The sequence below is a fragment of the Trematomus bernacchii genome, unplaced genomic scaffold (genome assembly GCF_902827165.1).
Source record: "Trematomus bernacchii unplaced genomic scaffold, fTreBer1.1, whole genome shotgun sequence".
Taxonomy (NCBI): domain Eukaryota; kingdom Metazoa; phylum Chordata; class Actinopteri; order Perciformes; family Nototheniidae; genus Trematomus; species Trematomus bernacchii.
In genome coordinates this window covers 591,604-663,692 of record NW_022988043.1, presented here as the reverse complement: position 1 = coordinate 663,692, position 72,089 = coordinate 591,604, and the positions used below count along the sequence as shown (strand labels likewise).

At 41.6% G+C, this 72,089-nt stretch overlaps 2 protein-coding genes across 2 annotated transcripts; one reads left to right on the top strand and one right to left on the bottom strand.

Annotated features, from left to right (window-relative positions):
• Positions 1-17,321: 17,321 nt before the first annotated feature.
• ccnh (cyclin H) lies at positions 17,322-22,225 on the top strand. Its single transcript, XM_034117925.1, has 10 exons — positions 17,322-17,494; positions 17,618-17,742; positions 17,828-17,950; positions 18,040-18,113; positions 18,813-19,026; positions 19,126-19,289; positions 19,440-19,510; positions 19,624-19,729; positions 21,873-21,936; positions 22,012-22,225. The coding sequence occupies exons 2-10, from the start codon at positions 17,626-17,628 to the stop codon at positions 22,036-22,038; spliced, it is 960 nt and encodes a 319-aa protein (XP_033973816.1). The 5' UTR covers positions 17,322-17,494; positions 17,618-17,625; the 3' UTR covers positions 22,039-22,225.
• Positions 22,226-22,990: 765 nt separating this feature from the next.
• Positions 22,991-55,039, bottom strand: LOC117472626 (ras GTPase-activating protein 1-like). The gene is made up of 25 exons (XM_034117924.1): positions 53,785-55,039; positions 36,682-36,834; positions 31,347-31,482; positions 30,616-30,686; positions 29,791-29,908; positions 29,529-29,560; positions 28,885-28,937; positions 28,541-28,691; positions 28,337-28,415; positions 27,452-27,575; positions 27,157-27,313; positions 26,950-27,037; positions 26,561-26,641; positions 26,065-26,222; positions 25,906-25,982; positions 25,618-25,790; positions 25,373-25,532; positions 25,058-25,200; positions 24,465-24,580; positions 24,250-24,336; positions 24,022-24,089; positions 23,844-23,932; positions 23,622-23,699; positions 23,371-23,517; positions 22,991-23,283 (listed from the first exon to the last, which is right to left on the bottom strand). Exons 1-25 carry the CDS (start codon positions 54,321-54,323, stop codon positions 23,200-23,202), a joined length of 3,162 nt encoding a protein of 1,053 aa, XP_033973815.1. The 5' UTR covers positions 54,324-55,039; the 3' UTR covers positions 22,991-23,199.
• Positions 55,040-72,089: the final 17,050 nt, after the last annotated feature.

The following is a 72,089-nucleotide window of genomic DNA, read 5'->3' as shown; positions in this document are numbered from 1 at the left end:
TATAATACTGCCATTCTTTTCACAATGTGAGTATTTCATCCTTTGACCTCTAAAAATAGTTCTCACCAATAGTATACTAAACTAATATATTATTTAAGATATTTAACTTAAACACTTTTTTTAAATCTATAGTTTTTTCTGTCACAACCCTAATCCCCCATACTCAATGGAAGCTGCCATCATTATATAAATACCATCCCATATTGGTGGATTTCTTAACACCGGTAGCTGCTATTACCCTGCTAAAATAGATAGGACATTATTTTACATTAAACAACAATCACAATTATTTAGCAATAAAACCACAGACCAGGATTTATAGTAAGCATGTAAACATCAGAACACACACACACACACACACACACACACACACACACACACACACACAGACACACACACACACACACACACACAAAGCCTTTTGTACTGTCTTCCACACCAGCACTCCTCCAGGGGCCAATACTGTGCTCCAAAGCCCTTTAGAGGGGCAGCAAGCCGGAAAATGACCCCATGCTGTCCCCGCTCGCCTCAGCCCCGCCTGGTTACGCCCGTTTCCCAGGGACCCGCTGAGGGTCCAATGCCCCTAGGCCTCCCTCTCACGCCACACTACCTCCCAGGGCCAAACGTTAACGGGGGCTCCTCACCGCGGACAATAGGAGCAGGGAAACGTGGGAAAGAAATGTCACAAGGCTCTCTGACAACCAAGGTTCGACCCCCTGACCTCCAGGGCTGGTCCCACTGGGCCTCTTTATGTAAACACAGGGTGTCCAAACAAAAGCAAACCCTGTGTTAATCAGATTCATAACCCATGTGAGGAGATGTATAGAAGCTAAGGTGTGGAAGCTTAAGGTTTGGACTGCTTGCTGCTTATCCACTAGATTAAAGAAATGATTGATATATTTTTGTTTTCCTCTTGCATTTTTAAATATTTCTAAACTGTTTAGTTGAGAGAAATAGATAGCTGAATATTTAACTACTATTTTGATCAGTTATTCTTTACTATTCTTTAAATAAGTTTACTTTCATACAGTTGAATAACACGTCCTTAAATACTGTGCCTCTCTACCCGGACTGTGTTTAATGGAGTCATTAACAGGGGGTGACAAAGACTGGCCAAGCGTCTGCTGTTTGAACTCCCCATCGCCTTGTAAACAGTCCTGGTCATTTAACCTCTGACCTTGGGGCAGTGTCTCCTCTCAATCCTCTCCATATGGGAGATGCAGGTCAAATGAGGATATGGTCAGCCACGCCGCGCCCTCCCAGGGGGTGGTTGCGGGACTAGGGTGGACACAGCAATGGAAGGGGGGCAATTTGTTATGGAGTGGGGGGTTAACAAGTTGATGATAGGCACGAAGCAACCTTTCACTTAACCTCCAGGACTCCTTGACCATGATTCTTTTTTTCTGGATTAACGTGTGATTGGTGATAGCTATGTTTTAAGTTCAAGAAATGTTTTGAGCTACTATTTTTTCAACTTTCTGTTAATATTACATGTAGTTTTAATTGCAGTAAACTATCATAAAGATGTGATTATGTATGGCCTTTAAAAATAGAGAACTCTTATTGGTAAACTGCTGCTTTTTTCTTATTAACGAGCTGTCATGTATTATTTGGTAAACAATGGTGTTATAGCAGAAAAAATACACATATATCTTACCAAGTGATGCCTTTTTATGACTTAAAACCACTAAAGCTCCCAATAAACCAGGTCTTGTGTCAGTTTTCTTCTTCACGGGTCATATAATTGTAGTGACAGGCATGAAGGCGGCTGGTCATCCTATCTCCAAACAATGGGCTTAATCTGTTTGCACAAGGTCCCATTGATGACCTCATTGGTACGAAAGCATATGTGTGGGTCAAACCACTGTGGTCACTAGAGGTCAGAGTTCACGAACCAAACACCAAGACCTCATTCCCAGGAGACTGGCTGAAGGATTCCTGTGCTAGTTAGTGGACATCATTAAGGACTAAGGCCGGACAAGTGGGGGATTAATGACCCTTGACATGATGAGCTGCTAACCTTGCAGTCAGAATTATAACCAAAAGATAGGGCAAACAAATTGAGTCTCAATGCAGACGAAGAACAATACCACACAGTCATTCGATTCCCAGTCTAACACCTGCCTCGATAAAACCTCATGATAGAAAGCTTTAGATTTTGAAAAGGGGAGAAAAATATTCACATAAAGTCATTAACAATGCAGAAGTGTGGGCGGGAAATAATAATTAACTCTCCAGATGGGGTCTTTGGAGGGACAGTCTTTGAGGATTGCATTTTTGAGCGTTGATCTCAAGGTTAACTATTCAGCATGGAAATAAGGGGCCAGAGGTGAGGCATTTCCTGACCACGAGCTACATCCAGAATTAGCATGTTAATATGTGTTTTGTATCCATATGAGAATTTGCATGGTAGTTTTCATATGAATTAGCTCCGACTTGGTTGGGCTTTATTATCCGTCCAAAGGCATCACAACCACAACTTAACAGCTTACTCGCTGCCCTTCACCGCCGTATCCCAGCCTCCTCATATTTCTCCATCTCCATCTCCTCCTCATCATCACCATCATCATCGCCACCATCACCACTACGACCGCATACAAACCCCAAACTCACAGGACTGTGCTATTTATATGAGTATAGATGAGATGCTGCATTGTCAGACGTCTCCTTGTAACCTCCATGATCATAAATCTGCCCGCATGGCCTGTGATCGTTTATGAGCACTTTACATGAAGATCACTCTCACAAACAACGCCCTTCAGCCAGTGATGAAAGCCAAGCGTCAAAGTTGAAGATCAATGTCAGACTACGAGATGCGTGACAGGGACTGCTTGTATGTATATGACCCCAAATGTAAAGAGGATCTCTAAGGGATGTTGATGGCAAACAATATCAGACAAAAAGGAATCCATAATGCTCTATGTGACATTCAAATAATGGTATAAGCCCCTTTTGGTGTATTATTTTTCAACAGATCCTTCCATCAAGTGGCTTAAAATAAAGTTCATACTTGACCTTGATACGACAAAATTGTAACAAACAAACAAATACATTTCACAGACGAAGACCCGGGATGTAGTTTGAGATGCCAGAATAAATCTACCTCAAGTCTATTTTGTCAATCAAAGAGATTATTATTATTTTGTTTAAAAAATACCTTTAAGATGTCTTAAATATACTAATCTAGAACAAAATGTGTCCAGAATTTGACACTGATACTATTTTGTGAAGGCTAATGCCAACCAAAATATACTGACTTTTTAGACTGGGACATGCTTTCAGCCGGTAGCTGAGGTCAAGGGTTAAATGACTGAGGTCAGAGAGACTTGAATCTCTGTCTAGGGACCTCTCAGATCAATGAAAGGGTGTTGAACATGTGTACTCATAATGGGGGATTGATTAGAGGAAGTAAGTGTCAGAGGGGTTGTTTGATGTGTGGTCAGTGCAGCCTAAAAATAATTCTACATCGTATCTTGATCCAAAGAAAAGTGTAAATGTGTATCTTTTATTATAAAAGCATGCATGGGATATTTTGGTTTAAATGCTGAAATACTTGGTCAATAAAAAGGTCCAAAAGTCACCATTTACACCCAATAGCTGCACCCTTAGATTGACATATTATTGTGTCAACACTATTTGTTGATGTGAGAACAATATGGTAAAAATGTGGTTTGATTTACACACAAAAACCACTTGGTTACTATTATGTAAAGAACACAGCTTGGGTTAATCAAGATCTTAATTCAAATCAAACAAAGGTCCTGCTTTGGGTTGAATCGCTATGTTTCAGAGGTGTGAGTTGTGGTTTGAAAGAAAAAGAAGAAATGTAGTTTAGGGCACTATTTGATCTTGACTTTCTCAATGTTGGACAGACTGGAATTTTTAATTAAACATAAAAATAACCTAAAATGTATTACAAAGATATGTGTTCAACTCAGAACCTTGAATGCCTGGAGTTAACCTGATGCTGAGACCTGACTCAGGCTGGCTGTGCCCAGGCAGGTGCCAGCTCAGATCCGCGCCCCACGCTCTGGCCTGGGCCACAGATTAAAACACGTCTCCCTTTGCCCACTTTCATCTACGGCCAACTGTCCAGCCAAGCATACCCTATACCTCCTCACCCCTGCCTCTGCTTATCCTCTTCCTCCTCCTGCCTCTGCTTTCTCTCACATGCAGGGGACCGGGAGTGGCATGCAGGGACAAACCTGAGACTTTTTTTTAAAAACAGGAGGGGAAGGACATTGAGGGGTGGGGATGGTGAAACAGAAAGGAGGCGAGGAGAAAAATAGAAACGCACATTGTACTTTTCAAATGGATGGGAAATGATTCGCTGGGATTTGCTGACAATTATACGGTGGGGTTTAATCAATTCGGACCATTCACAGCGTGGAGAGGGCTGATCCCCCAGTACAAAGGAACAGACCGTGGGAGGGCGGTACCTGAGAAAGCGCCGGCCTGGTGTAAGTAACATGAGGCAACACTCCCCTCCCCACACATTGCACTGCAGCATATGGCCCCTCTCTGAACTTATTAGCTGGCGGATTAAGGCCAATCGCAGAGACCCAATGGCCTGTGGCTGCCTCAGTCGCACCCTCCCTCGCCCCTCTTCACCCCCAGGAATGAGGCTGACTGACAAGGGGCATTGTGTTGGGCACCTAGATCGCCACACCCCTCACTTAGCCTGTCATGCGGTGCAGTTTGATGAGGTTATTTGGTAGAGAGAACAGGATCTGACCATTAACCTTACAACGACAGAACACACTGTACGGACGCTTAGATAATTACTGCGTCGTGTTGTATCAGAACAGCTCCCTTCAAACATGTCTACATCATAACTTTTAAAAGATAATTTTAGTGTTTTCCCTTGACCACTATGGTAATACTACCTGCAAATTAGCAAGCTGTTCGGCTATGGAGTGGATTAAAAGCACCTGAATGTGAACATACAGATTAGCCCTGTAGATATGAAGTCTAATTAGCATCTCATTGCAACTCGACATGCGAGCTCAACATGAGTGCAGACACGCTGAGAGAAAAGGCTCCATTGGCCAGGGGTTGATTATAGGTCCATTATGCACACAGTACTTAGTGATGGGCTGAGAGTAGGAATTAAGAGCTTGATGGCTACTGTGAGGGGACCTAGGCTGAAGTACAGGGGTGTTAGCAGTCAACAGGGTCTCAGGTCTACAGGAGGCCAAGACTGGGGGAGGCTTTACAGTAGTCTAGGCCCTCCTGAGTATTCATGGAGAGAGATTTGACAAGAGAGGAGCCCCCTATTTAAGCCTTTATTTGATCTGGCAAGCGGCAGGTGATCCTGCGCCTCTTTTTGTGTCGGACCACAGGGGTTTGTTGACCCCTCCTGACCTGTCTTACCTGGCGCCCTTCAGGACACCTCATTTAGAGAGGAAGAGAGAAGCTAATTCAGTCGTGGGGATCCACCCATCGAGGAGCTCCACCTGGCCAATGGGTTGAAGGGTCAGCTCCACACTGAGACAGTGGGGGTGTTGGAGGTCTGCTTTGCTAATCCCCTCATATACTGGGAGCTGTTGGAGGACCCATAGGCCAGAGAAGAAGCAGAGAAGCCATCTTTCTGGTTCTTTTAGACAGGATTAGAGACCCAGCAGGGGATGGTCTTCAGGGGCGAGGCATCACGCTTGGAGATCATGAAGGCATTTCATAGAAGAGCAGAAGACGGCCCAGCTTTGGTCTGCTTCCCTCCTGAGACCACCTGTGACCTATGACCCCACATTGACAGCGCACATCCACAAATGATGTTGACAAGCGTGACGCTGGTGGGTTTATTGGAGGTACAGAGTTGACAAAATGCAATATCGTCTATTGTGGAAAGCCTCTTCTCGGTTTTATGGTTCCCTCAAAGTGAGAGCTTGTTTGTTTGTTTGCTTTCAAGAAGGGGTTCTCGTTAGGCGAAAGCCAAGTTGATCTTTAATGAGAGGGGAAATCCTCTCCCCTCTCCCCACAGGATAGTTTGCTATACCTTATCTTAAACCCCCCCCTTGCTGGCTTTCATGTGTGTCTCGTCATTCTGATGTAAGTGACTGCTCCTCAGAGAGACTGTGTGTTGGAGAACCAATGATTAATGCTCTTTGAGGATGGGGTGGCAGGGGGGCGGGCACTGCACCACACTTTCTTTACATACTAAGCAAAAGACTCCTCATTTTCCTACACAAACCATAGTGGTTATGGCACAGAATAAAAGAGTTTGGTCAGAGAAACAACCAGCTGCCTGTATTTCATAGAACAAAATATAAATGGCAGCCCTAATACTGAAATCTTTTTCTCCACCAACCTCTGTCCAATCAACACTTCTGCACTTTGTATCGCACCATATCTGACACCCTCTCACCTCCGGAAACACCCCTGTAGCCCAGCCTCTCTCATCAAAAGCTTTTTCACAACAAAATGAACCACAGTATAGAAAATACAGACTATTTTGAGGGTTAATATCCAGTGCTTAACAGCTAGACACGTTCAGTGGGATCAAAAATCCAAATAAGAAACAATTACACAAGAGATCTTTCTTTTACTTAATGCCATTAGAAGAATCATATTAAGGCGTATCAATGATCACCACACTGAATGTCTGTAATGCTTGGGATCCTTTAGGAGAGGCTATTAGACAACCATGGTGATAGAATTGAAAACCGAATAGCAACGATGCAAGGGCAAATGTTAACATTTCAGATTAGCTTCATGCTGAACCTCGAGGTTCATTTGGCTGCTTTTCTTCCATTATCCAGTGAATAAGCAGATCCAGCTGGCAGAGATCCATTTCTCTCCACACAGTAGCACTCTATCTACGTCTGAGCCCACTCAAATCACGTTAGCCAGTCAAATCAGGTTAGCTCCTCTTAAGCATCAAACGCACTTTTAATTCAAAGCATCACTTCATCGACACCAGACTTGTTGGCATGCCAGAGTCTGAGTTGTCAGTGCTTCTTCACTGATCCACATCCAGCGGGGTCAGGCGGATCAGGATATGTCTCTGTGCGTGCGTGCGTGCGTGTGTGCGTGTGTGTGTGTGTGTGTGTGTGTGTGTAGGGGGTGTTGGACTATGAGATATTTTAGGGTTGGATGAGAAGAGTTACTGACAATCTGGCAGTCCCTCACACTGACATGTGTGTTTGAGGGTACACACAGCCTGTCGTCGGCCTCCCTGACCCGCTGCTGACATAGAGGGTCGAGTGTGTGACAACGTGGGGCTGTGTGTGCAGCCAAGGACCGCAGTTTGTTGAGGGTGGGTGGGTGGGGGCAAGGACGAGGTTGGGGGTTGGAGCTGAGGACAGGGGTTGTGTCGAGACTGCCAGTCTTCGTGGTTATTGTAGGGCATAAAAAGTGTTTTTCCACCATCTTGATGTATTTGTAGATTTATCCCAGAACACCAGAACAGTGCTGTCATTTATCCATATTTTTAAACATGTGAAACATCACATTACAAATGAAGACAACTTAAATAGGTTCTTATCACAATTGACATTTCTTGTCCGCATGTCACTCATCATGTACACGTGATTCTGGTGGTCATTAATTTCTGACCCACTAGAAATCCACATGAAAAGCAGAGTTGTAGGCAGCTGTAACGCTGTTTCCTATCTATAATAAATCAGCAGGGTGAATGCAGTACAGCAGTGCTACACAGGAACAGTACTGCACAGATTTACACTCTGAGGGCTTGGCTTGGACATTGTTATAGTCCAACTACGAACCAAGCGGGATTTATCAGCAGACCCTTGCTCTTAACCCACTTGCTGCCAGCCAGGTATACATAATGTCCATTTCTATAAGCACAAAGACTCCAGGAATCAAAGATTTGTACAAAGAGCAAATGAAGGAAAGGTAGACCCTCTGTCAAAAGTTGAATTTCCTCTTTTTATGTGCCTAAGGCCACACTTGCACCATGTAAGAATAAATAAGACTCCCTGACCATATAGTATGCAACTGAAAAATCTGAAGGAATAGGCTGAGCTGCAAATGATTTAAATTGCATGATAAAAAATTCACAATATTGAAGATATTTGTTAATGCATGATTCCTAAAGAATCTCTAATGATTTCACTTTCTTAGACAATTTGTTAACTTCTCACTATACTGTGTTTTCTACCGCACCATTTCTCAGATTCTGCTATATGATACACATTATACACATGGAACAATTATGCTCTAGAAAATAACTGAGGCTGCAGGTCGTCCTGACTCATATATACGCCGCGAGGTGGAGTCAGGTAGTCTGAGGCTAATAACAGTAGAGTGGGAGGAAGAGGTGCACAGAGGAGAAGTTAAAAAGGCTATGAGGCTTTCACTGGGTGTAGGCGGACGTCTGGGTGTGTGTGTGTGTGTGTGTGTGTGTGTGTGTGTGTGTGTGTGTGTGTGTGTGTGTGTGTGTGTGTGTGTGTGTGTGTGTGTATAGTGTAAGTGTATAGCACAGTGTGGAACGCTAACCCCATTCTGATAACTGTGTGGGATGTGAGGATCGTTGTGGAGCCCCAGAGCCAATCTGCACAAGACCCTCACTGTAGCCTGAGGGCCTCCTCAGTGCCTTCCTCTACCTGCCTGTCTCTATTTTCCACTCTGCTATTATTCAAACACTCCAGGATTGACTGAATAAAAAGGTTTTAGATTATATTCTGGGAACTTTTTTTTGTTGTTGTAGGAAATAACTAAAAAAACGACTTTGATAATTGCTCACGACTTGAATATTAAACAACAAATACATGATTGATATGTTGTTGAATCAATTTAATGTATTAAGTCAATTTCACACTAAACGTACACTCCTTCCACTCAACATTTTTAATAAGGCTTCTTCAAACCATTATTACCCTTGATCTGCTGACGTGTGGATCATTAAGAGCGGCACACATTAATGCAAAACGCACAATGCCCTCCTCTGTTGAAACTGTGAATTAGAGAGACGCCTCACAACAATCCCTCTGCAGCAACACTGCAATAACTGTGCAACAAATAGACATTACAAACTGTGTGAAATATAGATGACACAAACACTTTGTAAATGTAATTTTTGGGATTTGAACTGATGAGTTGTGCATCATGAGCTGGAATCAAATAAAGATGGTGCGAGAGGAAGACGGGAGATATGCAGAACCATGTGTGTGTGATGGGGCTGAGCAGCAGACAGAATACGGTGGTTTTGATCAGGAGTTTCTCTGGGATAATTGTCAGGAACTGTGTTTGGAAGATGACTGACAAAAGGAAAAACATGACAGTGGAATTTGTTGAGGAAACATGAAAATGTGTCACACATCCGTCAAACAAAGAAATGCAATATTTATGGATTCTTGAAGACGCTCTCTCTCACACACACACACACACACACACACACACACACACACACACACACACACACACACACACACACACACACACACACACACACACACACACACACACACACACACTGTTAAAGTCTTCCCAGCGTCTTCTCTACAAATCATTTCCCATGTCGTAATGCGCCTTTCTGACGTTCTCCTATAAAAGGATTAACATGCAAAAAAGGCTGTTTACATCACATTGACAAGAGTGTTTAAAAATCTGCACTTCAAATCATGATTATGATAAGCATGTGAACGGTTTAATAGAGCCTTAGTAATGTGGAAGACCATTTTTATATACTATACCCGTCATTTTGTTGATTTTCAGACTACTACGAGTACAGTCAAAATAATGGTTTGTTTTTTCATTCACATGCATGTCAATATTTCCTTGATTAATGTTCTAATTTTTCCTCTCCTATTTGTATTATTATCATCAGGGCCTCATTGTATATAGTGTACAAATATGACACTGATTTAATGTAATATATATAGAGGTTTTACATTTTAGATATTAGTATTTAACAAATTATATTTAAGGAAAAGAGAAAGAAAGAAAGGCACAAACAAACATTTCGTTTTTCTAAGGTGCTTGTTTAATTAGAGATCTGTCAGAAGACCTCCTGGTATGTTTAGACGGACCTCTCCTCCCTAACACATCCACACACACACTCACACGCCGACTAAGAAAACAAAACCCCACTAATCATTTGAAGCCTGTGCTTTGTAGGTGGGGCCCGGTCATTATCAGGCCTCAGCAGTGTGGGGTTTTTGTTGGTTTTAGCTCAGCATCCTCAATCAATCGCTAACAGGAAGAACTTTAATCAGGGTTTTAATGCAGCTGTACAAGAGGTGGGCTGGCCCATTGTCTGGGTCTGAAAAGGTTGATCGGAGGGGAGTCCTCTCGCGTTTCTTTACATTCACCTGCTGGGCCCTATTGGGTCTCTTTCTGAAAGAAAAGGACAAGGGAAATGAATAAAGAACACAGTGTGTCCGCTCAACCAGCCTATGGGTTAATCAAGGAGCTACTTGTCATCTCCACAGAGCCTCACAGTTCTGGCCGTTAAGCTTTCCTCTTCTCTTTCCCATGCCAATTCAGACACTGAGGAGCTGGGACAAGACGAACAACGGTGGGCCATAACACAACCATGAGCTAATTATATGCTACTCTGAAATCAATGTATGAAGCAGGAGGGGACGGGGGAACGGAGAGGAACAACTTTATGAATCACAGACAAACACAATTTTGAGAGTCTGAATATATGCATGAAAGAACGATATGAAAACTTAAATCAATTCAAAAATATTGTACTGCCAGACAATGTGATTTTCTGGAGGTTATTTTGTTTAATATACAAACACTGGTGACATACAAACACCCACACTAGGCCTACTCAAAAAATACCAACACACACACACACACACACACACACACACACACACACACACACACACACACACACACACACACACACACACACACACACACACACACACACACACACACACACACACACACACACACACACACACACACACACACACACACACACACACACACACACACACACACACACACACACTTGTTATGTTGCTGTGGATATTTCTTTTTTGTATTTGGGCACATCTAAGCCATACACATACAGTGTGCTACAACAAATACAAATCATACACCTCCTTCAGATATTGAACACATACTCAACTTGCTAAGGTGAAGTGAGTTTAAACCTCACCAAGACACTGGTCATCTAGAAATATTGAAAACAAATGATGCATTTTCATTAATAAATTACGTTTTAAAAATGTGCAGCGGGGCAAAAATCTTTCTGTTGAGAAGCCTTTCAAATGATGCGCTTACCCCATCTAGTGATAAGAGAGAGTCATTCCTACCATGCACACAAGAGTGTGTGTGTGTGTGTTTGGAGTTTCTCTTAAATTAAAACATCAAGACCCTCACAAAAAAGAATTAAAAGACGGAGAAAAGGTGTTTACCATAATGTAGAATGTGATGTTAGAGTAGGTGTATATTTGGAGATAAAGGAAAAGTAAGAAACGTGTAAAAATGTATCCGTATTGTAATTTCATTAATTAAATATTTGCTTCTGCTGGATATTCCTCATACAAAGACCACAAGAGGGCATTATTTAATCAGTGCTTTGTAGTCAAATATATTACAGATTTCACTGATCTTTAAAAGTACATACCGCTTTCATTCAGATAAAGACAAAACTGGAGTATTTCAAAAGACATTAAAACAATTGGCTCTAATTATTATAATGATTGTTAATATTACACATTTCCAAATAACTACAAATGCTGTTACAAAAATATGTATGTTCAATATTCATTTTGACAGTTTCTTTTTTTTTTAAGAAATTAAGAAATAAATTACCAACCATAGCATTTCATAAACTCAGCAATCATATTCAGCATTTTAATATATGTATTTAGATAATTATTTTCTTTCTAAACATTTTATGAAATGGTATAACTGAGCAAAGACTTACATCAACATTTTGTATCAACATGTTTTCAATAAAAAGTTCAACCCCACGTTTATGACATTTCCAGGATAAAACACGTGCAATTTGTAGAGCACAGAGGGTGCTTTGGAATTATGCATGTACTTTAAACGTCAGATTTGTCAGAGACAATGTAGACCGGTGACTAATGGCTCATCCATCTGACAATGCTTTTTGTTGAAGTCCACAGGAAGCCTTCAGTGCTCTGCAGCAGGGATTGATGCACTTATAAGAATGCTCTCTAACAAAAGGCATGGCGGCAATTAGGAAAACAAAGGAGAGGAGGGTGCCATTGATTGTAGTAGGAACACTTCAGCAGCCAACACCCATTCACACTGTCAACTCACAAGGAAGAGAACAAAAATACAAATAAACATACCTTCTGGTTATTAATGTTTTAAATAAAAACTCTGTAATTATAGTTGGTAATATGATGGTCAAAATAATATGAATAGAAATGTTATTCATTGAAATAGTGTATTTGTGTATAATTATTTGACCAAAATTGATGTTATTGTTGTAAAAGAAAAGTGAGAAAGACATATTTTGGCATTTTTTCCTTTGTTATTATACCTCTCTCTCATTATATATTTGGTTTTAACTACCTGAATTAAATGAGGCACGCAAACTGTGAACGTGTCTGAGGAGAAAATTAAAAATGAACATTGTGTTTAATTCATAATGACTGCGTTGATACTCACTCGGGCGGGCTGAATTAACTAAATGGTACACGGGAAAAATATGCTGTATGCACATGCCGGTTAAATTTTTTACACTTCAGTCTTTACAAGCTACATTTAAACGCTTATTTAGGCTGGTTTGCAGTGTTTGAGTGCAGATTTTGACAGGCACTCACTGCAGAAGGTCAGCAATTCACCTGTAAGTCGAGCAATGACCCTGCCTAATTTCTGCTGTCCTTCAGGTGCAGCCTGACAGCCTCCTTTGCATTTTAATGCAGACAAGCTGATTATTAAATCTTAGAGGCTTTTTTTTGTCTAAAATAAGTGGTATGGGTTGCTTGGCAACCTGACTAGATCAAACACGGCTCCCCTCCCCCGTTTTGAAGCTCATAATTCTTCGTTTATATTCAGGCATCCAGTTCTTAATTAGATTAAGATGCAAAACCCCCCACTGCGAACAAATTCACACTGATGTATGAATTACACACACGCTCAAAATATAGCTTCGCTTTAATGATGTACACACAAACCCATTTTAAAATGTAGCTCCTCGGGAAAGCGGTAATATTTTTGAGAGGATATTTTATATCTAATGTTTCTAATAATCGATAAATATTTGTAAAGCGTATTAAGCATCTTTTTGTATTTTTCTAGCATTAAAGAGACATTTAATTTTGGCATTCGGGATTTTAAATTGTACTCTTTTATCTTTTACATTTTGATACAAATTAAACACGTATGATAGCAAATACAATTTAATATTTTTAAAGGAAAAATAAATCTGCCACACTACTGTATCACACAACACAAAATATACAGCACAAATAGAACACATTTATGCTCCCTAATACGTTCCAGCTCTTCGGTATGAGAAAGAGAAGCGTGCCCACAGACAGTGCCATACATTACGGTACACATGCACCCATTTCACCCAAATGGCACGGCTATTTGGAAAGGTGAGGACATTGCGCGTTGACATAAAGGGTCGTTTGGAGGACTTGTTGGAGCTTCATACTGTGAAGGATTGGATCTTCACCAGAATGGCTGCACTTTAACATCACTTCTATCTGCCCTTCTCTGCATTTCACTCAAAGCTAAGGTGCTCAGAATGATGGAGCACAATGTGTGTTTTCCACTCCCCTGTGATTAAATCCTGGCAAATATTCACAAATGAACTCAAGGTTACTTTGTTTTTAAAATAAAACATTTCTATCTACACTCACTGAGAGCGAGTCTCAAACATTTTTGCACTGTTTGCATTTTTCTTCAAGGTAAAGTTAAATGGATCATTTAATTTCACTCGATTCTCACTGGTCTCGCTGTGGAGGAAGAAGTTGTATGCATATAGCAAACCAAGGACAGTTGGATTTGCCATAAAGAGCATGGCATTTTTGCTCTCCCTGGAGCTATGGCTTTGATTGAATCCTGAAATGAGTTGAAATGTCACAAATCCCTACCAATATGCTGGGAAATGAAAATTGGCCTTGGGGTGTTAAGGTTCCCATTAAGGGTGTGCTTAACATATTCTGTTAAGTGTGGTTGGAGTGCATCGAAAATACAAAATCATTACGTGTCTGCGCACTCAACCAAAATGTCCCTAAAATTCCTCAACGCTGAGGAAGCCTTTCTGGTGAAGTGCAAGAGAGCTCGGGATCAGGCCTCCGCAGGACTGAAACGAGAGAGAAGCCCAGGGGTAGCTGGCTCACAATTTAACCTGCCAATATATGAGGAAAATGGGAGCAATTATCAGCTGGTTAATCCATTTTCCTGCAGACTGTTTATGAATGGGAAAACATTCTTGCAGAAATATTCATATTTATATAAAAAGATCTGGCTCCTTTTATGTCAAATTATAGTATATGATGCCTTCTGCAATGTCTCTTTTTATTATAAATAATAAACTCCAGCATGTCCTTTGAGGCTGGTAATGCCAGTCTGGCTTTGAATGCACTGATTTGATACAGCCATCCTCCTTCCTCTCTCAGGTAGCTGTTTTTAGGAAACAGGGAAATGACTCTGCTCGCTGCTTAGTATTCACATCACGTAAAGTGGGTCTGTGTTCCTCATTTAGTTCTGTACTGTACAGCTGGGGAGCTGTCCGCCGTGCGGCGGCAGTATGCAAATGACTCTGGATTTGAATGGAGATGGAGGTAGACACAAAGCTCAATTAGAGACAGAGAGGGAGAGAGAGATGGTGGGGGAGCTTTGAGTGTGTGAAGGGGAGGGGGAGGGGGGGAAAAACCTTGGCTGCTTAATGCCAACCTGAGGAAACCAATGTACGGACACATCCAAACACAAAGGCACCCACAGATGTGAATGCACTTAAATAGCCAGGCAGATTTCTAAATTCTTCAGACAGGCAGCTGATCTCTGAAGGCTCAGACAGCTCAGCTCTGTGATGCGTTTCGGTCACACCAATCACACTGACAATATCCCACATCAGCCATATCACACATATCATCAAAACAAAAAAGGTATCAGGCAAGCACAGGTGCACCTCCTCGTCTGTGTAGAGACTCTCCAATGTGGAAAAAAGTGGCATGGCGACCATTTTGTCCTTGGGTGTGTTGCCCAGCAGTACATATCACCTGACCCAGCGCCTGCATGAGTGTCCTTGGAGGAGTCTCTGACATCAGCAACTGCCACCCCTGGTTGCCATGGCAACGACAGCACAGTGGGGGGGATAGGGCATTTGTGCAGAATGGAGGGCAGAATAATTAATGAGCGCATATAGGGAGTTTGAATCAGGCTTTAATTGCATTTGTTGGTGTGTGAAGCATGGATTGAACGCTACGGCATAAACGGGGGAATATCAGAGAAGCCGTAAAAGAGATTAAGAAAGCTCAGTGGTCAGAGAAATCATTTGCATTATTGTCAAGGTTATTCCCAAATTATTTCCTTTCATTTAAGAAAGTTACTTCAGTGACAAGACAGTGAGGAGGTGCATGGGCAACGGGTTATGAGGATTAACCTCCTCCTCCTCCTCCTCCTCCTCCTCCTCCTCTTCCTGCAAAACATTTTCATCATCATGAACAGTTTACAAATATGTGTGTAAAGCCACACAGCATCAGTTTGTCGGTCAGCAGCTGACTTTGTGTCTATGAAATGTAATAATTTCAACAAGCCTGGAAAGATTTTTCATATGCAGCTCAGAAATAACAGACAGGAGTGCAGACTTGACTCTGGCTGGATGAGACTAACTTGATCAGGGAGGCACAGAGATCATTCAGTTGATCTGGTGATGGCACAAAAGTCTGAACACTGCCTGTCAGATTGTATAGCCACAACGTTCAGTCACAGGGACACACAACCTCACCTAACACTTCGTTTCAATTTAACAAACCACCGCTCTCTCACACACACACTTATTTACAAAGAATTTTACTTGCTGCAGCCTGCATCTGAGTCAACAGCATCAATGCATTTCTTGCCTTAAATAAATAGACTGCAAGCGGCATTGACTGAGTCTCATTACTGCCGGAAATATAAATAGTAAATGTCACACCTTGTGAAAGAAAAATACATATGTTTTAAAATATTCTAACACAAAACAAAAATACAAAATAAGTTATCTGCTCCACACTGGGAGATTATGCGAAATAGCAGAAGGAAAGGTGTTGGGTTACTGACAAGTCAGACGTAGCCTATAGTCTACATGCACACAGTCACGCACGCACGCAAGCATTATACGCCCTATCAGTGCGCGCACATACAGTAAACGTTGCAATGGTCTCATCAATAATGCATCGGCACTTCATGTTTATGCAATGTACAGGGCAAGCCCGAGCGATGGGTGCTGTAGATGCAAGCCTGCGCACATTGACCGCGTTTTACAAGCCTATCACAGATAGAGCTAAGACATTAAAGTTACAAATCTTTTCCGCCTCTAGAGAAAGAGATTAAGATAATAAAACAGTCCTCAGCACATACCTGTAAAGCATTATTTCTTTGATTCTGGTTTAAGCAGGCTTGAAGGGCTTCATGATAACACCGCACTAAGGAAATAAAACTGTAGCTGCGGTGATATGCAAATGTGGCTCCCGCTGAATGCAAGGGCATTTATTATTCATAAATTACTCATGTTTATGCAAATTACGGTATACAGAAACAGTGGTGGGGGTTGAGTAGCTCCCTCTAAACACACTGTGTGATTCAATTTCTGTTATGGTCTTCCATCTAAAATGATCCAAATCCAGGAATTTGACCAACATGGTCATGAAACACCCAGTTTCCATTCATCTAGTCAGTGAGATGAGGGTGGGAAAACAAAGGAAGTGGAGGCAACAATGCTTCATCAAATTGGAGAAAAACTGAAATGTTGGATGTATAACACTTAGTCCTGCAACGTAATGTAGGCCTGCATCCGTCGATCATTTTCATTTATTTAGGTTTATCTTTCGTTCTCAACCTTTGATCCCGGATGGAAGAAATCGTGTTTTTGATAAAAGATAGATCGGGACTTAAGTTTTAAATACATAGTAATTTTCAGGCTATATTAATATGATTTTACAATTAAACACTAGCCACAACTATAAACCTGCTATAAACGCATCTGTAAACATGCTGATGTATGAGAAAGGCTACCTCTTTAAGCCTAAAAATAAAACAAATGTGTGACTGTTAAAGTGTGTGTGTGTGTGTGTGTGTGTGTGTGTGTGTGTGAGAGAGATAGATAGAGGGAGGGAGAGCGAGCTACTGATAAATACATTTTATATGCGCACTTTTATCCTAAATTACGGTAGCAGCACGTCATCAAAAAGGGACAACGCTGACGTAACAGAGTGGCGACGTGCAGCAGTTTTATTATTGCTAGTGTTTGTATTTTTTTATACAGTGAATTTCAAGTTTTACGAGGAATTAAAGAGGCTGTTTGTACACAGCTACCTCACTACATAACTTTCTTCGTCAACGCTACCCAGTTTTGAATGGACTAGACACAAATAAAGTAAGTTAATTGATGTTAGCGCAAACCTGTAACACTGTGAGCAGCTACGTTAACTTTTAATTTCTATCAATGTTGTTTTCTTCGCCTTTATTTGGACATTTTTGCTTTCCAATTTTCTTGCAGAAGCAGCCATGTTCCACAACAGTTCACAGGGAAAATACTGGATATGGAAAAATGAAGACGAGATTGAGCAGAAGAGATGCAAGGCCAACCTGAAGTTCCGTAACAAGATACTGGAAAGTGGGAAGGTAAGAAGTACATAACACCAAATAATACATAAATTAAGACAATGTGTGACAGTTTACTTAACCTCCTCGCGCCTCTGTGAATCAGCCTGGTCTGAGTGAGTCCTCGTTCATGGAGCGGCACGAGGAGGACGTTTTATTCCGACACTATGAGAGGAGGATGATGGACTTCTGCAACGCTTTCAAGCCTGCAATGCCCAAATCTGTTGTGGTATGTGTGTGCGCTTTCTCATGATCTGTGTGGTCAAAATATCCATACTACCTGTATATATCTGACCCGTGTGTCTCTCACCTGTGCAGGGTACAGCCATCATGTACTTCAGGAGATTCTACCTGTTCAACTCCATCATGGAGTACCATCCTCGGATAATAATGTGAGTACATATGTTTAAAATGATATAAGCAAGCCTTTCCAAATCTTCCATGACCAATTAGTTCCTCTACTTGTCAGTTAAGCATAGGATACAACACAAAATGGCTTCCAGTTGTGTTTTAAATGATGGAAGTAATGTAATTTGGAACATATATCTCATGTTAGCAAACTATTATCTGTGCTTTTAGTTTTTATTAGTAATTTTAAGTGGGTGTGTATATTTGTTGTGCCAGTTCCCTGTATTCTACCCAGTCCACATCTGACATTTGGTTTAAAAACACAATAGTGCAGTCTTCATATTGGTTGGCAAACTGGCCTGGATAATATTGGGAAAGTACGTATGTATTGATGCAACATTTTAAAATATATTTTAAGATATCGCTTCTTAGCCCAACTTAAGTGGGAAAATCCTTTGCTTAAGATGTGTCGAGTGAATGTAGATGGCACTTAACATAACACTACTTATTGAGTTATTTCTCACTTCAATCTAGGTTCCAATCAATGTTATATCAAGTGTATAACATATTCCTTTATTTAGCTATAAGTTTAGGAATTCTTAAGAGTTTTGTATAACAATTATAACTTTTGACTTGCAATCCAACTATTGTTTAAGTTCACCAAAACTGCTAATAAGCCTTTTGTTCAGCCTTTTTTATTACCCGTGTACACAACCGGTTACAAACTCACCTCCCTGTTTCAGGCTGACGTGTGCATACCTGTCCTGTAAAGTGGATGAGTTCAACGTGTCCAGCACCCAGTTTGTGGGCAACCTTCTGCAGGAGACCCCGGCCGGGCAGGAAAGGGTTCTGGAGCAGATCCTGGAGTTCGAGCTTCTGCTGATCCAACAACTCAAGTTTCACCTGGTGGTCCACAACCCCTACAGACCCATGGAGGGTCTGCTCATCGACCTCAAGGTAGATCGATCATCATATGTTATTCTAATACACTCGTAGTGCAAATCTAGCTGAGTATGTGTCCTGTATAATATATGTTGTAATTGTAATGTATTTCAGACAAGATACCCAGCGCTAGAGAACCCAGAGTCACTGAGGAAGAGTGCGGATGACTTTCTGACACAGGCGACCATTACAGATGCAGGACTGCTGTTCCCCCCCTCTCAGATCGCCCTAACAGCCATTCTGAACAGCGCCTCCAGAGCCGGTCTCAGCATGGAGAGGTGGGTTGTTGGACTTGTTAATTTCATAACAATGGAACAATGCTAAGCTAACATGATGAGGTTTGTTTAGCAATTAAGGGAAAATGTTCTGCCAGAATGATAATGATTAAATGGTAAAACATTGTTTTGTTTGTTGTTCCAAATGCACAGCTACCTCAATGAGTGTTTGGGGATGAAAGAGGACAAGGAGACTCTCTCAAAGATGTATGAATCCATGAGACGTGAGTGAGCCGCACCTTCAATGCGACACCACAGGATGGTGATATTGAGCCACTATGGTACACAGGACATGTTTTAGCGGAGATTAATGTGAAGTTTATCTGTGTTCATTCAGGGATGAAAACCATCCTAAAGAAGTACGAACTTCCCAAACCAGAGGAGGTGAATACTTACAAAAAGAAGTTGGAGAGGATTCATGCTGAATTTGCCACTTCAAGCAAGTAAGTAGATGAAGTCAACTGCTCGTGTTGAGAGATTGCCAATACAGAGAGAATGATCTAATATCACACTATACCCTGCTACATTTTAAAAGTCAGAAAAGGTGATTTTATTGTAGAGTTTCAAAAATAAGTCTTTTTATATGGTCCTAATATTAACATTAGTGTAATTTGGGCACCTTTTTTTTAGTTTAGGGGTACTAAATAGGACTGTTTTGTAAACACCAATGTAATTTGTATTCCGCCACACCAAAGTAAACAACTCAAGTTTCTCATTGTCATACATAGTAACAGTTTTATTTTAGCCAGGTTGTCGTATCTAAGATGCAAAAGGTTCAAGGTTCAGTATCAGGTAGAAAAATAAAAAGGAACACATCATCAGCTGTATGAAATACAGAAAGGAAGTACAACAGCACGCCACATTCCTACCTACATCATCTATACCATGTAGCACATTTGATATTGGTATCGCTGATGAGGAGACTTTTAGGCTCAGTTATCTGTCGCCGGCTGTCTGTTAACACTTGGTGAGGTTGGTGAGGTCCGTGGTATCATTAAGTGCAACTACAGTAAACAGTTTGGTAAACTCTTTAGCTATGACAGGCACAGATTCAGACTCTGCAGCTGCGTGAATCATCAGGAGGCACACAAGTCCAACCCTCCATGACTTTGAAGTTGATAAATCTGTGCATGGCATGACTTCTCAGGATGAATCTATCGGTGCAGACAGAGGTGTACTGAAACGCCACCGGGGATGGCGGGAGAGCGAGAGAGAGAGAAAGACTGCAAATGCATGAAAGCTTTTGTTCACACCCCAAGGCTTAGCGGGAGTTCAGGTGATGTTTGTTAGAGCAGCATATATGTAGGCCCACACACTAAAGCAGGATCCCATCAGGGTTAGCACATGCACAGGACAGGATACAGAGATCTCCTACGAACGAACTCCTAGACTATTGTTCAGCTCTGTTCAGCTAGATCATACACAAACACCATTTACTTCTATACAAACCTAAGGATACAATATCAACAAACAAAGCAGCATATAAAAAAAATGTAACAAGTGGTTCCAGTGCTGCGTGGTAGCTCACACAAAGATGGTGGACGTTTATGAAGGAAGAGCTCGTCATAAAATCACGTGACACGGTGGGCAGATGGTGAGTAGAAAGGGAGTTAAGGCTTGTGTCGTCTTGGAGAGAGGTGCTGTGTTTAAATTCCCTGATGACGGCAGAAAACACTAGTTCAATGCTTTGGATTGCCTCCCCCCGTTTCCTCGAAGCTTCCCTCCAAAAAAAAAGGAGTGGCAGAGCAGGGTGCCACATTTGTCTGGTTTCCATGTCAACCAGTCAAACGGAGGGAGTGGCAGGCATACCAGGATAAAAGAAGTTCACACATTTTGCAGTTGACTGTATCTCAGGTCCATCTTCACAGAAATCATCTTTTCGAAAGGTCTCATGCGACAAGGCTTCTTGTCAAAATGTAAATCAGTTCAACACACTGTCGGTGTCTGAAGCATTTGGGAAGGGCTTTGGAAGGACAGTATTCAGATATGCAGCAAGTGTTTTCCCATGGAGAACAGCCATATTGCGTTAGAACTGCTAGGAATCTAGGCCACATGCTTTATAAATACAAACTGACTTAAGTCTTCGGTCGGGCACCTCATGGGACGAGGCCTGGCTTTGGCTGGCGGTGTGGTCTGACTACCACACTTTGATTCTCTGGTGGAAATCTGTAAAACTCACATTACCTGGATGGCAGCAGCCAGTGACATGATGGTGCACTCTGTCCTGTAAGATAAAGTGGACACGTTTGTGAAAGGCACAAGCTTGGAGAATCACTTGTGTGTAAAATGCTACCAGGCGTGTCTACTACTAGTCTAAATGAAGTTGAATTGAAAATGAAGAGACATTTGGAAACTACTTATGATGATCATGAAGCTATAGGGGAAACTACATGCTACATTATTCACCTAAATGGGTGTTGAACATGGATTTGAAGGGGTTGGTCACAAATGTAAGAAACCGAGTTCACCAACAATTACAGCTTGCAAAGATAACTTCTGATTTGACATATTTAAAACCGTAACCCTGCTTTCTGTTAAATGCTGCCTTATTTAACTGCTCTTATTAAAACTACCTTTGTATTGCAGCAAACGGAAGAGAGGATATGAAGAAGATGGCCATGTAACAAAAGAACCACGTTTAACGGAAGAGGTGAGAATGTTCTGCATTGAAGGGAGAATTCTGACATTGTAAATCTTCTAAAATTGCTTTTTTTTCCCATTGCAGATTATGAGTGACGAAGACATGTCATGAGCATTTACCCCAAAATGTCTTGATTTAAAGTTGTTATAGTAGTTCCAGTATTTAACTGTCAAGGTTGGAAGAACAAGCGAAAACACGACGAAGTTTGCATTAGTGTACATCTTATATTTACTTTTCTACAGTGTGTAGAAACTTGGGGTTGCCTTTGTTCTGCAGTAAGAATAAAGATATTTTTCTACATTGTGTGTCTTTGTTCGTAACCAATCCACATGATACTGCGTGCAAATGTTTCTCCACCTTTGTCAGGGGACAATGAATGACTCCATTATCTACTTTACAAAAACTGTTTAATAAGTGCATGCATGTCTGATACAGTCTGTACTATTCAAAAAAAATTACTGCTGTAAACACTTTTATTTTACTTGGCATCTCTGATTAGGTGTCTTGTCTGGCATTGAGAAGTGTCAATAAAGACTTTACCAAATAATCAAAAAGTAGCTGATACAATCGGAAGAAAAAAAATTCAGTTCATCTGTCTTATATACTCATGATTCCAGCAAGAGAATTTATTCTTAATATAAAATAACCATACTTTCTGAAAGACTTTGTTCCAATCTAGAAAATAAAGGAGAAAAAAAAAAGAACAAGACAGAAATGCTAGTTTCAGCACTTAGCGGATATTGTCACAACCTTAAAATAAATCAGTCAATTACAGTATAAAAAGCATAATCGCTCATAATCCAGTTACAAGAAAGGGGGACTGAGAGAACTAGCTTCTTCATGTCAGTTAGCTCATATCGAGCAGGAAGAGGGGGGACACACTTTGGCAACCTGTGCTGTGGGTACAACGAAACTCTGGAAATCTCTATTTGGCCCTCGTGATGAAGGGAATGAAATGTACCCAAGTCAGAATTTTGAACACAGTTTAAAAGTTTGATTCCCGTGGATGTAGCTGTCGGTCACTGGTGCAAGTTTTTTTTTATTTGAGTTTTTTTTTTTTTTTAAGTACTGCATCGGCTTTGTACTCCGCTGCTGTTGCATAGCTCTCTTGTGGTGAACGGGACAAGATGGTGGGTGGGGATGGGCGGGACTATTGGAGGAGGACATGATGGAGGGGTTGCCATGGTGATGAGGGTAGAGCATGCTAGGTCTCTGCGCTGCAGTCCGGTGGAGGAGACTTGATGGGGAGATGGAGGAGAGAGGAGTGCTGTACTACCTGTTGCTGTTGGACATGGCATACTGAGCCTGCTTCTGCTGGAGGAGCTCTGTGATGGCCAGCAGCTTTTTCAACACATGCTGCAGAGAGAGAGGAAGCAGGAGTTAAGATACATCTTTCTGAAACATGGCTGCCGAGTTATCCTGTGTGAATCTCATCAATCTGACCTGCTGTGCTCCCCTCTCGTTGCTCAGTGTTCGCAGCTCGTCTGAGTGTGTGACACACAACTCATGCAGCGCAGCCAGGTCCCGGGACAGGTCCCTGGACAGCTCCGTCCTAAAGTGCTCTGTGGCTTCAGGGAGGTCAGGGACGTTCTACAAATACAATGGAAAAAGTTCTAGGCTTGTGAAGTAAAGTTGTGAGTCAGGGCTCTCAAGAAGAATATCAGATTTGGGATTATTTAAATCACAAAGCTCACCCCCAACTCATCCAGAAACATGATCATCCTGTGTTTGTTGTTTTTGATGAAAGGGTTCACACCCTCCATATAGGGTTCCTGTTTGAGGATAATCAGAACGAGTCAATTATAACTTACATCAGACATAAAAAAACACCATTTGATATAACTGTTAGATGTATAGCTACTGCCTTAAATATAGATGTATACTGCATGCTGTTGTTTTAAGTACATAATCCACACCTTAGCACCAAATTCAACCAGGTTGGCCAGGTTCTGAACAGACTTAGCTATCAGTGTGAGGGTCCTGCCTGCTGCTGAGGATGGAGGGTCTGCAAGAAGAGAAGGTAGTATATAACACACATTGTAACATGTGGTACAACAAGCAGAGGGTTACATGTGCTTGTAGGCTGATGCTCACCAGAAATGATGTTAAACAGTCTGGGGTTGAGGATGGCCGGACAGATCAGTCTTAGAAAGACAAAGCCACTGGGAGGAGAACGGAGGAAATAAAATAGACTGAATAAGATCAAGCACTAAATAACATGCATACATTTAAAGTCGTCAGCAAACACTGATGAAAGATACATTCAAAGCTTTTAACTCTCAAACGAAGTGGGTCCAACATTGAGCATTCGTGTTTCCTTACCTTACAACTCTCGTCCGCATGGTGGTGTTTGCGGGCCATTTCTGCTGCACAGACTTCTGCAGACAGCCGTAGATGAACCTCAAAGTCCTGGACGGGTCATCACAGAGAGACAATTACTTATTATATGTGTTCATTAGATATTTGACCTTGTATTTCTGTTTGAACACCGCCAACACACGACACCACTGTGTGAGTATATGACGGTTTGTTCTTACGGTGGTAAGATCTCAGCAGCCATGAAGATCTTCTCCACCAGCTCCGACAGGATGTTCAGCAGATGAGACAGGTTCAGGTTCACATCCTCGTTCTTTTCCAGTTTGGAGGGGTTCAGCTAAAAAGCAAAGACAGGGAGACAGAAACGGATTCATTAGGATAAATACATTCAAATTCACAATGCATGATTGTAAACCATGAGATAAGATACAATTCATGTTATTCAACAGTGACAACAGCATCTCTTGTTGCATGTAATGTTGATTAAAAAAATGTTGTCAGCCACTAGTAAATACATTTGTGATATTTCTTATTTGTTTAATACAAGAGAACAAAAATGGTCCATGCACTGACTAGACTTTTGTTTCAATGTGAACTCAATAAGAACTCACATACCAGCCTTGAGACCTCAGCCATGTTGATGTTGTGTCACTGTTTTGTTTATCTACTGTACATCGCATTCTTGCAGAGCCACTACACTGATATGATATAAAAACAATGTCATGAACCCAATGCCACAGATAAGAGCAGGGGGAAATAGCCTACAACTTGTGTTGCTGTGTTGAGGAAAGAAACCCCCTTATCAGGTCTGTACCTCGCAGGACTGCTTGCTCTCCATAATCTTGAGGATGGTGTCTTTGAGAGCGTGGTGAACAAATGGTGTGGCTGTGGCCTTCATGTACTGCTCCATCAGCGTGCTGGCAAGGGTGGTCGCTCTGAACAATGTTGTGGCTTCGTCTGGAAGAAGTGCACAAGGTCATACCAGTGTATGAATACATGTCTGTACATATGAAGCAAAACAATGAAGACGAACCCTGGGAAACACTCCACTCTGAAGCCTTTTCAAACAGAAGTATTGCATATTCAAGTACTGATTAGATACAGGATGCAACATGTGTTTTTTTCTTACCCTCCATGCTGATCTCCCTGTCATTGAGGGTCCTGAGTAGAGGGGCTTCAGCCTTCTCATGTCTGAAGATCCGCAGAAGGAGGCTTGCTAATAAGGTGCGGTCCTGACCACACACATGGGCCAGAGCGTAGATGACGTGGAACTCTTTCTGCAAGATCATCTGCAGAGGACAATGATTTGGTTGTCATTTGGAGTGACTAACAGAGCAGCAGACATTAAATGGACAATTAGAACCGTTTACCGACCTCTTTAAACTCTGCATACTCCTCTTCAGGCATGATCTTCTCCATGGAGTAGCGGGCACGCACCCGCAGAGAGCCAGGCTCGATGCCCTTCAGAGGCACGTGGGAGCTGAGGGGGAACCACTCATCGATCATCTGGCCCTTCTGCAGGCGGTTCAGCTGGCAGCGCATGAACACTGAGCGGGAGAGAGAGAGAGAGGGAGGCGTGAAGAGGAGGGGGTGATGTCAGTTGTGATATAAAACATGAGGAGACTAAGAGAGATCACATTGGTTTTTTTTTTATGTACTTACAGATGTCACTTTCTTTGCTCTTTTTTGTTTTGTTGCTCAGGCTGATTTCAAATCGGTTGATTTCACTCGACAAGTCACTGAAACAAAAAGATACATATATTTTAGAAATCTGTAGTCGAGAAGATATGATTCATTCGGAGCAAGTTTGACAAGACTCACTCAAAGATGAACTCCTCGGTGAAGACGGGGTTCTGCCCCTCCCTCGGGTGTGTTTTAGCCACTTGGACGCTGTTCAGGTAGATGTTACAGTACGGGCTGTTGAAATACTTCACTGGCAGCTTGTGGGCCTCCTCCACATACAGCACCAGGCTGCTCACCTGAGAGGGAAACCACATTTAGCACACAAAACATACAAATACGGGTGAAATGAGTCGAGCTAAGTGTGGGAATGAACCAGTATCACAATTGACTTTCCTTATAACAACTTGCTCAATGTGTTACAAGCCAGATATGGTCAACCAGTTGCTTTTTACTAAATGCAATAAGTTGTTTCAGATATTCAAATCTGGGCCTTTTCAACTTTACGGTATTTCTGATCATGTAGACGCTCTGTCATACTTATACTTAATTTAGAATACCTTCCGACTGGCTTGTTGTATTTGATCATCTACCTCTTCACTTTATGCATATGAGAACACATTGATGTAATATGTACCTGTCTAAGCCTCTTGTTGGTGGTCGGCTGAGTGGTTTTCCTCAAGTTACTGCAGAAAGTTTGAAGGCATTTCATCCAATCCTGCAAACACAGAACACCGTCAGAATTTGAAAACAAAGTGATCATAAGCTCTGTCTCCTTAAGCACTCACAACCTTATAAACTGTTGACAGTTTGTACTCGTTCGTTTGATGAGAAATAAAACAACAGGTTCTCTTTCACACATATAGGTCTTTATTACAACTGAACATCACTGTCCAGTGGCCTCCTGTATCTGAGAAAGCAGCAGTTTGTGCAGAACATTTCTTTTGTGTCTTTTTTAACCCACCATTTGGACAAAAATACCCTGTTAATTGAGACAGTTATCGATGTTAGCGCAGTGCTCCTTACCTGTGCCTGCTCTGGAACATCTCCCGCAAAGTAGAATATGTACTGTTCTTCACTAAAGTGCTGGACAACAATCTGGAAACAGTGTGGCCTGTAGGTGGAATAGAAGAGAATATATTAAATTACTTTGTACTGTATGTTGCTTCATTTTTAAGAAATAGCTTGCCAAAGTCACTGAATTAGACCAAGCTCAATATTCTGACACCTCACCTGCCAAACAGACTGTCATGCACACCGTACACGGAGCACACGCTCAGGTCGATCAGCCCTTTTGGTTTGGTCGCTCTCTTCTCGCTCTCAAAGTAGATGAGCTGAGCATCGTTCCCCTCCAGGATGAAGTAAAGGTTCTTCCATCGTTTGCCTTTGCCTGAAGGTGAGAGGAACCAAATATACGTTTATTATAATGGTAGATCCTGAATGACATGACCACAAGAGACAGAGTAATGTTTTTGATGATATGACAAGCAGCTACTGATGGGCTATACAACACAGATGTTACAAATACCTTTGTTGAACTGGAGGTAGCCTTTCTTGACAATGTTTTTGTAGAAAGCATCTTTTGTTTTCCGTCTGATAGTGTTATAAATCTCTCTCCCATCCACTGTGTCAGAAAGAACTTGTTCTTGGTTCTACAGTCAAAACGAAAACAAATCAAGCCATCACACAACCATCATATCAATTCCCTTCCAATCTTACCTTGCTTTAACTTCTTTAAGTGCTATAAAATGAACATGAAAATGTTTGATGCAATATGTTCTTCAGAATATACATTTACAGTTCAGTGGTGTTCAACTATTACTCTTTGCCCACACCAGAGTCCTGCATGGGTCTGATTTTCAAGACCCGCTCCCACCCCACACCCGCGACGTGCAATACCGAACCCGCCCCGCCACCCGCACATATTGCTAATTAGTTCCGCAAACCGACCCGACCCGTCGTCACAAGATCCGCAAACCGACCCGAACCCGCATATCCTATATGAGCAGTGAAAATGTGCAATTATTAACACACGCAGTTGCATATTTGCCCAAAAAGCGTGGGATGTTGGTTATTTTCTCCATCTAGGAGGACACCAAAAGCCTCCCAGACATTGGATTTCGCTCTTGAGGAAGTGTTATTGAAAATGCTGTATTCTCCGAGCTCCGCCTTCACCTCAGCCATTTCGAATGTGGCGTGCTCAGCAGCAGATTGATGCGCTGCAGAGGTTATGATTATGCCCGCGGGTACCCGACCCGATGCAGGACTCTGGCCCACACTGGTCTCTGCTGAGATCAATATTTGGATACTTTGGATGGCAGAAAAGGTAGGAGCATTTAAGAGCACATGACACCGCTAAATTGTCAAATGTATCCCCATTAAGAATACATATCATTTGTATCTTTGAACGTACCTGCACTGAAACGGGCTCTTTCAGGTTGTAGCCCTCGACAATCTGCTCTTTCTTGTAATGCTCGATAATGTCACCAACACTGCCAATGGGAGAGCGACAGAATACATGATGCAGCACATCAGTAACAAGTCAAAATGCAACCGTCAGCATATCATGTTATTCTGTTGTAAAGGCCGCTGGAGGCAGGCACAATGCGGGACGTACCTGTTGTAGTACCTCCCCCCCATCATGTACTGATTGTTGGGGGTGGGGGAGATCTTAAACCTTTGGATGTTTTCATTGGTGCGAAAAAAGAGCGAGTAGTCCCCAGGTGTGTTGTCTGACGGTCGGACCAGAAAACTGCACACCTGGCCAACTATGAAATGAGAGGGGAGAGGGGAGGGGGGGGGGGGGATCAGAGCGAGGGAGAAAGGTTTTTACTGCTGCTCAGCTAAATATTTAGATAAATGGACTTTGACGTTCACAACTCTTTTCTGACAAATAGAATACACAATATTGTCACAAGTGATTAACAATGTTTGGTAATGAAAGGCACAGAGGAATGATACCTGTCATCAGCAGGTTGTAGGCCTCTTGCTTGGTGATCTTTCCGTGATACCATCTGTTTGAGAGATACAATAACATTCAAAATGTAGTTTAGTCAACAAAATGCAGACTTCCAGTAGAGGCTATTGCATCAACACCATCTCTAAACACAAATCTTAAAATACTGACATCACTGTTGGGGGATTTCATCTAAGTAAAACGACTATCTGATGTTCACTTCATTCATTTGAATGAAATAATGAATTAGGCTCTCCAAACATACGCGTTCCCATTTATGTCCCATCTATTGTCCAAAGGGTTAAAAGAAGGAAACGCTTAGATGTGGCCAGACTTGAATCTAGAGCTCCTATCCTCTCTCAGGGTTGAATCAATAACTCTGTCAAACTTTAAGACTTGCCAAAGCTGAAGGACATGGTCGGTTAGGAAACAATAAGAACTTGCTGTGAATAATGTGCCGTTATGCTATTCTTAATGACAAAACAAAAATATGTTGGGAGAATACAGGCAAACAACAAGGCTGATCTCACATGGTGGATATTATCCTGTAATGATATGTTATTTAAAAGTATAAATATAGCAAAACACATTGCTGTTCTGCTATCAGATATAAAGCAGAGAAAAGTGAAATCAGAGTATAATAACTTACGCTTTTCCCTCATGTGGATCCTCCTCCCGGCCCTAGAAGAATATCAGAAACAGACATTTGTCATGAAACAAAATCAAAAGGACTAATAACTTTATTGTTTGTGACGACTATGGACTGTTATTTTGTATACTCGTATAACATAGCACTACCATGGGTGCTCTGCTAATGGCACTCTGGTATGATCAATTGTGACCTCACATTGGTTTCTTTTGAAGCACTGAGTTTAATTTACAATACATTTGAAACCTTGTGCTGTACTTACCACCTCTTCCACCAGATCCTCCACGATGAGGCCCTGCTCCTCTGTGCGAACATTGGTCACCCACATCCAGCCATCATCCAGTTCATTGTGAACAATAAACATGTCCCCTTTCAGGAAGCTGAAGATATCATTGAATCAAAATGGCCATTAAGACAAAAGGATAACATGATGACAGATTGTAGGAAAAAAGGAAAAATAAAGAGTAGTGAAACACACTGTAAAATCTGCTATCGATCGGTTGTTAAACTATAACCTCAATTCATCTCAAAGCATTGTTATCTGTATAATGTGAGAGAAAGAAACTGCAAGTCGAGTTATTTAGTTTCCAGTGTAATACCAGAGCATTACCAGCAGGTGTCTCCTCAGACTTATAACATTTGAGGTAAATATTGCATGTCTGAATACTGGGTTAAGCCAGTGGCCTCGCTGGCAGACAGAGGGTTGAGGTTGACTTCAGACAGATGTTGATCACATTTAGGAAATCAGGGATAGCTGGGGTCATCAGTAAGTGTGCCTACTGTAGCTTAATAACAGGGACAAGACTGGCTTTCTTTAACAAGTCAGATGATGTGCTTTCCAGGCTGCTGTGAGGGGACGAGCAGGCCTGTGACATGCCAATACAATAAGTGAACTAGGCTGCTCTTTGAGAGCAATACAATCAAATTATATATTTTTAAGCCCATGAAATCCCCAAGGCTGTCTGTGTCTCAGACATGGATCATGTTTATGAGAGTACTTTTACGTAAGAGAAGAGAAAACGTTGTACTACTATAGGTTTAACAATAGGTCTCTTATGTACAGTTACATAGTCACAAAGATAATTACCTGATCTCATCAGTATCTGGCACTTTGGTGTAAGGAAGTATGGCCCTGACTCTCCTCCTGTCTTCTACAGGCTGTGGAAACATGCACACAAAGAATACAACTCTCACTCTAACCATGACCTTCTGAAACCACATCCATGTTAAACCCCGTAATTATTCCACAAATTCAAGTATTCTACTACAACCCCCTCAGGGAGATATCACACTCCACTGAAAAAGGTAATTAGCATGAGCTTGTGCTTTGCTTTAAACACTTCCGATACTGCCTGAAGGTAAAAGAAGAAGGGGATATGGAAGATGGGAAAATAATCCCTTGCACATTGAGCTGGCTGAATAAAGGACTTGAGGTTGACTTTACTTTAACTAAAATGGTAATTTTTCCCACTCATCTTTCAACTCTGAAATATTTTATCAGCAGCTTTTGGCATTTACATTTCAATTTAGTTTTGGTAGGTCTCTTAAAAAAGTTATTTCATATGCCATTTAACAATACACAAGACACTAACACGCTTAATCTTATAGTACTTAAAACAGGGTGTATTGCAATATTTCATTTAAAAAACAGCTACATTGAGAAAAAAGAGCAAAAATCTAGTTATGTCATGTCAAACAAGTATTGAAAATATGTATAAATATTGTAGGGGAATGGAGGAACATTTTAAAACATGCCAGAATTAATTAAATGTAGTATTTTTAATTATTGAATACGCCCAGCCATGGAGTCAGTCTCACCTCTGGGGGCGCCACTGGTGATAGCAGTTTCTCTCCTTTTAGCAGGCAAGACACATAGCTGTAGTAACCAATCAGGTCTGAGAGAGAAGAGAACCGCCGCCCACCAATGTAATAGTCCCCACACATGGCAATTATCCTGTTGAGAGAAAACACATCAAAGATAAAAGACAGCGGTTATTTAATCACCGAGCAGCGAGGGAAATATAAAATGTTCAACTTGTATTTATTTGACGGTGAAATAATCTCTCTTGACTGCTGTGTCAAAATTGTTTTTCATTATTGTTCCTACACTGCATATACAACATAGCACATCAAAGATATAACAGCAACTGTGCCACAATCATTAAACGTCCGAAAATAGATAGTATATGTCTAAAGAGGATTTCAGACAGTGAGATAACAGAGAGCGATAGAGGCTTTCCCGTTTAATCCAACAATGCTATTTGTCATTTGTGACTGAAAATAACTTCAGTGAATGATTACAATGGTTTCATGAAAGTACTCCTCTAAACCACATCCTGTTGCAGAGCCACTAATCCTAATTCTCTGCTCATCAGTTGAGTGGATCTCTGATTGAGGGTTTATAATAAATGCACTTGTGCGATTACTCATTTGCTGCTTCTAAAGACATCGACCTTTTGCAGTGTAGATGTCACGCAATTAACCTTATGTTCATGATTCCCCTTACAATAGCGCTCCCTCATTCATCCTCAATGACATCATGGGTTAACACTAAACCAATGAGAGTGAAGGAGATGGTGTCATTGTTAGTTCATTAGAGAAGTGCTTTTTTTTTGGAGAAATTGTCGGAGATTTCTCAAAAGCACAAACAGTCTTTAAAGAGTGCTACCATAAAGAACACAAGCTTTAGAAATAAAATAACCTTCATATTCTATATAAACATGCATTTACACAATGAAGGGCGGTATGTTTGAAAAAAAGATATTTCAATGTCCAAAATTGAAACAATGGCCTGGACAGCTATGGGCTAATAGATTAGCTTCTATCACACGCCTGCATTATGTCCCCAAGCGCTTACAGTTAGTATGAAATACACACATTGGAAACCTGTAAATGCAAAATGTGTTTCTCTGCTTATTGAAACGTACACGTTTATCACATTCAGGTCCTAGCCACACGGAAACGAAAACAAACCGAATTCGATATCAAAAAAGTCTTCCATCCACACGCAATAGGCACCAGAAACGTGTCCTTCCACACGAGACCGCTTGACCCGCCGGTCAACATGTCCGTTAAAGTTTAAATCTTCCGGACAAAATTATAAAAGTGCCGGTCAAAGGTCTTCTTTGTTTAAAACAAATGAATAACGACTCTATATGATCAAATCAAATCGAGTTTTATTTATATAGCACATTTAAAAGCGATTTTTGGTCGAGCCAAAGTGCTGTACATGTAATAAAAACACATTACTACAATCACCGTAAAAGACAATAATTTACAACAGAAATATAAAAAACAAAAACACAGGGAATAGTCAGGTGTCATGCTCCGCTCTGACTAGAAGGCCAGAGAGAAGAAGTGTGTCTTTAGTGAGGATTTAAAAACCCCTAGTGTCTGGGCCGACTTATATATATGATAATATAAGAATAATACACGGAGTCTCTCTTTTCCTCCCCCTCTCCTGACAGCCCGTCACTATTTTCGTTATCAGGAAATGATCGTATAGGGCGTAGACACGGAGCCGTTTGGCCCCCCAGAGTGTTGCGTCCGCAGATCTACCCACCTTGGGACCCGTTATCGTTATCCGCGTTTCCCTGTCGGCCCTGTGTGGCCGAACCGTCTATAAGATAGAGAACTGTAGCGGATACGACCCGTTTCGTCACCGTGTGGCTAGGGAAATAATCTACAAGGAAGCCAGAGGTAGAGGTTGCCAGATTGTTCGCCCTTTGTGTGTTTTCAGCTGCAGGGTGAATGTATTCTCACACTGACTTAAACATATCACTTGAAGAAGAGGACGGATTGTAATGTGTAATCTGATTTGTTTTATTGACTATAAAACTGTTGAATAGCGTAGGATATTGTTGCTAGACAAGTCTGCCGTCTTCATTCTTTTACTTCATGTCCACCCACGCACAAAATTCTTCCGCATAACACACACAAGCAAACGGAGTCATGGGTTTACGCAGACCAAGTTGATATGCAATATAAAAACATCTGTATGAAATGACAGTGATAAAATAGGCTGATGTGGTCAACAATGGCATGAAACCACTTTCCAAGCCTCAACATTCTCACTTCAGTATCGGCTCATCTTTGAGGTTGATCTATGGGCTCAGAACAGTCTCATAATACACACATGCACACATAAGGATTCACACTTGTATTTCATGATCCGCAAAAGGATTCACACTTGTATTTCATGATCCACACTTGTGTTTTTCAATGCACACACAAATGTGTTCCGTTTCATATACATGTAAATAAAATCAAAATACAGAAAAAAGTTTTACATATGTATTTTTTCCGTTTAAAACCGCTGCACCTACAAACACAAACCGCTTTCTGTGCATGGATCGCTGTGCATTCGTGTGTGGGTTTTTTGAGACTCCCCTGACGGTCACCCGATTCGTACTTGTAATTTTTTCTATCTATAGCCAATCAGATGTCTCCTCAATTCTAAGCCAATCACATGAGCGCGCCCCCACAAGGGTAGATTTCTTGCGTTCATGACGTAGCGCTTCATGTACACATTTTGCGCTGTCCGGAGCTGACAGGTCCATGGAGCCTGCCTGAATCTCAGGACACTTCCACTCTCAGTACATTGCCAGTTTCCGAGCAGGAAATGCACGCAAATACAAGCCTTTATATTATTAAGGTACAGTGCCACTTTCCGAACCATTAATGAATGCTTGTGTACACAAAAACGGCAGGCAAAACCGTTTTAAATGTGTGTTTCCTGTATGGCGAATACAGCTGCTTTATTTATGTCTGTATGAAGTTGTTGTGAGTGTGGACGGAGCAGCTTCAGGTTAGCTTAGCCTAATCGATCAGTGCACTACGAAGCCAGTGCTAGACAGTGAGCTGTCAACGGGGGGGAGCCCCGCCGGTCATTATCGGCCGATATTCACTCTTAATAGTTTGATCGGTGCTCTCTATAAAGGCCGATCATGAGAGCTGGATCTGATCGATATGGACATAAAAGCGAGTGAAGTTTTCGCGAGCTGCATGAGAAACTGACGGGCTGTCAGGAGAGAGGGAGGGAGAGAGGAAAAAAGAGATGATCCTTACTCCCGTGTTATTAGCCATATCCGGTCATAGTCCGGTAATTACCTGCTAACGGAAACTCTGCTACACAATTCTTCTTCTTCTTATTATTATTATTATTGAAACATGACCGGTAAGTTTCAAATTTGTCCGGTAAAATAAATTCTGTCCGCGGAAACCCTGCTCCGGACAGCGCAAAATGCGTATATGAAGTGTCATGAAGTGAACGCAATAAATCATACCCTCGTGGGGACGCGCTCATGTGATTGGCTTAGAATGAAGGAGACATCTGATTGGCTATATATAGAAAAAATTACAAGTACGAATCGGGTGACCGTCAGGGGAGTCTCAAAAAACCCACACACGAATGCACAGCGATCCATGCACAGAAAGCGGTTTGTGTTTGTAGGTGCAGGGGATTTAAATGGAAAAAAAATATGTGAGGATCAAAAATACATATGTAAAACTTTTTTCTGTATTTGGATTTTATTTACATGTATATGAAACGGAACACATTTGTGTGTGCATTGAAAAACACAAGTGTGGATCCGGAAACACAAGTGTGAATCCTTTTGCGGATCATGAAACACAAGTGTGAATCCTTTGGCGGATCATGAAATACAAGTGTGAATCCTTCTGTGTGCATGTGTGTATTATGAGACTGTTCTGAGCCCATATTGATCTCTCACTGCAGTGTCTGAGGCTTTCTGCCCTATACTATAGGTTAGCAGGTAATACACAACTTCTGTAGTCCTCCTTATCCACTACTTGAGGGAGGCATACTGCCTGAGCTTTGTGAGATGCACTATTATATAGTATAGTAGTATAGTAGATACTATATAACGTTGTAATCAATTGTGTTGGCCAAGTCAGGTCAGGTTACATCTCTGGAGAAAAACTTCCACCATGCTAAATTATTTGCAACCACCACCTGAATGTGTAAATGGAAAAAAGATGCTTGTATTTTACTTACTCTGTAAAGACTGCGTAATTCTTAATTTTGTCTGATGTTTGACAATCCATCCCCAGTTATTTTTTGTTTTCTCTTTTCCTCCTTTCGGTAGTTTCTTTTTTTGGTAGTGGGTTACCCTTGGCCTTTTTGTTTATGTCTACGATGCTGTCGACTGGCAGCTTTAGACTATTCTCAGGAATTTTTTTTTCTCTTGTACGCCATGTCAAGGTTTCGGGTACCTACTTACTGTATATTGTGTATGTCTTTGCTTTATTTGTAATTCAAAATAAAGTATAAAAAAAATATATTTTGGTTTGCAGTAAATAAAAGTAGGAATTGATATAAAAAACACACACTTTAAGCGTTGTGTAGGCCAAGTCAGATCAGGTTACATCTGTTGAAAAAAAACTTCCACCATGCTAAATTATTTGCAACCACCACCTGAATGTGTAAATGAAAAAAAAAGACACTTCTCCCTAAAGGCCCGGACACACCAAGCTGACACCAAAGAACTGACACAGACGGACCCCGACTGTTGCGTCTCTGCGTTTTGGCCATGTGTCGCACTGGGACACACCGCAAAGACTTCAGCCGACGGCCAAGAAGCACGTACGAACTGCGCATGCGTGAGTGGTAATAACTCTCCTTACCAGCAGGCGTCGGTAGAGTGTATTCGTCATTCAAAAGAGGCAACAACCGGAAGACAGACTGCGTGATAACCGAGAGAAGAAGAACAGACTGCGTGATATAAACAAACAATAAATAGCATGTGCGTTCCATTTTCACTCTACAGCGAGAAGCTCAAGGGGCTTTCCCGAACCTGTGTCGAGAGCTGGAGTTAAATGAAATCTCAGATTTGCCTTCTTAATAGTTTGTTTGGGTCCCTCACTTCCGTTTCGCTTCTCATGCACTGATTCGCTAGCTGAACAGCCAATCAGAGTGATTTCCTTTGCCGACTGCCCGCCGAGTCATTTTCGGCCGAAAAGGCATCGGCACGGCTGAAAAGACACGACGGTGCGGGACACACCAATCTGAGTAGGGCGTGTCGACGCTCATCGTCGGCCTGACGCCCACCGATGGCCAAAATCGGCTTGGTGTGTCCGGGCCTTAAGGCTTTTAAGAAAGCTCTCGCTGCAGATTCACACAGTGCTGCCTTACCTGAAATGGTTGACCACGTTGGTCACGCTGAGGAACGACAGGACGAAGGAACCGGGCCGGCGGTCGCTCTCCCTGATGAGGTAGCTGCCGGGGCTCCGGGCCTGGCGCAGCCGCTCCTCAGCGATGTTTCGGTCTAGCTTGCCATGGTACCACCTGAGACAGAGCAGAAGGAAAGAATTAGAGGAGGGGCGACAAACAATATAGATCAAACATCTTTCTAAAGATATAGAACCACGTAATTATTTTCCACAGAAGTATTTTCAGAAATAACCAAACATGTAATTGTATAAGAGAGCAATCACAAAACAATACATTAACAAACATGGATCTTCAACCAGTTGTTTTTTCGTTCTTCTTAATATATTTCTTCTCTAATCATATACGCATATTTTTGAATCCTTATTTTCAGAAAAGATTTTGCAAGGCAGTAAGTCAAAAAGTCAATGATCAATCCAACACATTGATAGATGGAAAATAAAATAAATATTAGACATGAATCTCTCATGTAGGCCTGTTCTTAAAAAAATGGATATCCAAAAGCTTTTATTTTTGAGTTTCTAGCACACCATTAAATCGTTCTACTTCCTGAATTAAACAGAAGCCACAGGAACAACACTGGTTAACATTTTAGCAGGTGAACCTAACTGGGCCCGGCCAGCTGGGGTACAAAATTAACACGCTTTTTCCAAATTTAGGCCACTGGTGCCTCTCGAAGCGGAAGGCAGCTACTGAAAAAACATCCAGCGTTAAAGAAGATGAATGAGGCGCTGCAGTCGCTCTCACCACAGGAGACCTTAAGATCTCCCATCTGGTTCTAGAGGTCTCTACTTGTAAAAAAAAAAAAAAAAAAAAAAAATGTGGTGAAGTCTGCTATCATGGAGCGAGCTGGAGAAGGATTGCCAAAGAGGAGGGGAGAGTTAAGGGTCCATGAGGGGGCTTAGGGGGGATTTGGGTGATAAGAGAAGTGAAGAGGGCGAATGAGGGCAGTTGGAGAGTCGGCCCTAGCACACTGTAAAGGACTGGGAAAATACACAATTACATATGACCCAGAAAACCATGTGTAATGTGACATTAAAAGCACTAAAAACTAGATATTTGGGATAACAACTCCTACTGGCTCTAATCCTCAACCACAAACCAAGGAAGGCTCAAACCACTACGTCTACAAAAACCTTTTTCAGTCAGAACTAGCCACAACACAACATTAAACACATGTGAAAAACTGTTTCCGTTTTCCATTGCTTTGTGCCATTCGAAACAACTAACCCGAGTGAGCAGCTAGTGTCGGCCGTGTTGTATCCTTTATATGCAATAAATTGTTTCACTAAACAATTATTTGTTTATATCATTATTGTGATAAATGACAGTATAAAAAACACACCATGTGCCCTACGAGGCAAATACGCAGATCTGAACTCTGCACCAACCAGACAACACGACAGCTGCTGCTGCACATAAATGACTCAATATAGTGGGTAATAGGTATCTTTGTCGTGCATGTACCAAAATTACAGGGCAAGAACAACTTTCCAAACGTTTTCTTTGTGCAAACAGGCACCTATTACCAACCAAAAACACCAACACATGTAAGGGAAACACTGGTTTGTACACAAATGAGCCAAATTCTGAAAAAAGGCTCATTCTACTGTTCTGACATAAAAATACTTGAAACTTCTTCTGTTTCAGTCATGCACTTTATGATGGAAGTTATGCTAATGCAGCAAATGTTGATTCAAACTGATAAAGTCCCTGCGGAGGGGCAGCCTGCTGCCAGACAGCCTGCTGCTGTGGGCTCGGCTGTGGAACATACGTCAAACAACGGCATCAGCTCCCTATTTTGGGCTGTAAAGGTACAGACAAAACCCTTATTAAAACAATAACGTGTGCCGTTCACCATCACACAGGAAGAGCTATCCACCACACATATTGTAAGTCAAACCAAGTGTGTTAACTTAAAGGAAACCTATCATGCTATATTTAAATGATATATTGTAGGGCCATACCTATATAAGGTATATTTATACGTTTCTGTTTTCAAAATACCAAACAGATCATGCATTTTAGCCATGCCTCATTTCGCTCTATGTGCTGTTTGCTGTCTACGGGTCTGATTCTGCTGACCACGCCCCCCTGCAGGAGAGGGGAGACGTGCTCTGATCAGCTGCTGGGCTGTCAGAAGAGGGGGAGAAAAAGAGATCTCCGTCCTCCGTGTTTTATTATATAGAGTCGTTATTCATTTGTTTTAAAGCTCAATAAATAACAAAGAAGACATTTGACCGGCACTTTTCTAATTTTGTCCGGAAGATTTAAACTTTAACGGACATCTTGACCGGCGAAACAAACTGAAACTGAAACTCTGCCGCACGGTCCCCTCGTTCCTTGGAAGAGGCGGAGAGGTGGGTGTTTGTCATCTGCTATTAACCGGAGAGAATTACAGTGCTTGCCTCGACGGGGAGGGATTGCATTGCAGCGGGAGCAAACGCTTGCCTCGGGGAGGGAGAAAGAAAGCCACAGCGGAGAATAAACAGAAGGGTAACCATGGTAACCAAGTCTTCTTCGCGGCTTTTGTGGCAGACTACAGCGCCACTTACAGGCCTGGCATATGTACTACAGCGTCTCCAGCGCTTTCGAACGGCAATGGCCGTGGCTGTCTCCTCCTGATTGGTGGAGTTGGCCCAATAGCCGTAGTGCCACCGTCCTGACGTTGGCATAGTGTTCAAATCTGGATCAGTTTTTATCAGATCCGTTGCAGCCCCTTTTTTAGAGATTTGGGTATGGAGGAAAATAGAGAGGGTTGTGTTTTCTGACACTTGGTGAGTTCCCTGGAACACCGGGGACACATATTCATGTATAAAAGACGTACAAAAGTGCATTTTGCATGATAGGTCCCCTTTAAGTACAGGAAGGTTTAAAGTGCAAGACTGGAAGAAACACAACAGCTAAGGCAGAGGTGTGAAATATCTTAGACCATTGTTTTGCGTCAACACATTTTAGTACTTTGTGCATTTACATTTTTAGCTGTGAATGTGATTTCCACCAAAAATGCATAATGATAAGTCATGATCATCTGCCTTTGCTCTGTCATCAAGATAAGTGAAAAGGGTAAAGAAATTAGAAAATCCCTTTAGACGTCATTCTACAAAAGAAAGCACAGCAGCAGACCTAGCAGGACTAGGGTTGCAAAGAGGCGGAACATTTCCGGTAAGTTTCCGGTAAATGTCCATGAGAAGTTAAGCTGGGGAATTTTGGAAATATTCCATATTGTAAACTTTCCATGGGAATTATGGGAATTGATGGGAACTAACTGGGAATTGAGGGTAATGTAATCGAATTGTATCATATCCAAGCATAAATATAAACATTTAGTTTTGTCATAAGAAAACATCCATGCAAAATGATACAATTAAAAAAACATGACATTTCAACAGATTTATTTGTAAGTAGAACAGAACGAGTTTTAATTATTTTATTGAACAATCATTTGTTTCATTGAAGAACAAAAACATGAATGTTGAGTTAAATATTACTCATCCCCCCAACCCCACTCATTCAAAAATGAACAAAAATGCACCCCCCATCCAAAGATCCCCACAATAAATCATCTGTGCATGTGATGGAGGAATGCACAGTGCCTGTAGGGGGTGTGGTCTCAATAGCCATGCAGTAAGCAGTGTGCTATGTGCATGTGATGGAGGAATGCACAGTGCCTGTAGGGGGTGTGGTCTCAATAGCCATGCAGTAAGCAGTGTGCTATGTGCATGTGATTGAGGAATGGCATGGATATTCAAGTGTTCTTGAATGGCATCTGTTTGTTTTAGTCAAGATTATGCTAATATACTTTCCCCAACTATATTTAAGTTCCCTATGAAGAGCCAACCTTCAATTTAGAAAATTCCCCGTTAATTCCCATAAATTCCAGTTTATTCCCATGGAAAGTTTCCATCTTTGAAAATTCCCGGAATTTTGCAACCCTAAGCAGGACTAAAGCCAGGTGTACCAAAAGATATCAATGTATAGTTTTACAACCAGCATCTATAAATGCATTGATACCGTTGTTATAACCTGCTGTTTAAGTTTATCTCTCTTTTATCTCTAAATGGTTCAAAGATCTGAAATGTTAAAGTACATGTGTAACCCTTCCCTGAATGTTGCCTTTGATATATGGCTGAGGGGTAATAAAGTGATTAGTTATCAGAATGTGATATTGCAGACTGCTGAGCAATGCAGGGACTATTCAAGCAGAAGTCTTTCATTTTTATTGCTTTGCCACCATAGAAATTCAGAGCGACTTCTTTATGTGGATGAAAAATGATATTGTTTTGCATAATGCCTTGAAGCCAGGAGTCATTACAAAACAGTGCTTTGTTCCAGTGCAGGGTTTCAAGAGAGCTTCCCTGTTGGGGTTTTGCAGAGCTTAGCAACAGGTGAGTTTTCAAATGAGATGATAAGAATTGCTATATTACTATATTTGTCTGTTACCTTTCATTTCTCCCTTGTAAAGCTCTTGAGGCTTTAGACAGAAGTGTTAAAAGCTTGTTGGCATCTAGTAATGACTAAATCGCCCTCCTACTCTATGGATATACAGAGAGAGTGAAATACAAGTGCCGTTATGCAATTCATTTAGCTGTTAGTAAACCAAGCGGATGTTAAAAACTGCAAAAGTCAGTTGTTTTTCAGGTGTATTTCAATCCAGTATCGATTATCAATATTCTGCACATGTTTACATGCTAGACGTTTTTTGGTTTTGAGTTGCTATTCATTGCACCAATTGTATAGCCATCTTTAGTAACGGTAAAACCTCAGCCATGTGGATTTGTTGTTTTATTTCGCCTTGAGGACATCTGCATTACTTATGTAGCCTGGTTAATTTCATTCACCATCAATCTAATTTGTGAAACAGTATATGCTTTGCACTGTCCATTACACCAATCACCTATCTATCTATCCAAATTAAATCAAGTTAACTGCAGTTGTATGTATGAGTTATATAATTTGCAATTTTGAAATGCCACTGTCCATGATGATGTGGGATGTTAGTGAGAAACTACTCAGGAAGGGTGCTATGATAAACAGGCTCTGAGCATAAGCCATGACAGTGGTGATAGGACACAATGATACAATCAGCTTGAGGAATGCCCCGTCATGTCAGAACATGCCAGCAGCACTCTGAAGTCCTGGATCTCTCCTCTCAGCGTTAATCTCTCTCTGCACCCAGTCACCTCAGAGTCAACTAAAACAAGACAACTGATAGGACTCGATACCTATTAAGTGTGCACTGATCCTGTGCATGGTATTGTGGGAGCTCAAAGCATGGCAAATTACACAATCACAACTACCTGTTAATGATTCAACAACAAAATATGTTTCAAAGCAGAGGGAGTCCACCAAAATGTCATCATTCACCGCTCCAACAATCACATCCTGAACTTTACTTTCACACCAAACACACATTTAGTCATTCCTTCATGAAAAATGGGCTTAAGGCGATACTTTCCGCTGCTCCAGTTTATGAGTGACTTGGTTAAGTTTTACGCATAGAATGGCTAATTGTGTCATGCTGTCAGGAACAATATACTGTGCGTTGCTGAAATTGAACATGCCCAAGCCTAGTGAGTTTAGGCAAGATGCCAAAAATATAGGGCTTAGGCTCCAGTAAGCATGGTAGCATGATTCATTGTGTTTACAATCCTTCTGGCTATATTTTAAGGCTGAACGTCTTACAAATATTGCATCACAAGAGCTCTGACGAGACGGAAGTGACATACTGTTTGTAGATTATGCCTGTAGTGTTGAGCCTGTAAACCCTCACTGTGGTTATCTTACGTTTTATAGCTTTTGATTTGGAAAGGACAACCTGTGGCACCATGAAGCCAAAGACAACTTTACAGATTGACCAGTTTAGTTTTGTGCATTATAAAAGTACAATACTCAGATCAATATTAAATATACATTTCTTTAATTCTACAACTGTTAAATGAAGTAGTTTTATTCCAGGCTCTCTGTGTGCCCCTTCTAGTTTGTGCTGTATCAGCAGAGGAGAATAATATGTGAAGGCATATCGTGCATGTATGCAATTGATGTTAATTAAGAAACAAACATGTTTCATTGAGTAATATACATTTGGCATTACAAATAAATTCAAGGATAAATAGCATTAGACAGCAATTCTTGTTTCCCTGATGTATGTGATGTGAGTTTTAGACGGCAATGAAATGGCGCATTTCCACTGCAGCGCGTAGCGCGGTTTAAGCGTGCCGTGCCAAACCCGGCCCGTTTTTTGTTGCGTTTCCACTAGGGGTAGTTCCGGCTAACGGGTACTGTTTCACAGTTTTTCTGGCTCTCCAAAATCCAGGTTCTTTCCGGGCCAACAACCGGGCTGAATATGCTAAACTAGTGAGAGAATCGCTGGCTAGGGGGCTACAACTACAACAAAATGAACATATTTGACCGTGATTTAATTGTAATACACGTTTGAAAATGATGCCGAAGTAACAACATACTGATACCGATTAGTAAAAACCATGAATGAATGCTTTGACAAGTCTGCAGACAGACGGCAGGTAGGGATGCATATCGTTGACTTTTTTACGATACCGATACCACTGAACGATACCGATACTCAACCGATACATATCGTGATACTTTCATGTTGCATAAGGGAAACATTTTATCATCCCGCAATTACTCCCATGAAGCGCTTTATTATATAGTTAACATGTCAAATGAATATTAAATTCAATTGTGGGACTTGGACCTTTTAGTACTGAACAAACAATGAAAAACACGTTATCTATGAAAAAAAACTGATTCTGCAATATCATTTATAACAACCATCAGGCGGGAATAGTACATCTTGTCAATGGAAAAATAAAATAGCACCAGTATAATCAATATTCAACCTGAGATTCGACTGACCAGAGAACACATAAAGGATCATGAGATCTCGGCATTGCACATAAAACAAATAGCATCCTTAAAATCAACATTTGCCTGATGAAAGAAAACAAATCCCATCACAGTTCAGTTTTGTGCATTCATCTTCAAGAAGATGAGCATATCTGCTCTCTGGATCCAAACGGGCCCTTTCACAGCGTAGGGTATCACCTGCTAAACTGAACACTCTCTCGCTTGGCACGCTGCTTCCCTGAACACAAAGGTACTTGGTTGCCATACGAGACAGCATTGGTTGGAGATTGGATGTGTTGCCACCTTTCCCAGAAATAAACTTCTTGCAGTGGTTACAGACCCCACCATTCAGACTGGCAGTGGTTACAGACCCCACCATTCAGACTGGCAGTCATATGCAGCCACACTTTAGATTTTCAAAAGTGACTTGGTTGAGGAGTTTCACTGCGAAATTGACATCGTAATTCCGACGGTTTGGGCACAAGTTTAAGGATATTATGCCTCACTTTTATATAAAAAAAATAAATAAAAAAAAAATTATAAAAAAAAAAAGTATCGAAAACCGGATCTGATTTCGGTACGATATACCGTAGCCACCAATAACCGGTATTTCGGTAATACCGGGAACCGGTATGCACCCCTAACGGCAGGCGAAGAACCTTTTAAAATGCGTGTTTTCTGAATGGAGATCGGCTAAGCTAACGTTGTATATGCTCCGACCGTCCACACTCACAACAACGGTTTAACTTTTGTCTAGTTTCTGAACAGATATGAGGAGCTGTGAGCTCTGAGCTCTGAGTGCTAACAGCTAACGGCTGATGTTGGTTTTGTGTTTCGCATTGAAGATAACGTCACGGCTCCGCCTACACTGCGTTACTATAGTTACTGCCCCAGTTCCTAAACTGTAATGGAAACGCAGCATAAAGTAAGCCTGGCCTACCAAGGCCTAACTATACCGTAACTAAGCTGTGCGAGGCCCTGCAGTGGAAATGCGCCAAAAGACACAATTACCCCATACACCTTTTGTATACTGCCCAGAGGACGAATTACCATAAACAGTCTCTGGGAATAACATCAATAGACTGATCTGATTAAAAACTAAAAGATATTCAAGTTCTCTGGGGCGTAGTGCGTCATCATTGCTCAAAGTAGTACAGAGTAGTACAATGGCAGGCTAAAGACGCCAAGTGTTTAGATATCTGTGTACTTGTACTCGGGTAACCATTCAAGCAGCCTTGGTAAATTAATTACACAAGCAGTTTAATTTATTTAACTGCTGTAAAAATTCTAAAATGATATCCCTTTTATTTCAGGTAAGCTGTTCTACTATCTGTGTCCCATAGCCATCCTATTAATGTACAGCTTATTGTTACCAGATGCCATAAAGAACCCTAGTCTCCAGGGGAAATGAGACTAACAGGACAGACACAGACTTCTGTGATTTGAGTGAGTTGGACCTTGTCTCTCTGTCATTCTGTCTGTGTCTTATTAAGCTCTTTGGTGAGCTCTTCGGCTCTAGCTCATGTCTCTCTTCTTCATCTTCTTCTGGCTTGATGGATGCAGCTGTACTCCAAAATCTCCACAGACGTACTGTCAGCCCTCATCAGTATCAAAATGAATGAAACATTACATTATTGTACATTAGCAATGCACCTCAGCGGAGCTTGCCAGCTTTCCATGAGAGCGTTCTGAGAACAAAGTGTTTTCTTCAAACAAATTCAATTCCCAGTAGGCTAATCGTTGCGCTACGTTTTTGAAATAGAGCTTATTATACACTCCATTACGTTGTCTTGATCTCACACATCACCATGTCTTTTTCTGACTCCCTTGTTTCATGTATCAAAATATTAGATAGGACAAATGTGGCCATTATCAAAAAGCCAAATGATACCATTATAACGGTCCGACTATCCAGAAAACACTTTTTCCAAGCAAAACACATAAGAACACAAACATATACATGATCGATTTCCTGTGATATAACAACTGACAAATCAGATGATCACAGTTGGCTGAAGAAATAACACAGAAGAAAGTTCCTTGCATAATATTAATACATCATCTGCACACACACATAATCACAGATATTCCTTTAGAACAACACGTTTTTGTTTTATCGACTACGTGAATTAGGAATCCTAAAAATAAAAAACAGTTGACACGTAGGAGTTGTCAGCTGTTTCTAAGTTAGAGTTGCGGGGGGATTTGATGCCCCACTTACGCCGAGTTCGCCCTCTGCTGCATCTCCCTCCCGTGTCCCGTGGTCTCACAAGGTGCACTCTCTCAAGTGATAATACTGCTGCTGGCCAGGCAATAACTGTGGGCTCCAACGCCGAAAGCAGAGCAAAGGCAGCTTTAAATCCGTACGAGGCATGATGATGGGACCCTGCTGCTGCTGCCCTGATACAGTCATTTCCCGTCACTAATGTCAATGAGCAACATCCATGGAAGTGTGACGAACAGAGGGACACAGAGATGCAGACTGAAGCCCCACATGCGTTTAGTTATGCTGACTAATTCAAGGAAAATGGAAGGACTTGCTTCCGTTATCCTTAAGACGCTGTTCTGATTAAGTTGGTCTTTCAGAAACGGAGGAAATCTAGTCCTGTCCTCTTTGCTCTAACTCCATCCTGCTCTGACTTTCTCTCCCTTCTTTCTCTCCCCTCTTTCTCGCTCATAAAGGCACGCATCATGAGCATGAAGCCAATTGGTTTTTGAAGCAGTGGGACAGAAAGGGTAGGGAGTGGCATATCACTATATGAATGTGCTCCTCATAAAACGTTCAAATACACAGACCTGCATCCGTGGGAACAAATCACACAGCCTTGCAACCTTAACTGGCCTTAGAGATTACTTTATATACACATGGCTTAAACCGCGCTTAAATACTAAACACACTATGACACGAACCTCACTCACCTTGCAATCTTTTAGTAAATGAACAAACACCAGAACTTCTAATGTAAACACAGTATGGGTTTATGTACAAACCAACCAAACATCTATTATGCAAATTCAGATCCCTTAACCATTGACTTATGCACAAGTTTCCACAATGGAAAAAGGTGGAGAGCTGCGGAAGCCTAACAGTAGCGGTGAATTGTTTTAAACATGTTGGATTACCACAGCTTGATATGTTATTCAGGTCATACAGATGGAGAGATCGGAGAGAACGGAAAGGCCCATCCATGCATCTTCAGGCTAGGGCTGTGCAATTAATCGCAATTACGATGTTGGCCTGCCACAATTACGAAAACAACATAATCGAAAAAAACGATTATTTTGCTTTGCTAGGTTGCAACATATTTGATCTAATTTATTTTAGTCTAATTTATTTTTATTTATCATATTTATATATGTTTAGTAGCTTGTGGAAGTGCGCTCCAGAATATTTGTTTATTGGTATTTATTATTTTGATATTATTTATTTAAATGTAGATATAAATGTATCATTTATTTTAGTATTGGTTTTTCAGTTAAATTATATGTTCAGGGTAATCAACAGTTAAAAAGATACTGTTCAAATTATTATTTGTATTTGTTTTGAAGTTCAATAAATGGATGTTTTCAAAGTCAATGAATAATCGTATTTAATAATCGTGATATCAATTATTGACCATAATCGTGATTATGATTTTTGCCATAATCGAGCAGCCCTACTTCAGGCTAGCTCAGTCTGATTGCTAACAAACCGTCATCATCGTAATGCCAAGCCAGACACACAGGGACCAAAGCCGACATCTCGGTTTTCCTGCTGTGAATCAGCCTCCCTGAAATAACATCATTACATCAGTGATAATAGCTACACTGTCATCTGCCCGTACAATCCTCCTGCGTTTTTGAGGGGGCAACCAGTTAAGAAAATTCTCGTCCCGCCATTGATTTTTGTCAAACTGAATGTGTAGTAACTTATTCAAATATTATAACTTATACAAAAGAGACAGACAATGAATGTCAATCAAGATGAAAAGTGCAGCACTAGCACTAACTTGCTTTCAGTTATGTGGCTGTTCTTTTGTATAGGTAAAAATGCATAAACAAAACTGTTGAAATAAAAGCATTCATGTCTGTTGTGTTATTAGAGATTAACCTTGCACTGTAACAATTTCTATGCAATGTACCCAACGTATTATTAAGCACACCTAACTATCTGGAAAGTCATTCAAATCTAAAATCCTGGGTATTGTCAAACACAACTGAAATGCTTCTGAGGATCCTGTTAGGGCCACAATGAGCGGCTCAGTCTTGAAAACAGGATGTAGGAGAGAAAAGGCAGGGCAGTGTGGGTATTAGAAGGGCATGACAGGACGTTGTGTAACACGTTGAAAATGCATGGATGCATGCTTTGCCTTATCAATGCACTGAAAGGAACAGTTACACTGCTAAATGTGGGACTGGTATTCTAATCAATGGGTCTAGTTAACCAACACTAAATGCGCAGCATTTGCTATAAGGGTTGAGGGAGCAGCTGTGCAACAAGATAAAAACTAAGTTTCATAAAAACTGCAGTAGTTTACAAACGTTCCACCTAGTAGCGGGAATTGACGTAATTTATTAAGATTAAGGAAATTAGAGGCTTAACGGCAAGGCTCATCAGTCACTAATGGCGCATTTCCACTACACGGTCGGCCTCGGCCACACTCGGTACGGCTCGGTACGGCTTGGCCGCGTTGGGCCTTAACAGGGCCGACTCACTTCATGCTGCGCTTCCATTACAGTTTAGGAACTGGGGTAGTTACTATAGTAACGCAGTGTAGGCGGAGCCGTGACGTCATCTTCAATGAGAAATCCAGAAACACAACACAGCCGTTAGCTGTTAGCACTCAGAGCTCACAGCTCCTTATATATGTTCAGAAACTCGACAAAAGTTAAACAAGTACAAACCACAGACTGCCTGTGTCATGGCGAATACAGTCGCTGCTTTATTTATGTCTGTATAGGCCGTTGTTGTGAGTGTGGACGGTCGGGGCATATACTGCGTTAGCTTAGCCAATCTCCATCTAGAAAAACACGAATTTTAAAAGGTTTTTCGCCTGCCGTCTGTCTGCAGACTTGACAAAGCATTAATTCATGGTTTTTACTAACCGGTATCAGTATGTTGTTACTTCGGCATCATTTTGAAACGTGTATTACAATTAAATCACGGTCAAATATGTCCATCTTGTTGTAGTTGTAGCCCTCTTGCCAGCGCTCCTCTCTCTAGTTTAGCATACTCAGCCCGACTCAGCCCTGTTTGTTGGCCCCGATAGAACCACAATTTTCTAGGGCCAGAAAAGAGGTGAAAAAGTGGCCCCGCGCCGTGCCGCGCCGGTAATTGGCCTAGTGGAAGCACAACCAAAAAAGGGGACGGCACGACACGGCACGCTTAAAGCGAGCTCCGCGCTGCAGTGGAACTGCGCCATAAAACTGTCAAATGACTGATTCAATCCCATTATCAACACCATGCTTTGTTATAAAAGTGTTGTCATTTGAACACTAATAGACCCAATCTCTATCAGGTAATAAAGTGTTACGATATGCGACATGACGCTTGTGCCATTTCAGAAATATTCCATTGTCTCTCCCTCCCCACACAAAGGGCCATTAAGTGGTGTAGGTACTCAATTAACCCTGCAGTTATAGAGCGATGTCCACTGCCAACTGTTTAACTCATTCACACCATCACTGATCTTTAAATCCAACCTTTCTTTCCCCCTTTTCTCCTTCCGCTTACTACCACCTTTTCGAAGAAACCCTTCACGATTCCAAATCCTTGATAATCTCCGTGGAAACTCAAAATCAACGACTAATTTCTCAACATGCTGTTTGTTTAAGCTCATGCACTGTGCCGGAGGTTTGTAATGGCAGCAGGAAGTGCGTTGTTAGGGCCACCTGACATCTTTACTATTGCGTCTTTGTTAAGCCATCATCAGTGTTACATTCTTACCTCATTGCCGCAGCAATTATTTATGAATGACACACTGTTGTGTAGATGAATGTGACTGCCGTTTGCCTCTCTCACTCTCGAACATTTTTACTCAGCGAATGTGCCAAGTTTAGCCTTCACAGTCACTGTGCAACACACACCGTGGGACCAATGGTGTGGAAGTGTTCCACCATCACTCTCCTAACATGCACTTTGCTGACTGCTAACATAACTCAAAGGCATACAGATCAATCTTGAAGACCGATTACAGAAGCATACACAGGTAGTGACACAGCTTAAGTGACCGAGTGAAATTCAGAATCATTCAAGGCAGTCAGCTGGTAATGTACCACCCATTACTGCCAATGGTAGATTTGCCAATGGCATTTGCTATTATAGGCACAATGAAAAAAAGCCCATTACGAAAAAACAAATGTATGCACGCATGGCATGATGTATGTATGCATGCATGGCTTGTATTACGCATAGATTGGATGTTCACAAACATAATGTGACACATCATACAATTTCATGCCGTATAATGTGACCATGAGTTTCAATATATTGCCCCCCGGCTAAAGCTTGAACTATGTCCATGATCGTTATGCGTTTGCCTTCCTCCCTGCTTGTTAGACTAGGCATCATCTACAGGACAGAACTACTGAATGAGACAGTAACCTCACAGAGGGTCTGCATCAGCGTTTCCGCCAGGGGGGCGTCTTGCCGTCATTTGACGCCCTTATTCAGCTCGGGATGCCCTGAACTCGAGCCGAGGGCGTCCAAAAATATTAATAATTCGAGAAAAGATCGAGTTTTTATCGCTTGAAATAACGAAAAGGAAAAAGGACAAGGACATCCCTCTGTTGGAGGGGCAAAGGAGTCTGGTGGGATTCTTTTCGGAGTATTGAAGATCGTTTCCCCGACATCGGCGGTGCCTGCTACAGGACAACACAGAACGTGCACGATTTGGACGCGATGAGCGGTGCTAGTGGAGCACGCGCTTGAGCTGCGAGCACCAGAGCCTCGCAGCGGCGAAACTGAGGCACCGTGGTAAAATGTGGTAACATGAAGAGCCGTTTCAGCCAGCGCTTTAAGAGATCCGAGCCAAATGATCCGGCTCACTAACGCAAGAAGACAGTATCTATAAGGGACGGCTCAAGTCAAAATTCAAGCACCCCCCCCCCCCCCCCCGCTCTCGGGGTGGACGCCCTCTCAGCCCTGGTCTGGCGGAAACACTGGTCTGCATCTCAGCCTTGTCTATCGCTGTGGATAAGTGGCACATCCTGAAGGAGAGAAAGACCCTTGCTTTAACTGGGTCATCATTACAAAGGGATGGAATCACCTTACAACTTGTCTGTTCTTGAAAAGCATTCACTGCCAAAGTAGAGTATGAATGAAGGCTATATGACGAGCCCTTAGGAGGGCTTGTGTCTGGCCTTGCTTGCATCACTTGTGTTATTATGATGAGTACAAACCGTACAAACACTCAGCTGTGTGGGAACATTTCGGGTTCCCTGTGGACTACAACAATGATGGAGCGCAAGTGGTGGATTGGACGAGGACGGTGTGTCGGCGTTGTTCGACAGCGGTGCGGTATGCTAATGGGAAACACACGCCAAACATGCTAAATCATATCAGAAGGCATCACCCAGATTTGCCAATCACCGGAGCCAGGCAAAAGACAACAGCAGTTCAACAGCTTATCCCCGCTGTTTTTAAGAAGCCAATAGACATGAAAGCCGAGAGACCAAAATAAATAATTGGCATATATTGGCATATATATTTCAACGGCTATGCGCCCTTGAAACACTTTCTTATCAATTATTATGTAATATTTTCAAGACATTCTTTTTTGTTTTACAGCTTGATGACACCTTTTTGTTTGACATCAGCCATTATAGATAATATGGCCATCTGAGTGTGTGTGGTACTGTTTGTGGTTTGTTTTTAACTGTGTAATACAGTTAATTATTCAAAATGTTAGAGTTCCTTATTTGTATACTGAAACTTGCCAAACCGAGGTACGTACCGAACCGTGAACCGTTACACCCCTACCTTGTCCTTTTTCCTTTTTGTCATTTCAAGCGATAAAAACTCTCGATCTTCTCTCGAATTATATTTGTTTGTCAAATGGCGGCAAGACGCCCCCCTGGCGGAAGCGCTGATTCTCATACAATAGTAAACGCTTTAATTACAAAAATCCGTCCTTAAAAAAGCAGAATTTTTCTATTCTTCTAGAGATCTACATAATTTTAGGCCACATTTTGTTACACACCAACATACATTTTACAACAACTTTAGAGAAAATTGCACATTAATAATAACCGGAAACTTTAAATAAATGCGGTCGAGTTTTCCGGAGTATTTACCACCACTAGAAACAATTAAACTAGACCACAACCACAATATAGAGGAAAAGCTTATGTTCACATGTGCCTTGCACAACTCTGTTGAGTAAAGTGTCTTAGAGTAGTAGTAAGTGAGTAGACTCAATATGACTCTGACCAGCCTGTACACTTATGTGTGTCAGTATACGGTGTTACTGAATGTGGAAAATGAACATTTGATTACAAGAATCTCAAAGTTAAAGCAATAACAAAACAAAATATATGCCATTGATGCACACGTTACAACTGTTCCACTGCTTTACTGGAAACTCTGCAAGTTGATAAACTGGATCCAAGTGCAAACACAGGAAGAAGTCTGTATTTCCTTGACAAAAACTACTACTTCCACAGTCAAACTTTGAAGAACTTGAATTCAACTGCAGTTAATTCCATTTAGGGTTGTTCATTACCAGTACCGGAAAGACTGGTGAAAAGCTAGCCTTCCCTTTCCTCTGTATTCTGAAAGGGAGATATAGGGAGGCTCCTAAAATAAGAGCTGAATCCACACTCAGGCCCAGTCACTTCCATATATTACAGTATGAGGGCCAGAAATGACAACGCTCAGCAGTTCTCTAATGAGACTGTAACAAATGGGAGGGCTGTATTTAGGTTATTACACCACACACACACATTTCCCATGTAGCATAAAAGAGCACAACATTTAGATGCAAATAATTATGCTACTATTGCAGTAATATACCAACTAATGGATTAATGGAGTTTATGGAGCGGTAAGATACTTAACCTGAATCTATATTACAAAGTTAAAAGGGTCATTTCTAATCAATTATTTAAATTAGGCATTTGATACAGTTTTACATCAATACAGACTGAAGCTCGTCACCTCCAACTCTTCATCAAACCATTTTTTGCGGTTTCCTTTACTTTTCTTTTATGGTAAAACTGATGTGTAGATTGTTTTAATTGTTGGAAACAGATCAGCTGATTGTGTTATGGTAAAGGGCCACAGAATGATCTATCTACCAGATGGATGTGCTTGTATTGTTGAACAACTACTAGTAGGATCCACGGGAAATCTGTCATCCAATTCAACTTGCTGGTATGCATTTGTATGCTACAACTTTTAGTTGATGCAAGATGGAATTTGGCTTTGTTTTAAGTGCCTTGTAACTTTAGTTTACTTTTATGAACGTAATAATTGGGACTAGTCAATCAATGACTAGAGGATCAGGCAAATAATCTTTGTTTGATGGTGTTTATGCATTATTCATTGTCGATTCCTTAGATAAAGTATTTAAGTTTAATATTTACATACCAGTACTTACTTTGACTGTGTTGTGAATATGTTGGTTGTTAAAAAAAACTGTTTTCCTAAAGAACAAGATGCACTTTATATGTGATCAGTTGAAGACCAATAATGTTTAGATAGTCAATCAATACAAATGTTTTAAATCGTGCATGCTTGATCTCAATTGATAACTTTTTGACTGATTGTAGGCAATACTGAGCTGTTAGCTCTAATTTGAATGGGTGTCTACCAATTTGATGCTTCAACTAATCTGACTTTAGTTGAACTGTTTAAACCACAACGTAAAGTGTCACCAAAGTCCAACTTCTGCAACCCATTTAACTAGAAAAGTATTCTTAAGAGAACAACAAGTTTGCAAATGAGGAAACATACACAGAAGGTAACCAGTAACCATAGTAGAGTTAGAAAACCATGGTGGGTTACTGTGAGAAATGATTGCGCTATGTAAATATATAACATAACTGTGAATAGCCCAGGTCACTATTGAACCTGCAGGAGTAAAACTAAGTAAAATGCAGACCTCGAGAGTATGACAGCATGAAGGAAGTGAACCAAACAAAAGTACAGGATGTTTGAATGTTTGATTTCTAGGTGTGAATGAACAAAACTAAAAATTGTATGCAGGAGTAACTTACTGGTTCGTGGGGGGTGCAGAGAGGGGGAACACGACTTCTTCTTCCTCGTATTCAGGTCCATCCTGCAGGTCGTTTTCATCCATAGTGCCACCGAGCACCACACTGCCTGGAGGGGGAGGAGGAGGTGGTGGCAGTGGGGGGAAGTCACTGGTCCCATCCGGGCCTGTTGATGTGGGTGAAACCAGACTAGCTGGACCCTCCGATGTAGGAGAGCTGCAAAGGCTGCCCCCGGTCACTGAGCTTGTTCCTTGGAAAACTGCCTGTCCACCTCCTGCTCCGCCACTCCCTTCTGCGGAAAGCACTGGTGCGGTCATATCCCCACTAGACATGGGATAGGTCATACTCGTGTCGGGAAGTGGGTCCGGATATGTGTTAGAATGTTGCTGGAGGGTAGGTGCTGGTCCTTGTCCCAAATCAGAGACTCGCACTCTGCTCGGCTTGGGATAGTAGGGGAAAGTGGCCGTATCCGGGCCTCCTCCGCCCGCCACCCCTGTCCCTGTCGTGACCGTCTCCTCACTGCTGACCTCCGTAGCCATCATATTAGGACAATATGTAGAGGGGAAAAAGTCCAAAAGGGAACCTGCCCTTCCCCTCTGTTCTCACAACACTCCTTCAGTGTTTTGGCTCTGGGGAAACACCACCAAAAGTTTCTCAAAAACGCGTTTAGCTAGCCAGCTAACGTTAGCCGACAAGCTAACTTAGCTAGCTCACTTGTCCGCACTAGCGGGCGTTAGCTTCGCCTGGCATTCGCTCCCTGCGAGATAGCCGAGCTAAGGCTAGCTGTGAGGCTAGCAGCTTCGAGACACTTGATGAGTTCCTGCTTGCTATGTCTTCATTGTTTCCCGAGTAAAAAGTTCCCCCAGAAACGCTATCTTGAAATAAACATTCACAATCATACAAATAGAGTATAAATTCACCAATATATCCAGTTTTTTTTGCTCGGACTTCCCCCTCGGCACCGGGCAGACCACTTGTCGGGGAGTGTTGTTTTATTGTTACTGTTGTGTGTAACCTCCGTCTTTTTCCAGTGTTGTTGTTTTCTTTCCTTCTCAGTTTCCAGCCGTCTCGAGTAGAGTCCACAAACAACAGAGTCGCACCGCCTAAATCCCCGGAACAGTATGTTGTTTTCTGCGAACTATCATGTCGTTAACCAAAGTGAATAATTCTTGCGTATATAAGCTAAGTTCGCCTTTATTTCTGGGTTTCAGAGCTGGTGGCTTGCCCGCTGCTGCGCTGCTCTTTTTTCTCCCCTCCCTCTCCCACTCCTCTCCAGTGAGCGAGCAGACTCAGCCAAGTGAACACAGAGCGGCACCGGCTCAATCCATGACATCCTCAATCAGGGCTCTGATAAATGGGACTTGTATCCTAATTAGATAACACGTCATATTGTTCCTATTGCTTAAAATATACATTCATAATGGTTTTTCTTTTCAGCAGCTATGGTAAAAAGCAGAGATCCCAGATGTTTGTCAAAACTTGGAGTACTTGCTTTTCCAATGGGTGAACAGAAAACAAGAATTGAAAACATGGCTGTGCCAAACTCAAGCCTGTAAACTAAATCCAGCAAATTTGTTTCTGCTGTGCATATCAATTTAGGTGGCCTACTCATCAAATGTTGGCCTTCCTTGTTGTAGCCATAGGTTGTAGCTGAAGGATAATTGATGACCTTCTGTATCAAAGAGAAAATGGCAGGTGGCCGGAAATAGGCCAATCAATGTGGTCAAATGCCAGACTGATGCGTCATATTTAGGTCTGTAAAATCTGTGCCTGCGAGTACAACATTTATTTGTAATTGTTAGGGTTCCATGTGCACTCGATTGCATGCTTTAGGGCTAGGGTGTATAAAACGTGTAATCTTTGAATGTTATGAATTCTTTACTCAACGTATGATGACTCAGCATCATTTTTCTCTTGACTTTTTCTGGGCTTTTTGTGCGCCAGTTTGGGATATGGGGTAACAATAAAATCACAGATATTTCATTTTGTCAATTAAAGCTATCGAGACAGTGCACAGTGAGGTTGCTTTTTAATGTAAAATATGATCTGGGTAAATCAAATAAATATCTGTTAAAACATTCAAATTACGTTTGCAAGCTGGGAGGCACTTTTGAGAGCACCAGTAAGTCAGACATGGGGTTAAATTGCCTTAGTAGAGCTTACTTAGTACTGAGCAGCGACGGCAGTGGGCCACTGTTGGTCTCCACTCCCCATCTCAAAACATGTCCTTGGTGCAGCTGCCATCACCATTTCACCTCCACACTGATCCGTTTTACAGCAACTGGCACTGTAATAGTAAAAAACATGGATCTATCTGGATATCCCTTCCACTTTCTCTTTGCTTGCTGTGTTTTTAGTCTCTATATTCTGTTCTCTCTCTTTTTTGTGCTGTGATTCCACAATCATTTATAAGAAAGATATATGGATGGATGGTGATTTTAAGGCTCTCATGACGAATGGCTCCTGCATGCGCTCTGACAGAGGTGAATGGGCCAGGTTGTGAAAAACTGCCACTCAATCCAAAGCCCACCTTGCATTCCCGTGGGTCCCTCAGGAAGCTAATGCCTATGTTCTCCGCTACAGCACAGGCTTCCCTGAAGTCCTGTGACACAGAAGGGCAGTGAACTGTGAAACTAAAGGCTAACATTGACTTGACATGTATCCATAAAAGCTTCTCCAGTTGAAAGGCACAAATACTCAGTTGTAAACACTTGATCAAACATGCACTTCTAGATGTAGTCATACTCTCAAGCATGCTCATTAAGCACGTATAGGGCACTCCAGTGGGAGAGGGCTCTTGAAGTGACACTACAGCCTGATCTCAACACATCATTGACCCTGCTGCATCTACGGCCATGCATTAGGGTTCATAGCTGCTCAAACAAGAAGTCCCCAGTCCTCATTTGGCTTTATATGCAGGTGTAATTCCGGAGGATCATCATCTGTCTCTGTGTGGCAGTAGATTCTACCAGACTCAGAGTTATGATAATGTAGAAAAGATATGCCTTTCCCTGGCAGACTGACTATTCGAAAGGGCCAGCCATCTGCAGAGAGTAGGAGTATCCATCCTCCACTTTGTTTGACTTTAACCACTGACCGTGATGTAAATAAGTGTGAAAAAATATATCTCATATCTGTAGAGATTTCAAAAAGCAGGTCCAAAACCTAACCCCCGGGATTTTCAACACATGTATTCTGACACCTTCATGTCTTTGTCTTCATCTCTGTATCTCTGCATGTGTGTTGTGGGAGGGGGCCGGCACTGACAGTCTGCCAAGGGGAGAAGGAGTGTGTGAAGGAGAACGGCAGGCCAGCCTGGCTGTTCTGCTCTGTTTCACCATAAATGCGTTCTCAGATTTGAGGATGGGCACTGATTTGAGTACCACAGGAGCCTGACTGGGCCCTCATCCATATTAATTGTCATATTATCATAATGCTTCATTGCCCTCAAAGGCAGCACATGGGAAGATGTCGACCCTCCTACGCCTTTGAAGACAATGACGTGTTTTTGCATGTACTGACATGTTGCTTGTGATGTGAGGCAGTAGCATCATGCCTTTTAATTTAAAGCTTGCTTATATTGGTTAATGTGAATGATATAGCTGTAGCAAATGGTCATTGGTTATTGATTGTGTTTGTTTGAGACACATGATATATATATTCTATTCTCAGTGCTGCTTATGACAGAATGAAGTGGGCAGACTGTTACAGCAACCACGGCTCAAGTGTGTGTCAATCGTCTTTCATCCTGTGTGGTGTGTAAGGTAAAAGTCATACATTAGATATAAACTGTAACACCAGCAGTGAGTGTGAAAGGCTACACATGCACAGAGACTTCCTTTCCTTCTCAGTCTTCCTTTCCGTCGTCTTTCTGAAACACACACACACAGCTTTTTTTTTTAAATCAAAATGTCCTGCTGTGTCCACCCAACAAGACCCTGAGTTTCCTGTCTAAGTGATAAAGTGCTGAGTGTCTGATGTTAAGTACGCACATTAACACACATGTTCCAAGTTCCAGGGTCAGTGCAAAAGGATGCTTGCCTCCTCAACTCAAGAGGAGGCACTTCAGGACTCCTGTGAATAAATCACTGGATTAACATCACATTTTTAAAAAGGGAATGCGTGGATGGATAGCGTGAGCAAAGGTCCTCTGGTGTAGTGGGCTTAGTTTTTCCAGCATTACTTTCTTGGGAGATTTGAAGCCTTCCCATGCCATGTCCGATGTCAACCAGGTGCTTAAAGTTTAATGCCATGTGAATTATCAATGTGAATTTCAAGATGGAACATGAAACCCTAAGTTGCCATCTGAAAATATAACTCCATCAAGCATGTTTCTGAAAATATGCCTCAGATTGTGCCAGAATGTATAACGGTGTTTGCTATATATCTTACATTTAAATCTTTTTTAAATAATCTAATAAATTGTCTTTTGGAATATGTTACCCAGGCCCCATGATACTTTGGCAGTTTCTGTGGCTATAGTTACAGTTTTGTACTTTTACTTATGCGACTTTCTGATCTGTTTAGTTTACTTTTAATTCACATGGCTTCAGTTCCTCCTATGCACAAGATGGGTATTATGCCGTAGGCGTCAGCAGATCTGATATGTGTGTGCGTATGAGTTGACATTTCATTGAGTGTTGTGGTGTATGTAAAACAGGACGTTAAAGAGACACAAGTATAAGGCCTGTTCCATATTTGTGTCTGCATGTGCAGCACACCCTTGCATTTCGTTCTCTGCCTGCACACTTGTCTTGTAATATTCTAATTGGTGCTGGATGAGACTTCCGTTGGCATTGCCTCAATATGTGCAATATGTGCCCGCCCGGCCCCTGTGTGTCAGTGAGTTACTAATGTGTTGAGCAGACTATGGCACAGTCTGCTGTTCTACACCTCCTGCGGTCCCCAAAGGGAGTTGGAGGAGGCAGATGGGGAGGCTACTGTTGTGCTTTATTAGTGGATAACTGCAGGTTGTGTGTGTGGGGTGTGTGCACACAATTAATGCACGGACCTAATCACAAGACAGTATGAAAGTACACAAAAGAGAGGCTGTTTCTCTTTTATAAATGAACACTGCAGACGACAAATGTACCTTACAAATGACTGGTTTACTGTTTCCTACAACAATAGACCCCAGAAGCCCCTACAATTTTCTTTTTGTGTCTTCCTGACACTCACAGTGGCAGCCAGACACGCTCTGACCAGAAAAGCTTTCCTACTTTCACTGTTGTGCAGCGGGCTGTTTTTCACTTCTTTTTTTTCAGAGGGCAAGCGGGGGAGTTTGCAGCTGCCACTCGAATGCACATATGGGCAGAGCAGTGGTGGGATGGGGGTGGGGGGAAGGAGAACACATGGCCCCCTCAGTCACACTTTTAGAGAGGGATGGTGGTAGAAAATGGGCAGCTATGCACAACTTTGACAAAAGAGAGAGAGTAGTAAAAGTAGAATATGCAATGTGATAAACACCTTGTTTGCATACGTGAACATGATCTAAACTCTGGTGCAGCATCATTTCTGGAAAACATTCACTGATGCTATTGCACTTTAGTAATTTTTATCTCATATTTATTTACACTCACAGCTATTGCAACTCATCTGTGTAATTTTGTGATTAAGACCTGATTATTTCATAACGCTTGGCCTACATTCAAATTGTTTATGCATTTTAATGCCACTGCTTTACTATACTTCAATTTTTTTCCGACTATACATATACATTCAGGCACAATGGAAATGTGTGTGATGCCTAACCCTACATTTTACATTGTAGTGTCTTGTCATATTGTTTGAAAATATGCTTGTCCAGATGGGCTCTTGAGGGAATTAAGAGCACTCAAGCTCAAGAAGAATGACAACTGATACTCCACAGACAGACTTCTATTACAACTAATGGACTGCATCAATAGGAGAAGCTACATTAAGCTTGAGGTTAAAAAATAAATAAAACAGATTTACAGATTCAAGTTGTAATAAGCTTAATTTACTTGGCACCCATTCAGTTGTATAAAGCTCACAACTTCCCATTTAATATGACAAGCCAATTTCACTTGTTCTGCAGGATTAATAATTGCAGGAAAAAAGGCCCTGCATATAAAAGGGGGTAGTGAAGGATGAAGACCTTCCACAATATGAAAATGCACTGTGTGGCTCCGCGCCCATGTTTGAGGTTGATGATCAGATGATATCACTCTGGCACTATTGGTCTGGGCGGTTCCTTTTCCCGTCCAGGGTTGCTATGAGAGATGGACAGCAGCTCCCCGAGGGCCAATAAAATGGGTTGTTATTAGAGGCACTTTCTGTAAAAAGTTACTTACAAATATCATACTCATAAAACACGTAAGTGAGTGTCAGGGTGTGTGTGTTAGAGCGGAGGGATAAAAGCCTAGGCTAATCCAGCAAATATTTATAGAATTTGAGATATAACACAAACAAGTGCTTATATACATCATGGGTTTATCCTGAGACAAATGTATGATTATGAACATGCAATGTGCATAAAACACTCAAACCCCCGTGTATATATAGATGTAGGAAATTGATTGTCAGTAAAACATTTAAAATCCATGTCTGTGACCTCAATACCCATTAGTCAAATTTGATCTCTTTACTGAAACAGGAAGGGTATTGCCTGAGTCTTTTATTGCCCACAGTGTATTGGTTTGCTGCATCAGGTGATGAGTCACAGCCCAAATGAGGTCATCGCATCCATCTAGACATGCAGACTGACCAAGCTGCTCAATGAGCAACAGCTGAGACATCACACACCTCACTAACTGCCCATTGAATGCATGACATCATCTTCACTCAGGAATTGTATATGCATCAGTATTAATGTCTCTCTGGCTAAATGAAGACAGCTGACTTTAGCCTTTTCTCGCCTCTCTGTCTGAATCATTACAACCTCCTATTTTCCTGTTTGCTGATTTTGACTCTTTCCTCTGTCTCTTCCTACTTGTTCCTCAACAATGTCATTTTTCCTCATCTCTCACTCTTCTCTATCTGTCCCTGCGTGTCCTCTCCTCCCTGCTTTACCTCCCTCTCCCCCCCCCGGGCCGCGACATGTGCGTTGCAATCTGCAGCCCCAGTGCTCTGCTGTCTCCCCAGGCCTCCCCATCACCCTGTACCCGCCCCTTGTGCTTTTAGGCCCCTCTGTTTAATTCATGAGCTTCCTGTGGCTCCTGTCATGTCTCATCGGGGCCACAGGAAGGCACGGTGTAAATAATGGAGCGTCCCCAAAGACATGTTCAATGCTGACTGTCACAGCAGCGCACCATGTGCTTCCATGGGGAAGACAGGACAGCAGTCTGTGTTTCGCTGCCTCTCTAACACATATGTCAGGCTCATAATATTATTTTTTTCACATATGGTGAACACAAAGTGTAGTTACAGTCGGCTGCGAGCCTGCAGAGACATACTGTGGTGATGTGCCACATTTCACCTCTCAGATATTGTGTACTTTGCAGAAATAAATAGTTATCAATGACAATTCTGTAAAAACTTGAGTAGATTTTCAACTCAAGCTCATTGCAGAGGAATCAATATCAATTGATGAAACATATTTTTTGTTCAAATATCAAATAAATCACATCACAAATAACTTTTTGCAATTTGGTTACATCTTCCCGAATAAACAACTGGCTCTAATTCGTCAAACAAGCATAGAATTCTCCCACTGCTATAATCTTTAGCATTGATCACCCCTGGGCGTTTTATTGGCATTATTCACAGCAGAGGTGTTTCCAAAGCAACATCCTATCAGCAATCTTCAGTGGAATCCTTTCTTAAACCCCATAACAGGAAGCTCAGATCAATACTGTTGTGAGACAAAATGAGAAATCAGGGCAGTGGTAAGGAGGCAAGGCCCCTCACCCAATTCTCACAGGGCAGTCTTTAGAGGCAATGTCTTTAAAAGGATCTGCTTGTTAGGCATAGCTGAGCAATACCTCAAACACAACTAAGATCCCTTTTCCTACTCATCTACCCTCAGGATATTTGTTCTGTGTACATCAATAAAGAATGGATCAAGACTGGATAGGATTGTAAAGCTCAAGTCTCTAAACACATAGTGTCCTTGTAATTTGCCTTCTTGTCTATGCAACACCATCACTCACTCTGCAGGATTACTCCATTATCAATTGTCAGGGCATCAGGCATGTGTATGACTATAAATTGGGCAAACACGCTGGTAATGTAAATAGGACTCAGGAGCTGTGATGTATAGAAGCTGGGTTAGCTGTGGAAATAAACATAAACTGATTCAGCGTTATCTCGGGGCTGAAGTCTATTTTTCCTCAGTGATGGAGCAAACGTATTTTTCATATCTGCAGGGGTTGAATGTGTTATACCTTAAAGATACATTTGGAGATGACATGGTGTGTGTGATAGCGTGTTTGCAGGTTTGCATTCAGTCTTGATCATTTTCACCGAATGAGGCTGTTATTTTTTATCATCTCACTCGTAAGGTAAGGTAAGGTAAGGTACATATTTATTTACATTTTCAGACACAGGCAATTCAAAGTGCTTTACAGTACATCATCATTAACACTGAACAAGAATACAACAGAAAGGAACACAATAAATACACATAATGGAATAACAGATTCATAAAAAACATGCATAAAAGAGATACAGAATAGTTTAAAAACAACATTGTAAATACGGTAGGTGCTAAAACAAGTTAAAGTACTTATGGGTAAGCAGATGAAAAAAAGTGTTTTTAGCCGCGACTTAAAAGAACTCAGCGTTGGTGAAGACCTCAGGTTTTCTGGAAGTTTGTTCCATTTGTGGGGAGCTAAAATAATACATCGTACATAATATGCTGACCATATATGACACAATCTTAAGCAATGAATGCAAATGCTATCTTACAATGTCTCTCGACAGAGCAATGATATCAGAGTTAGTTGCTCTGTCTGTCACCCAGGCCCTGAGTGTGTGTGTGTGTGTGTGTGTGTGTGTGTGTGTGTGTGTGTGTGTGTGTGTGTGTGTGTGTGTGTGTGTGTGTGTGTGTGTGTGTGTGTGTGTGTGTGTGTGTGTGTGTGTGTGTGTGTGTGTGTGTGTGTGTGTGTGTGTGTGTGTGTGTGTGTATCAGGTTCAGAGACAGTGACACATAGATGTACATGTGACTGCAGTTGATCACATGGGAACAATCTGGAAACACGCCATGTCCTTATTGATCCGTGCAATGTTCAACAAATGTGCTACTTAGCCGACTGTGCTTCACTATCACCTGTGAACCCCCCACTGTTCAACACTGGGATGTATGTTGTTTAATTCTGCTTGATCTGGCTCCCTGTGGCTATGCAGCCCATTTGGTATGCTCATTGAGTGTGTGTGTGTGTGTGTGTGTGTGTGTGTGTGTGTGCGTGTGTGTGTGTGTGTGTGTGTGTGTGTGTGTGTGTGTGTGTGTGTGTGTGTGTGTGTGTGTGTGTGTGTGTGTGTGTGTGTGTGTGTGTATGTGTGTGTGTGTGCATACATTCTCTCTTCAGCATAACTATGAAGCAATGGTATTGATGATAAACGTGATGTTTTACTAACATAAATGAAATATTGATGTCAAGGAAAAACATTTTCTGTGAATGGAAACATTTGATTTTGCAATTATTATTATTAGTTTCAAACATGTGGGTCCCCAAAATAAGAGGACGTAAAGTCTATGTGTACAGAATACAAGAGTTACATTATTTGGCATAATAAGTGTGGCAATAACTGGTGATTAAGAAGGAAAGTATAGGCGTAAAATAAAATAAAAAATTAAATTCTCATGAAACATTCCTCCTTTCTTCCATTGCTGCCGTGGCAGGAAACAGGAGGAGGGCACTCTCAGTGACCAAGAGATTCTGCATTCCAACAGATGCAGGTTACACAGCTGGTTGTGACATTATGACAGTGGCTGTTAATCAGCTCACAGATCTTTCTATCTATCTTTTTTAATCTGGCACATTTGTTTTGGTGGACTATATCAAAACCAAATCACCATATATCACAACCAGTTTACTTTTGCAGCTCTTTTTACAATTCAGTGGCTCTATAACGAGCAAATCTCTCTGATATACTACATTCAAGCATGAATAATATAAAACGTTATTTTGATTATGAAACACATTGCATTATAAATCAGCAGAGTGCTTGGAGGCAAGAGGTGAGTGTCTACTTTCCCTTGAATGGATGTCATGACATTTGTGTTACTTACATTGTCATGAAGTTGGGTCTGAAAAGATCAGCTGGCTGACTAGTAACACTAGGAGATTTTGTTTTGTGTTGCTCTAGGTGGAAGCGAGACGGTAGATTATACACTACAGTGAAAAATAAGGGCACTGCAGGTGGGGAAATCTAGGACAAGCTATTAGATGAAGACGAATATTCTGTTTCTCTTGCCAATATAAGCTTTTCTGACCCAAATGAAACACCTAACAGAACACTACATGTGACATAAAATGGGTTTGAAGTCTTAAATGTACATTGCAAAAACACCAACCCATAGGCAGGTGACTAAGGAGTCACTCTGACTTTCATTGTAATGATCCTGATATACTGTTGCTTAAATAGGTCTAATTGGAACTTGAAATGCCTGCAGCAGAGAGCTAGTACTTCTGCCTGCGGCAATATTCTCAAGGTCTTTCTAAAACAGGAGCAAGCATAGTTTACTGCTCGAGGGCGAATTTTGCTCTGCGATTAATTAAAGAGCGCTTTATTCCCTGCTATTACTAGTTAGTTCTCACCACCCCAAAGACACAAATTAAATTATTCTCACACTCACAGCTTTAACTCCAGCGGCACTTTTGATTTGCCTTATAACCAAATGTAATAGGTCGACAGAATGTGTCCCCTTGTTTTGCATTGACACATTATGTATGGTATTATGGCACACTGTGGGATTTAAAAGATAATGAATCCCACATTAAATACTGCTCCTTGTTGACCTAAGCAGTGTGTTTTGTACATGATTGGCTAGAAGTTCTTGATGATCTTCAAATTCTTTTGTCTTTAAAAAGGAAGATAGTTAAGTTCCAAAAGACAAAACAGCATTGCTTTTCATCAAAGTTTTCACAACAAATGGTATTTATTGATAGAATAGATAGATAGATAGATAGATAGATAGATAGATAGATAGATAGATAGATAGATAGATAGATAGATAGATAGATAGATAGATAGATAGATAGATAGATAGATAGATAGATAGATAGATAGATAGATAGATAGATAGATAGATAGATAGATAGATAGATAGATAGATAGATAGATAGATAGATAGATAGGATAGATAGATAGATCGCTCGCTTCTCGCCTCGCTCGCTCCTCGCTCGCTCGCTCGCTCGCTCTCGCTCGCTCGCCTCGCTCGCTCGCTCGCTCGCTCTCGCTCGGTCGCTCGCTCGGTCGCTCGGTCGCTCGCTCTCGCTCGCTCGCTCGCTCGCTCGCTCGCTCTCTCGGTCGGTCGGTCGGTCGCGTCCTCTCGCTCGCTCGCTCGCTCGCTCGCTCGCTCGCTCGCTCTCTCGCTCGGTCGCTCGCTCTCGCTCGTCGTCGCTCGCTCGTCGCTCCGCTCGCTCGGATCCTCGGTCGGTCGCTCGCTCTCGCTCGCTCGCTCGCTCGCTCGCATCGCTCGCTCGCTCGCTCTCCGCTCGCTTTCGCCTTGTTACTTCTTGTTCTGTTTCTTTTTTTCCCTCTGCCTCTTCCTTTTCTCCTGTTTGTTTTTCCTTATTCTTTCTTCTGTATAACTTTCTTCCTCTCAACTCCCGAGGCCAGCAGCACCAAAAAGCCTCTTTATGAGGACAATAATGAGAAGTAAAGCTCTGCATTCAGTGGCGGTGCCTCTGGGGACTGTTGCATTTCTGAGCTTAGTTTCATGTCCCATCTCATTCAGAGGCGCTGAAAAGAGGACATGATGCACAAACGAAAAATAAGCAAACAGGCTATTCTTAGAAGGTCAGGGTACAGTCCGATGTGAAGAGAGAGGTATACTGATACTGTTGTTTACCATCACTACTAGTGAAATGAGATTATATAAATTCAAGTATGAGTGGATATATAAGTGAAACCTGAAACGTTTGCAAATTTTTTAACTGGCACAAAAGCACTTGAAGCACTGTCGATGATTGTTAACTTTAAGATCACTTTTTTTAAGTTTAGAAATTAAAACAATTCTGGCAGAAAGTTATTGTTGTTCGCATTTCGTTCTGCTTTGTCTAACTCCAGTCAAAGCTAAAGTGTGGATAAAGCCCCCTCTCCTGGTCAGAACATGCAACTCTAAAACAAGAAATATTTTTGACTGAGAGAAACCAAGTGGATTAAAAAAAAAAACACAATGTACCGTTTATCCAAGTCCAAATGAAAATATTTTAAAATGAATTGAAGATAATGACCAATAATTCCCCCATAACCTTGTTTTAATACAATGTAAAGGCATTTTTAAAATGCAATGTCAATGCCTTTTTTCAAATTAAATATCTACCATGTGGCTGCTGTGTGACTCTTGCTTTACAATGTCCATGTTGATGCGTGTCACGTCCCGTTAGGTGACAACAGTGCCAACAGTCAGTCACAGGGTGTCTGTGTGAGTGTGCCACATGGCAGAGAGCCAGCACACCCACACACACACACCCACACACACGAACACACACACACACACACACACACACACACACACACACACACACACACACACACACACACACACACACACACACACACACACACACACACACACACACACACACACACACACACACACACACACACACACACACACACACACACACAGGGCCTGGGTGACAGGGCCTCTGTTGTTCTCAAAGAAAACAGACATGGTACACAGAATCACATGTTTCGAATTGTTTTGTTATCAGCATCCAGCCGTACCTTTGGAACATTTGAGACAGGCCAGGAGATGGCACTGTAACACCAACGCTGAAGCAAGTGCCCTATTGCTATTAAAAGGAGGAAAATACATCACCATTATGAGACTAGTCAGCCACATGTTTCCTCACACATTAGGGAACAGATTACTGAGAATGAAAGGTGTACGTTGACAGAGGGACACAGAATCTTAGAATAAATGTATTCTGAACCATATAGAGTTTGAGGTTTATACATTTACCAACATTTAAACACAATTAAAAAAACAAAAATAAAGACAATAGCAATCCATTTCCAAAATAAATCTAACTATCCAGTTAATGAATCATGACTTAAATGTAATCTTTTTACAGGAACACAGCAACATACATGCAAATATGCAGCTCCACCAAGCAAAACATGCAACAACAGCCTGCAGTAAATCCTGAGTGTTGTTCTCATATCGTGGGAACAATGAGAAGTAAAGGACAGGAATTACGACCTCTCTGTTTGGCTCTCACTGCCATGAGTTCCCTATTGCCTGCTTCATGCAGCTGTAAATAAAGGTAATTGTACAAAAGCTTAATTAAATGACATAAATCCTGTTTACGATGTCTGGGCTTTACTGAGCCACTGAATCGTAGGAGGAAGGAGAGCTGCAGTGAATAGTGTGTGTTATGTGTGTGTATGTGTGTTTCTTTCTATTCCACCACCCCCTCCACTCAAATGGCCTCCGCCTTCTATGTGCTTTCCCTTTTCCAGACACACAAACACCCACGCTATACACATTGTACACCGAATAGAAAAATGTCCCCTCTATGTGGATATGAGGTACAGCTTTATTGTGGCTTTTGCTAATGTCACTTACTGTGAAACTCTGGACACTCGGAGCAATAAGCCATCTCTTTCATTAGAGCTGAGTGTGGGGGGTGAAGGTGTGGCTGTCCTACTGGCTCTCTGGTATTTTACGCCACAGACATCTCGCTCGGCCCAGTGTCCATGACCCTGCGCCCTGATGAGACGATATTTAATGAGCACAGGAAGCGAATGGAGCACACAGGCAAGGACGTCCTCAGTTTAAAGGACGAGCGAATATATTTTCATAAGGTCAAATGGAGTTCAATGCTCACACTTGTAAAACTCGTAATCCATAGGCGGGCTATCGGGATCCTTTAAACCTCAATCAGTTCACATTTGTCTCTGTGTAGAATAATGCTGTGGCTGTTTGTAGACAACCAGCAGAACCTCCGTCTCTCTGTCTCAGCAGTTTTATCCAGCGAGCACAATCTCCTATGATTGATTGATATTAGATTGAACTGGCTGGCTGTTGTTTCAACACCATTGACTTCAGCAAGAGATGCAGCCAAAGATTACCACACTGATTGCATTTCAATTTTGTATGGAAAGTTGGAATATCCAAAGTTCTTCCTGGTGAGTTCATGCAGAGTGTTTTGCGCCATTAGCGACCCTCAGAAAGACAAATTGGTTGCATTACCATCTGGCCAATGTTCATTTATTATTTGTTATAATATAGTGGCATGTATGTGTGCTATCCTGAAATTGATTATGTTGTACAGCACACCGTTCTGGGAGGATGATGCTTTTTTACAACCTCATAAGTCATTTGACTCTCGGTGGCAGTTATTAATGTCGCTGTGTGATGAGGTGCCACTGAATCAACTAGGCCTGTTGGATTCAGTGGGACATGCAGTAAGACATGATCCCACTGTATGTGACTTAATGGCATGCTGCTCCCTGCCCAGTCAACTGTGGACCATTAGACCCAGATAGAGTGTGTAACTGATAGAGATTCCCCGCGTATTGAATGGGTGTGTATAGCACGGCAGGCATGATGATTAGAGATGATGCATTAGCAGCAAACAGGTAAGAGGCTATAGTGTTGGGTAGAAATGGATGAACTCATTTTAGCCAGACTGCCTCCATTCATCAAGCATCATCTGGGAAGAAGGATGGAAAAAATGTGTGGGTGGGGGAGTGAAAACTAAAAGAAAAATGGGTGGCATTACAGGGACATATAGACCTAAAATTAGCTCAAAAGGATAACCGTATGTTTTTACAACAGTATCTTCCAACATTTTTTGATATTGTGCTCAACCCATAGCACAAGAAAATATATCTGCGGAGCTCTCGTGAAATAGTTGGATGTTACAGGTAAAAGTGAATTAAGTAATCTGGAGAAAGATCCAAATCATTTCAGCTCTAATGTAACTGATGAATTATTCACTATCAGAAACCTTACTGTTCCCACTAATACATCTTCAGCCTTCTATCCAGCAGACTATAGTGAAGCAGCCAGTAATTGCGCAGGGCATGAAGTAGTACTTAAAGCCCAGACCAATGTAGCTCAGAGTGCAATGCACACCAAAGTGACAGGCACCACCAGAAACTAGTCCATCACGCTAACCTCTTTACTGTCCTAGGTACAAATACAAGTAAAGGGCCCATAATGCTGCAACACTGCCTACACATCACTGCAGGCTGTATCTCACCAAAAACAAAAGGTGCAGAGATGACCTTTTGAATCTGGGGGAGAAGAATTACTAGGTAGAATTTAATGAAGGCACATACAATGGAAATCTCAGTATTCAAGATCTCATTGAACTTCTAGCTGGGAGAAAGCTGCAGCTAAAAGCAGTGGAAGGACATGTTTGATCCAGCTGGAACAAATCTTTAAACAGATCTGACGATTTGCAGTGCACAGTGGCAACATGGTTAGTTTTAAAACGGTCTCTCAAGTTACATAATCACCAAGAGACAAAACAGCAACAGACGTGTCAGAGCAGGAGAGCCTCCATACTTCCAGTTGTTTTTTTCCCTGAGCTTTATGTTGACGAAAACTTCTCTGTACGTGAGTGAAAACCCCAATATTATGGCCTGCTCAACCCCCCCTCCCCCCCTCCCTGTACGGTGGATTATTACTGTATGTGGCTATTCTCTCAAAGGTCAAGAGAAGCGATTTGTCTTTCCAGCACTTTAAACAGTCTCTCACTCTAAATCCCAGTGGTGTCTGGGCGGCGATGATACGGCAGTCCGTTGCTTCCCTCCCAAACTCCCTGAGCCCCCCTCCCTCTGTCCTTCTCTCCTCCCTCCAATTCTCCCTCAACCGGTCATTCCCTCACTCAGTCAATCATTCGGTTCCCTTATAGAGAAGAAGGCACAGTTGATGCTAAAAGCAATGTGTGGCATCATTTCATAAAGTTTGAGTTTTGGCATTTCTCCCATGCTAATTCACTTCTGGCAAATCTCATACATGTTTTATAAACCTGCTTAGCCTTGTGATGGAAATGAGTTGATACTTTTGTATTGCAAGCGTCTAGCGTCTCCATTGGGAAACCTTGGCATACTATTTATGTATTATTTTCTCACAACATCAAAAGCAGGTATTTTTTTCCTATTTATTATTTTATATATTTAACTCCCAGGTCACCATGTCTTATTTTTCTCCTCTTGCAGCTGGTAGCGCAGATTTGATTCAGCATTTCCCAGCTTCCCAAACTCAGTGTTGCTTTTTCTCTGTGCCTCACTCACAGATGGCTGCTGAGGAGGCTCCAGGGACACTGGGATTGCACGGACTGATTTGCAGGATATTCAGCTATATTATGTATTCACAAAACCCAACAGACGCCCCATTGTTTTGCTTGTGCTACTCTTGTGTCTGTCCCCATCCTCACCCTGAATGTAAGAGTCATTTCCTCTCAGAAGACGTGTATGCACTTGTATTAACCATGTATTTGTTGTGAGCATAACTATAAAGAGTAACGTGACAGTAGTTCTTATAAGTAGGAGCTTTTGATCACATATTCAAATTTCACTTTTACAGACTGTAATTGCCTTAATGTGTAAACCCCAGGTTAAGATGGAGGCTTTTGCGGTGGGCCAACCCATACTTTTCACATTTATGTGACCATGAATAAATGTATAAATCTAACCTGTTCCATGTGAGTAACTCATTAAAAAGCAGTCAAAGGTTAAATAGAGTGATGGAGGGCATAGTTTAATTAGACCATCTTTTCTTGCACTGTAAGGCAGGCCATTCACCATAACTTATAGAGACCTTTTGAGATCTTACTAAGGAAAGCGATTTAATGAACCATAAGAAATTGAAAGCATTAAAAGCGGGGTGAGAACACACAACTCATTTAGTACCAAAAGATAAATAAATACCCTCACATTGTGTTTTCCAGTATAAAGACTTGCTATAACCCAGATTTCATTAAGCTAAAAATATAAAAGTATTAATTTCACCTTGCAGTGAGGAATTTGACAACAGGGCAGACTGTAGAGATATAAGCTACGTGTCATAAATGCCCATTTTACACTGCTGAACAACACTCCCTGAAAATGCAATTAACTTCTAAGAAAAGACATTCTGAACAAAGACACTTCGGAACAAAATCACATTTAGAGTCAAAGAACTAAGCTTAATTGTGTTACCAGACTTTGAAGGTAGGTGAAATTCAATTTCAAACTCTAAAAGACCATAGCTGCATCGAATTAAGCTTACATACTTCGTTCAATCTTTTCCTGTGAAAATTACACCAGAGTAATGGAATATTTTGATATAGCCATAGGGGAAGCTTTTCAAGGATAGATGAAAACGTTTATTCAGAATAAGGGCACTTTGTGATATGATGACATTGCACCAAGATAATACTGCTGAGAATGCCTTCTCTAAGAGCTTATAATGATAGGTTAGATCTCCACTGCAAGTGATGAAACAACAGTGAAATTCTGGTAATGTGTGACCTAAATTCTGAGAGGGATTTTCATTTTTTGTTCAGAAAATACTATCCCCAAAATGTAATAAAACACTGTATTGCCTGCACTTTTTAAGGTTATTGTTTCTTGAAAAAATATACATTTTGATCTTCTCCACCTTATTTGTTTTGCATAGTTTGCTTTTCTCCACATTTGAAATGCACCACTAAAGAAAGCTCTGGAGTCGTGGAGCCCTCAGGAGCCGAAGGGCTACATGTTCTATTCAGACTTTTTGGGGAGTTTGAAAAGCAGTCTGCCTGCCGTCAGTTTGGAATCATAAACCAAAGTGTGAAAGATGTGAAGGAGAAAGCGGGATGCAGGGTAAGAGCAAGGGAGAGAAAAAAAGCCAGTAGAAGAGAATATTTCTCAGCTTGCTGAGGCAAAACCGCCATCAGTGTCGGGATGTGAATGTAGGAACAGTGAATTGAGCATCGTCCACGGCTGCTTTAAGCGTTGAGACTGATTTTCAGTCCCAATGAGGTGTGAATACGCACTATATTTTGGGAACATCTATCAATCTTTTTTGCTAGCTCGGAGGTTTCTTTTTCAGAGTGGAGAGTCACTGGCTTCCTGGGTAGAGTCAAGTGAGTGATGCTTTTGATTGTGTATCCATGTGGGTGCTCTGAAACAGAAAGAGTCACATGTCGCTTCAGAAAGTCATCCCCTTCATGTCCCACTGCTCTGGACCATGCAGA

Coding starts and splice junctions, on each gene's coding strand:
- ccnh (XM_034117925.1), top strand. CDS start 17,626: ATGTTCCACAACAGTTCACAGGGAAAATACTGGATATGGAAAAATGAA. Junction 17,951..18,039: donor CAATGCCCAAATCTGTTGTG/GTATGTGTGTGC, acceptor TCACCTGTGCAG/GGTACAGCCATCATGTACTT. Junction 19,511..19,623: donor GATGTATGAATCCATGAGAC/GTGAGTGAGCCG, acceptor GTGTTCATTCAG/GGATGAAAACCATCCTAAAG.
- LOC117472626 (XM_034117924.1), bottom strand. CDS start 54,323: ATGATGGCTACGGAGGTCAGCAGTGAGGAGACGGTCACGACAGGGACA. Junction 28,692..28,884: donor CTACAACCTGCTGATGACAG/GTATCATTCCTC, acceptor CTCATTTCATAG/TTGGCCAGGTGTGCAGTTTT. Junction 24,581..25,057: donor AGAGCAAGCAGTCCTGCGAG/GTACAGACCTGA, acceptor TTTGCTTTTTAG/CTGAACCCCTCCAAACTGGA.